Raw genomic sequence first — 72,089 nt, forward strand, 5'->3', positions numbered from 1 at the left:
GGAAAGGGTAGCGTGGACGTGCTTATAAAAAACATTACCTAGGGAATAATTTCCCCTTCAAAATATGAGAGCTGTGTACTACGAGAAGTAATCATCCATTTCCTAACCCGAAGGATATTAAAGCTGACAAAAAGAACTTGTTTATATTCAGTGATTACTATTAGTAATTCTAACCATAGTCATGCTTAATATTTTTACGCTAGAGAGAGAGAGAGAGAGAGAGAGAGAAAGAGAGAGAGTTCTCTTTACGTCAGTCACAACTTATTACAGGCTTCCCCGTTAAACCGTACGACCTAACGGTAAATTTTTTATACTGTTTTTCCCAGAAAAAAAAAAAAATAGTCTATCACGAATTTTTTGCAAACGATATGGAATGGGAGGATTTCCAGAAGTATTGTAAAACTATCTGGAATACGTCTTATGGGTTTATAGCTGTTATTAAAACCTTGCATCCTTTTCAGGGGAAATATCAACCAAACTTCAGAGAAATATTCAGTCCCTAGAAGATGTTTTTTTCCCTCTATAAAAAATGTTCATGTATCAATAAAACACAGAAAAAGGGTCAGACACACACTCCCTGAACAACATGTGAACAATCTCTCCAAACCCCAGAGAATGAAGAATATCTACGGTATTTGAATGGCGGGAAAGGGAACAGGGGAGTCGTCAGTTCCGTACATGTAAAAAACAGTACGGAAAGGGGTCAGACAAACTCCCTGAACAACATGTGAACAATCTTACCAAACCGCCAGAGAATGAAGAAAATCCACGGTATCTGAATGGCGGGAAAGGGGACAAGGGAAGTTGTCTGTTCCATACTGAAGGGATTCCCTGATATGCCCATGAGGCTGCTCCCCCTGGATGTCCCTTCTGAAAACGTTGCCATTGGCTCCATCAGTACAACACAAGAAAATATTTATTCTCTGGTCAGGATATGAAGCTACAACAACGATAAATGGAAGATTATCAAGAAATGAACAGTATAGACAAAGTTTGTAAGCAGCATCATGCTTATTCCCAAAACCCGAGAACTACAGACAGAAATGAAGATATTCTAGCAAGCCAGGTTAGTGAAACCACTCTCATTCGCAGTGAGCCTGACTGTGTTAGAAATAACGCTCCACTCGTCACAAGTATTATAGACATGACATCAAGATTCAGATTATGGGTGTTATAAAAATGCATACAAACAAGCAGTTGAAGAAAGTGTATGCCATAACCACTCCAAGGAACGAAATACTTTGGAATCAACGAGTTAACTCGAAGAAGTAGGTTACTTCCCAAGGCACTGTGAAGGAGTGGTCGAGTCGACAAAATGTATACAAACCTAATAAACCCATCAGACCTAAATTCAAGACGGGGAAGATCTCGGTATCAGGCATTATAACTCCGAAAGCAGTAAGTTACCTCTAGGCACTGTGAAGGAGTGGTTTGAGTTACAAAAAGGCATACAAACCCCATAAACCGATCAGACATACATTCAAAACAAAAAAGGAAGAGTCTTAGTATCAGGCATTGTAACTCGAAAGCGTAGAGTTACCTCTATGCACTATGAAGGAGTGGTTGAGTCGACAAATGGTATATACACTCCATAAAGCCTATCAGACATACATCCAAAACGAAGAAAGGTCTTAGCATCAGGCACTGATGATCAGTGGCAGAGCAGATTCGGTAGATATCAGTAAATATAAAGAAGGCAATAACAATACATTCTAACGCTCATCGATATCTTTAACAAATATGCTTGGACTATACCCATTGAGAAGTGCACGGTAGAAGAGATTACACATGTTTTTAAGTGATTATTTAACAAACAAGTTTACCAAGAATAACTCTAGACGGATAAAGCGTTTGGAGTTCCATTAATAAGACGACTCAAGATCTAAAAAAAAAAAAAGTTCACTGGTTTGTAACCGATAATGAAACGAGCAAGCTGTCCAGTCATAGAACGTTTCAAGAGAGAAATCTTAAATTCTAAAGTGTGGAAATACTTTATCCACAATAAAACGAGGAGTTGGACCGATGTCTTGCGTGCCTTAATTAAAACTGTATATCCAGGTATCACAGGAGTATTGGGATGAAGCATCACTTTAGGTTAAAATTCTGACAGTGGCAAACGCGTCTACAAGACTTTATTTGCTCCATCGGAGAATGCAGTCCAAGTCAAAGTTGCAGTTGCAGGTTACAGACAAAATTAGAATCAGTAGAAAGTACAAAGCTTTTACGAAAGCCTATTTTCTCAGATATCACCATTGAAGCTTTTGCCATGGCGAAGAAGGGACCTGAAAGACGAAATCATAAACACACACAGACGGAAACTAAGGACGGTAAGAGGTTATTAGGTGTTTCAGTGAAGAGGAAATAATAAAATATAACATCCCGAAACATGGCCAGAGGGCAGTAGGCAGCACAAGAGCTGGTGGTTGCAGCAATCAGGACTGAAGGTTACACAATCAGAGCTGGTGGTTGTAGCCATCAGTACTGAAGGTTACACAATCAGAGCTTGTGGTTGCAGCAATCAGGACTGAAGGTTACACAATCAGAGCTGGTGGTTGCAGCAATCAGGACTGAAGGTTACACAATCAGAGCTGGTGGTTGCAGCAATCAGGACTGAAGGTTACACAATCAGAGCTGGTGGTTGCAGCAATCAGGACTGAAGGTTACACAATCAGAGCTGGTGGTTGCAGCAATCAGGACTGAAGGTTATACAATCAGAGCTTGTGGTTGCAGCAATCAGGACTGAAGGTTACACAATCAGAGCTGGTGGTTGCAGCAATCAGGACTGAAGGTTACACAATCAGAGGTGGTGCTTGTAGCAATAAGGACTGAAGGTTACACAATCAGAGCTGGTGGTTGTAGCAATCAGGACTGAAGGTTACACAATCAGAGCTTGTGGTTGCAGCAATCACGACTGCAATTTGCACAGTCAGGACTGAAGGTTGCACAATCAGGACTGAAAGTTGCACAATCAGGACTAAAGGTTACACAATCAGGACTAAAGGTTACACAATCAGACTGAAGGTTGTGCAATCAGACTGAAGGTTGCACAATCAGGACTGAAGGTTGCACAATCAGACTGAAGGTTACACAATCAGACTGAAGGTTGCACAATCAGGACTAAAGGTTGCACAATCAGGACTGAAGGTTGTGCAATCAGACTGAAGGTTGCACAATCAGGACTGAAGTTTGCACAATCAGGACTGAAGGTTACACAATCAGGACTGAATGTTACACAATCAGACTGAAGGTTGCACAATCAGACTGAAGGTTGCACAATCAGGACTGAAGGTTACACAATCAGGACTGAAGGTTGTGCAATCAGACTGAAGGTTGCACAATCAGGACTGAAGTTTGCACAATCAGGACTGAAGGTTACACAATCAAACTGAAGGTTGCACAATCAGGACTGAAGGTTACACAATCAGGACTGAATGTTACACAATCAGACTGAAGGTAGCAGAGTCAGGACTAGAGGTTACACAATCAGACTGAAGGTTGCACAATCAGAAATGCAAGTTGTAGTAATCAAGATTGGTGGTCTTTATATATATATATATATATATATATATATATATATATATATATATATATATATATATATATATATATATAAATGGCATGTTAATAATAAAAACAAATCTGATCATGTTAATCTGAGAGAAAATGAAAAGGCAGTTTCGAATTATGAAATTTGGTGAACAAGACGTGTACAAAGAAAATGCTAAACTTCTAAATCCGCTGACTAAGTCAGCTGAAAAAATAGTTCCAACCATTCAAACGTCACAACCTCAGTCTCCTGCCAATCAAACACCACAGCCCCAATTTTCTTGCCATTCAACCTCAGCTCCCAACAGTACATCAGCTGCTGTGTTCACCTCAGCTAAATACCGTTTTTAAAGTTGGGAATAATGGGAGCACGTCCAAAGGATTAGGGTCGTGCATATGGTATAAAACCTGGCGAGGATGGTTTAGGTTTTATACTTAGTTCAAGTGACATATATATTGAAGAAAACGATGTTACTATTGATAATACAACGTATCAGGGCATGAAAGGATTGTGTAAACTCCTAACTCTAAAGAGCCTGAACAGGTATCAGATACAGGAAGTACTATAATATTTAAACGAAGATTGTGCTGAAAACAAAACCATTCTTAGGACAAAATGAGAACATCAGAGCAACCATAGGAAGTTAATACTCAAACATTAAAAAACCGATATATGATAAAATTATAATTATCAATCTCGCCGATGTAGCTTGCTTGACATCACGCAATACTGTGAGACAGGTGAAAGGTGTAGAACCTCCATTATTTTCCCAACATCTATTATTTCTAAAGATTAGGGGAGGCAACAAGAATGTTTTCAATGAATTACAGGCATTTAACCATTAGCTTCTGGGGTTGGGAATATTCGCTGAAAATACAATAAGAAATTTTTTTTTTTAAATAACTGGAGCACAAAACACACCTGTCACATGGCCAAGTAAAAAAAACTGAATCACGGGGTTAATCAACATCTACCTGTATCCCTCAGGATCGATCCGAGAACGACTGGAAACATATCTGTGCCACTGACACAAACAGACACAGATAGGCAGGAAATAAGTTTACATTACCTTAAAACTGAGTAAGCCTCAGATTACACAGTGATCCTAACACGGTGGCTTCCCCTAATTTTTGCCAACTTTATCAGCAGCAGCTGGTCCCCTCGGTTCAGTCACTGGCGATGGTAGCTCCATAGTTAAAGCCGAAAACGATTTTTAAAAACGATAAATAGCTAAAAGAATTGCAGAAACATAATCGAGCAATGGAGGAGAACGGGAAGGGTGTCTTTTGAAAATATTATCACCAAAATAAGAGCCAGAGTTCTTCGAAAACCTTTGCCCTAAAGTAAAATTGACAAAGGCCTTAATTTAAAACCATAACAACGGTTCAACATTTCCTGTAATGGACAAATAGCCAATATGAATTGATAACATTCCCAATAATACTTAACTTTTATCCTTTTCGCTGGATATAAACAAGACACCCTACCAGTGTCTCCAACGGAACGGGAATGAGGTATATTGAACCTCGATTCAATACAATGTCCAGACACTCACTAGACCTGCTGCCATAAGCCATTGAAGACACTGTGCAATTACTTCGACTCTTTTGGAGTTACTTCTCTCTTGGAATTCGAAAATTTTATCAAGTGTAACCTTCTCTACCCAGCCTGCCGCATCCAGCAATTAAACGATGTCAGCTGTGCTTAGTCGTCCTCTATGGTCTGACTGCAAAGAAATTAGACTATCCCACCTTTCTTCGGTAAGCGTTTTTCCTCTTAAACAAGTGTAAGTTAACATCTTCGCTATCGGACCTGACGTTCGAGTGCATCAGCAGCAACAACGATGGGGAGAGGTCTTTCTGGAGTTGGATTTACGATTCTCGATGATGAAGGTAACTTTAATGTTACCCATATAACGTTGGGTAACGTTGCTCGCCTTCTAGAACCAAATGATGGTGATACTAAATCTTACGTCGATGGTGACGTCTCTGCAACTACTGAACGTTACGAGACAAAGACCCATAGTCTGCAGACTGAGCTTACGAACGAATGCTGTAGAACAACTGCGTGAAGACCTGACGCAAATGAATGAGCTTACTATTAATCTGAGCGTCAGGGAAGATGTTTTGATCGATGAAATGTTTAAAGGAGAAACTGAAGGAGGGACGAAGCTCGTTACCAGCGGCAAGCAAAAGTTGCACATGGTTCGTGAGTACTGCCTGACCAAATCCAAGGGCTCAATCAGTTTATCAACACCAAATACAAGGCTATGGATGCTAAGCTGACCAACGAGATCGAAAGAGTACAAGTCATTGCTGAATACCCTATATCCAAGCTGGAACCCCTTAATACATATTATATACATCCACAATGAGAACCTCCAAACGGCTCTAGACTCCATCAACAAGCTAATATACGATCTTCACAATAGTATAAAAAGAGTAACAACAACTACGATTTATGACATCCTCTGCAACTCCTGGTGATTATCATTCTTTCCCAAAAGAAAATGCTATTACTGATAATTATTACTGAGTAACGACATTGTTCATCTTGCTTTATAGTTTTTTTTTTCCCCTTTTGATAAATAACGAAGAGTCAAGAGATATTCAAGTGCCTGCCAAGCCCGAGTATCTGGAGACGATGAAGTGGAGTCAAGGGGCTCAAGTAAAGCTGTATAATGTCTTGTGAGTTAATCGCCTCATAACCTAATTCGGTCCTTCCTTACTCTGTACTCTGGCAGTCGATGTCGAGCGATTTCAAATATACTTACCCAAGTGGGTGCCCAGTCGTTTGACTCAATCTCACCTCAAAGTTACGATAACCGCGATTTTAACCTAATCTACCACAGACTCAAAGACTCAGGATCGCATGCCCATCACCGTATCACTTGCAATAACCTCACCTGATCCTCCACCGTCCACCAACACTTAGCACCACCTGAGTCTACAACGGTCTAAACCCTCGTAAGCTCAGTAGCTGGACTTAGACTCGGACCCTCTGCTGAATATCATTCAAAAAATAACCATAACGCTGTCCATCGATGATGGCAGGTGGGCTTGCATCGCTCAAAATAAATTTTAATAACTGCATCACACTCATCAAATTTACACAAAAGCTCATAACGTTCACAACCATCGCTGTCCACACCATCAAAATCCCGGGTGGGCTCGGACCCTTGTCTTGTATAATGCTGCTACGAATCCACCTTTTAGATATTGTTTACACTGCCATCAGGCGATTTTATTCAGATGAAGATTTCAGCAGTCCCCAGTAATCGTTTTCCTGCGTTAATGGTTCTTGAATTCCCTTTTTGGGGCCAGCAAATATGATTAAACTTGAGAAAGACTTCGCATCCAAGAGGTTAGGTTCTGGCACTTCCTGCTCCTGATATTCACTTCCTCACCATCTGCTCCTTCTACTTTCACCTCATTTCCTACCGGCTTGATGGCCAAACCCTAAACATTTTGGTGTTATCTTTGCCAGTAAGGAATTAGATAAATACCACAATGTTTGGTGTTTTCCTTCTCAGTTATGCTTCATATAATATCAGATTTTTCCTTCTCTCAACAGGACGGCGAGGAAACGACGGAGCCTCCAGTGGTCATTGAGTACGACGTGAGTCACACACAACTGTTGATGTGTCTTAATATGATCTTGTGTGTGTGTGTGTGTGTGTGTGTGTGTGTGTGTGTGTGTGTGTTTAGTAATAATTTTCCTATGATATACGTTGAGTCATACTCCCTTTTTAACCTAAGGAGTATTTTCTGTTTTATTTATGTTATCTCTGAATAATTTTGCTGAATTTAGAATGGATTGTTTTTCGAGATACGGGAGTTAATTAAGCTGTCATTATTCCCTTCATCACTATTTGTTCTTCCAAAGTGAAATGAAGGCGTCCTACTGATGGAAGCAATGGTCTAAATAATACGTCATCGGATTTAAAGGCTTAAAGAACCAACTTGTAAACCTACGTAAAGTACTTTTTATTGCCCAAATCTAGCTGTGTCTAAGCAAAGTCCAAGTAGATCACAATATGAGTTCATTTAGCTATGCACTGGTGTTGGGGTGTTTGGAATATCAAAATCTTGCTGGATGTAGACAGATGCCGCCCACAATGTTTCTGTAATGGATGGAATAAGAAACTTCGCAGCACTTCCTCCCCAGTCAGTTAGTTTTCCTATTTTGTTTTTAATACTCGGGTAACGTTACCGAGGAAAACATGTCGAGACCATGAAGATACACGTATATAATACATAGAGAAAATCAGTGCATAATAGGACATTAAGTTGCTAAGAAAAAAAGTGCTACGAATTCTACGGTGCCACGTAGAATACTAACCCAGGTCAGAGCAACTCGCTTCCAGTGTTTGTCCAAGGTCCTTATTATTTGCTCTCTGAATATTTATAGTATGGAACTTAATTCTTCTCTGTCGACGACGAACACTAAATGAATTTCAGTGATATAAATCATAACAGTACCACAACTAAATGAACTTTAATGAATTAAGTCAATATCCTAATACTTGGAGGCACCAGTTCTAATACCGATAAGGCAGAGAATGGGTGTTCTAAGAGACTGTGTAACTAGAAAGACAAGTGAAGGTAACGTTGGAAATCAACAACTACAGAGATTAAGAGAGCTGAGTTGTGTACTATTGTTGATCTGGCAAGGATCTGACGTCAGAGAATACAAATGAAAATGAAAACAACTCAATACAAAGGTTTGGAAATTCATTGAGCTTTAGCAGGTATTACTACAACTCCCGCATACTTTTCTCTGACACACACACACACACACACACACACACACACACACACACACACACACACACACACACAGCCAAACGTCATATCTCCTATAAACACCCAGTCGCATATCAAAAAGAAACCCAGCAGATCAAAAACTGCTTTTTACAAGTACAGCTAACCTGCCTTGAGCAAAATAACTGATGTGACTTACTGTTTCCAGGACAGGGAGGAACAGAAAGATGCTGAGAAGATCATTTTCGTAAGTAACTTTTGGTTTTGTGTCCCCTTTTAAAGTCTGCATTGATTTTAATTGATTTGTAATGGATGCTTGTTCAGATCAGTGATTGTTCATGTGCTATGAAATTATCCTTAAAGTTGACAAAAACATAAGTTTACTCAATTACAAGTACAGGGTATTATTTTTCTCCCTCTATACTTCTTCCTCTTTCTGTGTATACAAGGCCTCTGAAACGCCACTGTGCAGTAAAGTAACACCTCACACTTACACAGTAACTCATATTTCACGCTTGCACACCACATTGTCACACCATACTAGCAAACCTCACACTCACCATACTACACTCCGTCGCAACACATTAGCACACCTCTCACTGCGGCACCACACACGGCCACACCTCACAATCATATCTCACTCCACAAAACTGCACACCAACACACCACACCAGCACCATTTACAGTACCACACCACACCAGCACCATTTACAGTGCCACACCACACCAGCACCATTTACAGTGCCACACCACACCAACACCATTTACAGTGCCACACCACACCAGCACCATTTACAGTGCAACACCACACCAGCACCATATAGTGTCACACCACACCAGCACCATTTACAGTGTCACATCACACCAGCACCATTTACAGTGTCACATCACACCAGCACCATTTACAGTGTCACACCACACCAGCATCATTTACAGTGTCACACCACACCAGCACCATTTACAGTGCAACACGACACTAGCACCATTTACAGTGCCACACCACACCAGCACAATTTACAGTGACACACCACACGAGCACTCATTTAGTGTCACACCACACCAGCACAATTTACAGTGCCACACCACACTAGCACCATTTATAGTGCCAGACCGCACTAGCACCATTTACAGTGCCACACCACACCAGCACCATTTACAGTGTCACACCACACTAGCACCATTTACAGTGTCACATCACACCAGCACCATTTACAGTGTCACACCACACTAGCACCATTTACAGTGCCACACCACACCAGCACCATTTACAGTGCCAGACCGCACTAGCACCATTTACAGTGCCACACCACACCAGCACACCTTATACTCACATACCACACTGTCACACCATAAAATGCCACATCACACACTGCCACACCATACTTGCACACCTTACACCGGCACACCACACTAATACATCTCACACTACTACACAACGCACTGCCACACCCGACTACCACACCTCGTAGTGCCACATAACACACTGCCACACCATACTAAAACACCTCACACTGCCAAACTACACACTGCAATACCACACTAGCACATCTCACATTGCCACATTGCACACTGCAACACCACACTGCCACACCACACTGCAACACCACGTTCCAACACCACGCTGCCACATCACACTCCCTCACCACACTGCAACACCACACTAACACATCTCACACTGCCACATTGCACACTGCCACACCACACTGCCACACCTGACACACCACACTGCTTCACCACACTGCTACACCGCACAGCCACGCAACATACTGCCTCACCACGCTGCAACACCTCACACTGCCACGCAAGACACTATTGCACCACACTAGGACACCCTACAATGACACACGGCACACTGTCAGAAAACTTTAGCACACCTCACTGTGCCACATCACATACTGCCACATCACACACTACCACACCACACAATGCCACATCACACAGCACACCACACACTGCCGCACCATACACTGCCACACCACACACTGTCACACCACACACTGCCACATCACACACTTCCAAACAACACTGGCACATCTTCCGTCTCTTACTACATAAAGACTTTTCTTCCAACCTGCATTATTTGTTACTAATTATTCATAACACGTTGTGCTGAAGCTACTGCATTTAGTGAGAACATAACCCTTTTGAACACTGTACCCTTCATACCACATCCTAATGTCTATTCAGCCAAGAGATTTCCTTGAGACCAACCCGGAGGAAGTGGATGGAGAGCGTCTGTTAGAGGGAGACATCCTTCTCTCGGCGGAACAGAGACGCGCCCTGGCTGAGAGGAAAGGCATTGCCAGTAAAGTGTACCGATGGCCAGAAGGCTCCGACGGGTATCCTCTGGTGCCATACACTTTTGGCGATAGTAAGTGCCTGTCATATTACTAATGCTTATAGTATTTACTTAGGAGATTTGAGAGCGATATGGGCAACAAAAATTTTGTGGCTATGAAGTGATTTTGCCATTTTTTATTAGATATGAGAAAATTTCATGCAACATATCAGTTGTAAAATATAATCTGATACTCGGTTTCCCTTATAATTAACATTCACACTTTGCATTGTTTATCTAGGGTCAGTCTTACTTCCATATTCTAACTTATTTCCGGTCATCAGCTAACTTTCATCAGTGACATTAGATTTGTCTGGTAACAAATCTTCAAGTCGTCACCAATCGACTTCGTGATGACGTTCCGTATTATGAACTACATACATTACTCGTGAGCTTAGAAGGATTTCTAACACAACTTCCAAAGTTATTTATTCTTCATATCAAACCTTAAAAATTACCTATCTATATATATATATATATATATATATATATATATATATATATATATATATATATGATACATAGACTGCATTAATAACACAGTTGGGAAATAACGCCACACACAGAAAAATTAAATAACAAGGAAGAGGTGGATGGGAACCCTATAAGCTAACGAAGATCGGGCTTATGATAAAATACTAATGGTGTGTGTGTGTGTGTGTGTGTGTGTGTGTGTGCACAGAGAATGTGATCCAAGCGGCAGTGAGGAGTGGGATGAACCACTGGATGCAGCACACTTGCATCAAGTTCGCCCTGACCACAAACACGGCCCAGCCTCACCTGCGCTACATCTACGGCGGCGGCTGCTACTCCTACATTGGTCGTCAGAATGTCACCGGCCAACCAGTATCCATCGGCAGGGGCTGTGATCAGGTGAATAGCTTAACATACACAAATATCTCACCAAAAGAACAGAATGTTAATCTTGCTCGTTTTACTTTTTAATTTTAGACACGTAGCAATGAATACATTTACTAAGCTCAACAACCGAAGACATACTCTTCATTCCGCGGCTTTTACAGACTGCACTCCCGTCCAGTAATTATCACAGTCAAATCATGCTCAACATTTTTCTTCTCATGTGCCATTCACTGAAAATGAAGATATTGATTCTATCTTGAGTTGTGAAAGCACCATCCCCACCCATCCTGCCCACCCGTCATCACCCACCTCACCCAATCCCTTTCCCACCAACACCCAGAGCATCGCACTTCCTAGGGTGGGCCCGTTCCACGCTGCCCCACAACCCACCACCATTCCCGCCCATCCCACTCACCCTTTTCCACCCACCTAACCCCGCCCACTATGCAGGCTGAGAGAAATCTTGTCTTCTCCCATTCATAGTGTGCATTATAACACGGTGTCTTTATCCCGCCCTACCCCATTACCGAGCACCATCTCAGGCGGTGACTGAATCGGTAGAGAGGTGGCCTGCAGTCCTAATGAATCCAGGTTTCGAATCCCGGCTGGGGCAAGGAACAGTTTAAGGATTTGAATTTCATAAAGCAGACTTTACTGATCTAACAGAAGACCCACCGTCATATCGTAAAAATGGCCTAGCTCCGCTAATACCAACACAGCAGTCTTGTATGAGACAGTCTTAGAATGAAGTCAATGTGGACGGTGGGTGTTAGAGCCGATGTGGTGATATGTGGATGTATCATTTATGTGGAAGGATTACTGGGCCAAGGAAACAGGCTGTGAAGCCTAAACCCAGAGGACACACTAAAAGGAAAGAAAAATCTTTCTGCCCCCTCTACCCATTTTTTGCTACTGTAACGTTGACACGCACCGTGTCAGCCTGCCTACACCGTACATCTCCACAACGTGTCCTTTACTCAGTATGCACTACTACCCACCATCATCTCAGCCCACACCGTGAACTCATCTCTGCCTACATCACCCAGTCCAGAAAGATCCGGATAATTGACACAAATATCCTCAAACAACTGCATTAATAGGGATAATTTTTGGCAGATCCCTCCAAGCATTTGACCTGAAACAATCTGTTTGGATCTGAACCCGTATGATGGACCTAACAGAACCTAAAGCATAGATAAGTCAAGGAATATTTTTGGAGTGTTGTCCATGTTGCACTTTCCAAAGTAACCAGCCATCGGCACCTCATTTCAGCAAACTAAGTAACGTTTTATTGAACTACTGAACCAAGAACGAGAAGCTGTGAACAGTGACATGAAACCAACATTTGTCAATGAAAGTTGTGTTGTGTCATGTATGTATGGGTGAAAGAAACACCACTGGGTCCAAACATGGCTGAAATGACCAAGAATAACTAGAACTGAGCTAAGTTGTCCTGATTGGATGTCACAAGACCAGAATTTATTATATTAGACATAACTGGATGTGAAAGCCATGAAGAGAAGAGGATTTACTTGAAGCCTAATGAGGCTGCTGCCTCGGGCTTCAAATCTGTGGGAAGGTCGCAATAAATAAAAGAGTAATTATAAAAATAATTAATATCAGCAAAGTTTGAGAATATGCCAAGCATGATGGCGCAATGGTAATCTACTCCAATTGGGTAACTATAAAGCAAAACTCACGGGACTCTGATTTAGTTTTATATTACTATAATATCTGCTGTATAGAGCTATACAAAATAGCCTGAATGCCGCCTCTGCCCCCTCCAGGTGTTCACACTGGCATCTGCATCCTGTGAACACCAAGCAACATTTTATCATCTGTGACATTGTGACCTATGACAATAGCTCATTAACATATGCATGTATATGTGTACGTATGTATGTATGTATGTACGTCCATATGAATGTATGTACAGTACGTATATGTACGTAAAGGGGCCTCTAAGCAGACTTAGTCTCAGACCCCAAGTACTCCTAGTTCGCACCTGGTCATCAAAGAACTAGACATAAATGGTCCTGATTGGCCTTGGACTGACCTGAAGGCACCAGACTTAGGCACAATGATGTACTATACAACACCAGAATGGATCCTACTGATCTGAATGGCCCGAAGTGAACCTGGCTGGACCTTAATGGACTTGACTGGACCTGGAGTGATAACATGCCGGGCCAGTCTGAATCTGAATGGCCCTGAACCTATGTTACCCCAATGGACCAATACTGACATGAATGGATCTAACAAAACCTGAATGGGTTGAACTGTGTGTGAAGCTGAAAATCATAGGCCATTTCAGCATGTTTTTGTGACTGTTATATGATGCAGTGGTTATGCCAGCTGACAGTTATGCCAGCTGGGAGTTATGCCACCTGACTGTTATGCCGGCGACACGAAGGTTTGCAGTCAACATCCTTTCTCTTCTTGATAAAATAGTATATGAACATCAAAAGGTCTTTATATCTTATTTATTTTTAAGATTATTTTCATTGTAATGGAGTGTTAGATTTTTCGTACGGTACCGTAAATATTTTCTATCCCTTTTTACTTCCTCCCTCAAAACGTAGTCTTTCAGTCAAAATAGTGTCACCTATGTAGAGTACGATGAAAATATCTAGCGATATACAGAATTAAAAACAAAGACGTTATCATGCTTAGGAGAATAATGGAGATTGCCTGAACACTCTGTCCAGGAGGAAATTACTTGATCATAAAGGGAAACAATGAATGAAAAGAAATGTCCATCTCGTAAAATGTAAAAGGAATTAGTGAAAAAATGAAAAAACAACATGAATGAGCTCGAAAGGCATACCCTAACCTAACATCATCATCATCATTACCCTAACCCGTTCTCCCACTTAATGATCTGGTGAGGTAGATTCCAGAAATACGTAAAGGGAAACTAGAAAGTGAGAGTACTGTTATCAATATGCCCAGTTAAATGAGTCTCACTATAATTCACCCATCATTTTAATTCCGTGAGTCCAGGCTCCATGTAACAGACGTAACCATCTGCACTTTTTAATAGATATGTTTTACATACACGTGTCTGACAGAATCGGTCAGTTGGCGTTTAAGTTAAAAAGTGGTTGCCAAACCTAATGCAACCAACTCGACACCCTTTCAGTTCCCATCAACTTCTCACACACATTCAATTATCATATCTTTCCAATTTCTTCTTGGCTTACCGCACATCCTTTTACCTTCATACTCCCTCACATTTACAGTTTTACCACCATTGTTTCAATGATTTCCTCATATGATCATCATCATCATCTAAGCACACTCTTTTCAACTTTACCATCAACAAGCTTCTTTATTCCACATCTTTCACGAATCACACTAATTCTTATCCTATCAACTCTACCCATAGGACCAGGCGGTCTCATTTCCATTGCTCTTACTGTTGACATACCATTTTCTTGCTGTATGTAGCAACCTAATTAAAGTAGCGTATGCTAACAACCTTGCCCAGCCTATAGCAATATTAACTAGGTTAGTCTTGTCATCTTCGTAAATGCACTGAGGAAATTTGTTTATATATTTATTTATATAAGTATCCATTTAGCCAGAACATATTTATAACAATATCCATCTAAGTATCGAGCCCGAAGCTAATACTTCAGGTTGGATCCTAGAGTATAATTGGAGATTATTATCAGTATTTAACTGATGTTGTTAATAGTTTTCGTACTTTCCTAGAAGCTCACCAACATGCCATAAAAAGGTCTAGGTGCTGTCAGTACACAGTCCAGAATTTACCTTCCATTGTTTTCTGTCCGTCCTTTCTACCTGCTGTATGTTGATCACTTTCAGTTGGGCATTGTCGCTCACGAGATAGGCCACGCCATGGGCTTCTTCCACGAGCAGAGTCGTCCTGACCGCGACTCCTACGTCGTCATTAACGACCAGAACATTATCTCCAATTACCTTTACAACTTCAGGAAGGCATCTGACTCTTCTGTGAATGACTTTGACGTGGCATACGATTTCTCCTCTGATATGCACTACGGACCTAAGGTACTAACAAGGATTTAAAAATTGTCGCTTCTCCATATTTATTAATCCAGTGACTTTACTGTCAGTTTATGACAGAGCTCCACATACAAAACCCGAGACATATTTATGATTCATGAGAGAGTTTCTAAGCAACTAAACTGTTACGTCCTGATTCATTAGGGTTTCACTAGTAACGGCAAGACTACCATCTCGACCAAGGACCCACTGGCCCAGGGACTAATCGGTCAGCGTTCAGGACTGTCTCACAGGGACAAACTGCTCGCCAACAAGATGTACAACTGCATTGGTAAGTACCTGTGTGCGTTATTGGTCAATAATGGTCAAATGTAAATGACGTTGTTAGATATACTAATCTCTCGGTTTAGTACTTACGTTTTCTACTACTGTAAATGCTCCTTATTCCATTAGTGTTGTTCACAGGGAAAGATGGCCTCGATTGTCCAATATTTTTTCTTAGAAAAATCTTTCAAGTGTCTGTCAACCCATTATTATCCCATTCACTTCCTTACTACCCACTTCCCTCCTCACATCCCTTACTGCCCACCCCATCACTCATTGCTCTTACCACTCCCTTACTCCTCAGTTCTCTTCCTGCCAAACTACCTCCCCCGCACCTCCTCTCCCGGCAGTATTGGTCTTGCTGTCCCAGTCGGTGCTCACTTTTCTTACTGTCCGCCTTACTCTTCACCTGCCATCCACTCTAGATCCTCCTACGCTACAGTCCCGTGAACTATGACCCTCGACCCCAATAATGCCCACCAATGTCCCGACTCTGTTTCCGCAACCCTGCCCCACCTTCAGCCTTTGTGTCCAACCCCTCCATCCTCCAAACCCTCACCTGTCCCAGCCACCCACATTCTCACCTGTTCCCAACACCCACACTCTTACCTGTCTCTACCACCCACACCCTTGCCTGTCTTCACCACCCACACTCTTACTTGTCTCCACCACCCACACCCTTACTTGTTCCCACCACCCACACCCTCACCAGTCTCCTCTACCCACACCCTCACCAGTCTCCTCTACCCACACCCTCACCAGTCTCCTCTACCCACACCCTTACCTGTCTCCACCACCCACACTCTTACCTGTCTTCACTACCAACACTTTCACCTGTACCCACCAACAGGCAAGTGGATGAAGAAGTGTGGTCTGTCCTCCGACCCCTGTAGGAACGACGGGTACCTGGGTAGCAACTGCAGTTGTGTGTGCCCACCTGGAACCTCGGGAACTTACTGTCAGACTGTCACAGGCGGTTACTACGGTAGGTACTGTCTGGGTGATGCTCTGGTTAGTGTAGGAGGAGCCATGCTCTCTCTTCCAGTTAATAGCAGTGTATTGCACAGAAGTGTGTTCTGTCTACTATGTCGAAGATTTAAAAAAAAAAAAAAGATGTAAATAATGTATAAGTTTGCGTTAAAGTACGCAAAACAAATCAGTAATAAAAGAGGTGCCAGAAGGCCTCTTAAGCCCACGAGATATCTCCCAGTAATATGCACTTGAGCCCAATTTCGAATATTGTCCCGTTCAGCACGATTGCATTCGTCTTTTTCATATGATTGCTGCGTCAAGAGAAGAACATTCAGTCTATAGTAGAGTCGTCTCATACTAAAGAACTTAAACAATACTCTTGTACTTTTCTAGCATGAACACAGTGTTTATTGTTACCTACCTCTGCCTGCAGATTATAAGTATTCAGCTGAGACAGATGTCGTGAATTGAAATGCTTCACTTTCATTTCGAAAACGTATTTTGAACTAAGTTCAAAATGTCTAGATCTCTTGATGGATCATTTCAGTAGATTTATGGCTACCGACTGCACAAGAGTCATTGCGGCAGACAATCAGTACTGGCTTTAGATATGAGGGACAGACGCTTTGAGACCTCCACCTCCCTTCCATTAGATGCATCACGAAAGAAACTGGTTACCATAAAGTAGTTAAGTTCATCTGACCATCTTTTAATGTCAGCAGACATCGTTGTTGGTCTATCTCAATCACGTGATGTACACCCGAGGAAAGTTCCGCATTATACACTTGCTCACCACTTCGAAATAGTAAATGTGAGACAAGTGGCAGCGAAGCAATAGCCAACATTCATCTATCTGGTAACTGTGAGAAGGATGGGGACGGAAGACGGAGGGGTAGGAACTAACAGCTCCCCCAGAGTTCCTCCTCCCTTAACCTCTCCCCTCCCACACAGTGGTACCAGACATTTGAGTGTCTGGCTACTGCTTCACTAGTGGTTGTCTCACACATAAAGGTCCGAACTGGCAGGCAGGTGTATAAGGCGGAACTTTCCTTTGGTGTACGATGAGGGATGGTGTATTCTCTAATGTTTTCTAGGGCTGGCGAAAGGTACATCAAAGGTTTCGAATTTAGATGTCCCATTTCACAGAGCAGTCCATAAATTGAGTGTGTATGCATAAGATATGCTTTTCTTCTTTAAAAAGCATAATTAACCATAAATTTCCATACAGCTTTGGCACGTTACTGTCACAATGCTAGAAGCAGAGACCCGATGATAGAGAGAGAGAGAGAGAGAGAAACTTCCCCCGTCGTAGCATCTCTGTCACTTGCCAAGCCAAACATGCCCTGTTAACTTCAGAAATATGTATGTGTGGTGATGGTATTCATTATTCGGATATTCCTACATTTTGACTCTTTTACAGCTAAGATTTCTTTCGATCTCAATTATAATCGTCTGGTGTTACCCAAATTAAAAATTCGTAGGAGTACCACTGGTACAACCAGGGTTGTAAAAGGTAATTTTGAACCTTTTTCAATCAGGCTTTCTCTCAACTGACCAAAATTCTCCGGCGTTAGTCTGAATAAAATAACCAACCACATCAACTGCAGCGAAAAAGTTAAACCAACCTTACAAATAAGAAAAAATAAGAATAACCCGATGGATCCCGTGACGTATTCTTCTGGTTTATTTTTGCTACGTCCATATGATTATGTTCATCCATGGGAGGCGTTGTGTAGTAACAGAATCAGTGAAAGCTACAACCAACTGACCTAGTTCCAAACGTCTCTCCGAAACTGAATAATAGCGTGTGAAGACACCAATTCCTTTGTAGAAAGCAAGAATAAAATATGATAAACGTCATGGGAGTGAAGGGGTTCAACATTTCAGTGGTGCAGCAGCTATAGTATTGTGCCAATCTTGATCCTAAACAACGTCTTTAGGGCAACGCCTTTTTTCCTAAAACAGCGCGTTTGATTTAATCTGTCGAAGATCCCTGACTCTTTCTGCTCTCTTGACGACCACGTGTAGTCAGAATGGAGGGTTGATGTGACTAATAACCAAGGAGACTTATTCTTACCTCACAACTAAATGGCATCAAGTTTCAAGGAAGCATAACTTAGTGTTCCAGTAGTGAGAGCACCGCAGTTCCGTCAGGCCAAAGCAAAGCGACTGAATACTTGTCAGGACACTAAAATATCATACACAGTTCATATTAACAGTATATACGTCACTAGCTGTTATGTAGTGTGTTATGATATTTTAGTGTCCTGACATAAGCTGGAAATATCGTATCCAGGAATTTGGAAAATCTTTTATCAGTTTAAGAGTTATCTGTCTTTAAAATATGTAGTTAAAATAAATGAAGTTTTGTATAACCCCGGCAATGTTTAAACAGCGAACAGCTTAACGTAGACCAACGTCCGTACCAATTATCTCACCAATAACCACCTCCCAATAACCTCTGATCAAACCCCTCCCCATTAACCCCTGATTAAACACCTCCCCATTAACCCCTGATCAAACACCTCCCCGCCAACCCCTCCCCATTAACCTCTGATCAACCCCTCCCCGCCAACCTCTACCCATTAACCTCTGATCAAACCCCTCCCCGCCAACCCCTCCCATTAACCTTTGATCAAACCCCTCCCCGCCAACCCCTCCCCATTAACCTCTGATCAAACCCCTCCCCGCCAACCCCTCCCCATTAACCTCATCGCTAGCCACTCACCACTTATCTCCAGCCACTAACCTCCTACCACTGCCTACAGATAAAGTCCTTGGTACTTGTTCAGCGAAGATCACTCAGGAGGGACAAGTCAAATCACCAAACTACCCCAACCGGTATCCTGCAGGTGAGAGAGAGAGAGAGAGAGAGAGAGAGAGAGAGAGAGAGAGAGAGAGAGTTTACATTAATAATAAATGTCCGACCCAGAAAGGTAACAACTTTTACGTCCAGGTAGCCATTTTTTTCTCTAAGCCTCGGAAAGAGTACCAAGGCGTGACTGACGCTGTACTGGGAGAAAGGTTGGAATGAAATTTAACCAGAGAGGCAACATTTGCAAACAAAAGCGTGGCATTTCCCAGGTTTTGCTTTGTATATATAAATACATGTAACTGCTTGTATTTGAATGGAAGTGACGATGTGAGAGTTTAATTTGCTGGATGTAGTGACAGAAAAGAGAGGAAAATGAGCAAAAGCAGTGGACAGTAGTGTGACAGGGAAGGAAAGCGGATGATGCTATGAAAGCCTTGAAAACAAGCAGAGATCTGAGATTGGCAGCTGCGAGAGGCTTGCATGAACGAGGGTTAGTGCCAACTATAACACATAGATGTGAGACTGTGGTGTGGCATGAAATTGAAAAATCAGGAATAAGAGCTGTGGAGATGAAACTGTTGAATGTGTGTGGGGTGCAAAGATTGGATAGAATCCGGAATAATGTGATTCGTGAAAGATGCAGAGTGAAGAATCCTATGGACAACAGAGGTTAGGGAACTGACAAGCAACGAGTTTGCTGGATGAATTATGTGCGTAGGACTGTGTGACCAGGATTTGGCACAACGTTTTAACTTGACTGTCGTCGGATTGACTGTCTGATAGGTGAATGTAAAGCTACGTGCAAAGTATTTTTTAACCAATCAGGTTAAGCCACGATTCCGGGGGCTTGTAGTGAGTGGATGAGACTGTGACTCATTCAGATCAGAAAACTTTGGTTAATGTCTCATTTTATAATTTTTTCCTGGTTTTCTATACCCAGCCTCACCCCACCTTGGGGTGGGAAAACAGGTCTAAGTGATGATGATGATTAATTAATAATGTTATTATTCTTACTTATTATTATTTTTATTATTATTATTATCATTATTATTATTAGTAGTAGTAGTATCATTATTATTATTATTATTATTATTATTGTTGTTGTTGTTGTTGTTGTTGTGGCCCCTTCGATTCAGTGCCATCCCTCTCAAATCCTCCCTGACTGGAGGACTTAAAGATGCTGTAACACATTAACACTGATGTACTGTACTCCCACCCGTTAAAACAAGGTACACAGTGTGCAAAGTGGATCGTGGCTCCTGAGTGCCATGTGCCTCGACTTACCTTCAACGACTTCAGGTTGTATAAAAAAAATCCTTACTGTGGTGGCAAGAGCTGCTGCTACTTCGACAGCCTGGAAATCCGGACGACCAACAGATACACCGGCGATGTGTGAGTTGAATGGATCTGATACAATGGCTTATCAGCGTTATTTATGACGTGGAAAATAACAACCATCTTTCTTGCTACCACCTTATGATCATTTTAGGAATGGTTTCCTGTCCCTTGCTGAAAATACTGCCTTTACAGTATCATTCTTCAGGTGCCGTAAATGCAAATAGGAACTCTTTAAGTTTTTCGGATTAGTGTTTGGTTGTTGTCTTCTATGATGGTGTGGATTGGACAGTTTTAGGTTTTATGAAATAACGTTGCGTTTTTTTTTTTTTTTTTTTTTTTTTTTTTTTAGATTCAAAATATTAAGCTCATTCAGATTTTCATATGACTTCCGCTCTTGACTCTGGGTGGTCTTGGTGAAACGGTAAAATCATTGTGTATTGTACTGTGGCTTGAAAGTCGTGGTCTCCTGAGGAAAAATGTACAAGAGCCGTACGTAAGACATCTGGAAGTTAGTTTACAAACTTAACAAGATCAGAGTCACACTGAAATCCATCGGAAGTTTAGACTATCTTGATCTTTGCTCAAGATTTCTTCAGTTCATCTTGACTACGCTCGTTCGGTCAGGTTCTTCACCTGAAGGTCGTGATAAAGTCAGGGAAAACGATAAATATATAACAATAATCATAATAAGATTAATCCATTAATATGCAAATGGGCCTCATGTCTAAAAATATCACGTGTCCTTGTTCGATGCAGCACAAGCCGGAAGAGACCAAGATTGGCGAGAGATCAGCAATCATGGCAGCTCATAAACACCCTTCTAATTATATCGGTACAAAACCTAAAATACCGTTCGGTCATATTTGCCAGACCCCCTAAAGGCACAACCAAACATGAAAATATTTATTATATTCGTGTAACTACAGACGGGGGAGAGGAGAAGAGAGAAAGGGAAAGCACTGAGCAGAAATATCCTACTACTCAGAGCGCTACAGCTCCACTGAGGAAGTCGAGGCAGGATACACACCCTGATTGTTCTAGCAAAGCCTAGTTTGCTACAGGCCGCTAAACAATAAGTTTAGTAGTATTTGTTTTAATTCATTTGCATGTCTTTCTTTTCCTCGTCTATTTAACGATGTGTGTGACATGTATGTTTTATATATAATATGTATTTGAAAGTTATAAACACGTAAGTTCACACGAGGGATCCAGTCCTGTAGTACTACAGAACAGGCTGGAATGATGGTGCCAGGACCTTCCCTGAATGACAGGCACTAAGCTGGCTGGTGTACGTTAGATAAAAAGGGCCAAAAAGGAGCCTAAAATGTCCCTAAAACACTTAAAACGGGGGAACTTGTGGGAATTATTTAGGGGATTCCGTGGAAGGCACCTTTAACTGTACTGGACGCTCTAGGAGGGTTGAAAAGGGCTCATTATAAATAAGTCCCCCATTAGCTCAGTGGCATTGTCTCATCTAGGCCAACCCGAATGAGGGTCCGGTGGTAATGTGTCTGCAAGACAGCTATTCTTTAATATTCTGTTACCCACGATATATGGCTTTAAAACGAGTGTGAAATAAGTCTAAAATTAAAAGTTAACCGGGGGACCGACAACGCTTCCCAAGAACTGCCCAAATATATAGACTCAATAAACTTATCCCCAGCTTCATTGCCCCCCCACCTACGTAATCTGTATACTAGCTCATTTCATGAAATAAGTAATGTTTTCCCTTATTTGAGAAATTATCGTTTTATTCACTGACTTCCTGCAAAAGGCAAAGGTAATGCATTTTTCATTAATTACACAAATTCTTTGTGCAAGTTTCATGCAAAAAGCAGAGGAAGAATTGAAACTAAAACTGTCAATCATAAACTATATTACAAGATTCCAAGAACCATCCCATAGCGTGTCCAGCCGCCATACAGGTTGTCCAGCCACCAAGCAGGTTATTTACCTGGCAATTGTCGTATCACCACCAACATGGACTTAACCAGACATTGGTATTGTCGGAACAATTTAGTGTGTGTGCCGTTGGTAAATGGCGTCCTGCATTTGGGAGGATGACAACGAGGGAAAAAATATTCTGGAGCTCCTAACTTTCTTCCAATACATAACGTCAGAAAAATTACTGCTGAGATCATTTAGGAGCTGGAATTACTCTGGCCTGAACTTGTTTCCGTCACCGGTCGTCCAAGGTATCGACATTTTCAAGGATCATTTGAAAATCAGTGCTGTATGAAAGAGTAAACTGACAACTTGGGTGCAAGATAATCGTTGCCCAAAATTAGCAAACAGTAGTACTCAGATTTATACAATGGTATTCGAACACATGTGAACAATGTAATTATAATGAAGCCATATATATATATATATATATATATATATATATATATATATATATATATATATATATATATATATATATATATATATATATTATTGAACACGACAGCATAATGGCAATTATTAATTATTTTTCCCAAATGCTCGTTTTCTTTTTTTTTTCTTTTTTTCTTTTTTTTTTTTAGTTTTACGCCGTGTCCCCTTTTTGTTGATAAGGGCTTGGGCTGGATGTCCATACACCAAGTTACCGAGGTTATTCATATTTATTAGTCGAGGTTTCACCTTCAAAAAGGCATCATCAAGACAACACTGAAAGCGAGAGTACATATATATAAGAAACCTAACCATACTGAAATTACATACGGTATACACTAAATACAGCATTACAAGAGTAATAATAATTTTTGCTAGTAATATAAACTTTGTTATGAGCACATATCACACGGGCAAATGCATATACAAGCTACTGTACATATAGTAACGAGAAAGAAACATGAATAAGAGTGAACACAGTAGATATAATAATGCATATAAGTGTTGAAATATAAGGGTAAAAACTGGCAAAAAATATATGCGTTTATAGCAAACGGGCAAATGAGCTAACATGTGACTGTACACAAAATAACGAGGGAAGGACATGAATAAGTATGAATACAATAAATATAATAAAAAATAATAATCGTAAATACTAAAACACGAGAATAAAACTTAGTACCGTAAAAACGGGGAAACCTCACTAGCTACAAAGCTAACTTAAAATGTAATTATGTACAACAGCATATTCTCAACATTACTAATCATGACCAACCGAGGGTGGGACGCTGCCCGCTGGTCACGCTGTTACAAGCTGTGGTGAAGTCAGGTGAGGTCTCAGATCAGACCTAACCCTGACTGGCCTCTCTAATCCTCCACGAGTCACGACCCACGTGATGGTGGAATCCTCCACGACTCACGTGATGGTGGAATCCTCCACGACCCACGTGATGGTGGAATCCTCCAAGACCCATATGATGGTGGAATCCTCCACGACCCACGTGATGGTGGAATGGCGCTTTTGGCTACATTTCCTTTGTCCGGGGATGCTACAGCGCTGGTGTCATTTACGTGGTTTATTCTGACATTGATCGGGGGTCTGTCATAAAGTGGGATGGTGGGAGTCCCCTGGAGGTCCCGGTCCAAGGCGCTATAGATGGCCATAATGTTTTATCTGATAGCACGAAATTTTGGGCAGTGGCAGACCATCATTCGGGCCAGGTTTAAGGTCTGGTGGGACCCCTTGGGCCGTCCCCTACCGGGGGGTTGCTTCCAGGGGAAACCAGTCTAAGCCACTATACGCAACCATAATTTTGTTTTCAACGGGGAACACGAAATTTTGAAAATGCTGGACTTCCACCCACACATGTTTTAGGTTTGGTGCGACTTCCGTGTTCAGTGAGGAGGGAGCTTCCAACGCGAACAGCCTCATAGCTTTTTATTACCCCAAAACAGAAAATTTTGTATAATGGTCGACCTCCATTAGGCCAGGTTTTGGCCAGGATGGAATCTCCGTGGGTCACCCCTTGCCCGTAAATAACTGTTTACCATACAATACTGCAAAGGTGGGTGTGGCTGTCAAAGTGTCGTTTGCCTTTTTTTATTCAAATGTTCCTCTGTCGGCCAGTGATAGTTAAAAACTAGGAAACGATATTGCAGAGGAGAACGTTTATCTGTCTTACCAAACAAAAACTGGCCATTTCATAGAATATCAGTTCATAGAATATCAGTTCACAGAATATCAGTGCTAACACTGGTACCGGTACGGCTCACTCCCAGATGAATAAAATAGTTGGCTTTACGTAATACAGACTATCAGAATTGCCCGGACCATGAGAGTTAATGATACCAATATTAATTTAACCCACCCAGATTCTATGATTCACTCTCAGGTACATAAAATAGTCTGACGGTATGTGGAACAAAATACGATTAGGCCGCGACAATAAGAGAATTAAATTACGGGATGCACTTTTACTCTCTTCCATTGATTTCACTTGTAAGCTTTCCTTTGAGAAGAATGATGAAGTTAGCTTTGCATGGAGTGAAAGAGTAAGAGAAAAACTGTCTCACCCCTTAACCACCTCCCTGCGGTACGTTATTCATCTTATCTCATTACTTTTGTAGGTTGTTGGACTGTATGTGAGAATTTAATGGAAACATAATTAGCGTACTACCCACCTACCAGCTTGCAGTCGTGAACTTCATACGTCCAAACTTTGTGGCTCCTTCCTTCGATGAATATTTGACAATGTCCATTTCTGTTCTTTTTCTACAATCCTGGGCACTAGCGGGTGTCACGCTACACCAGATGATTAATACTCGACTGATGAAAAGTAAAGGGCTTATCAAGGCTATATCCAACCCTCAGGTTCTCTTGAAAAAAAAAAAAGGAAAAAAAAAAAAGTCGTCTGCAAAGAGCAAGAATAAGACCACAAATATATCAGCGGGATGGGACTGTTGCTCTGCCAGAAACTTAGAAACACTCGCATGGGCTGTTGGGTCTTGAACCGGTAATGGCAGATGTCGTGAAATCTTTGTTGCGGGCTCTGTTATTATCCCATTCAGTATGATGGCGACTTTTAGAATTTTATTTGTCATTCAGGCAAAGGATTTTATTCGGAAATGGGACATTTAACGAAGTGAAAGGGTTAGCTACTCTCATTTCACACACGATTCCCTGTATTTTGATAAGCAACTTTTAGTTGGAAAAATATGTCAATACTGTATATACTTGTCATACTGATGGTCGATTAAAATACGAATTTATATGAGTAACTCATATAAATTCGTATTTTAATCTTCAAATGGATAGAATCCTGGCTGAAAGGACGAAAGAAGAGAGTATTAACAAATGGAACTAAGTCAGGTTGAGGATTAGTAACTAGCGGTGTACCCCAGGGCTCAGTACTCGCTCCCTTATTATATATATATATATATATATATATATATATATATATATATATATATATATATATATATATATATATATATGATCTTGACTTAGGAGTCACTAGCAGCACCAGCAAATTTGCCGACGATACGAAAATAGGGCGTATCATTAACTTGACTGACGATTGCCATAACTTAAGAAAGGACTTCGATATATTGTCCAAATGGTCTAAAACCTGGCAAATGGAATTTAACGTTGAAAAATGTAAAGTACTTAACGTAGGCAAGACCACTGGAGATACTACATACAGCTTAGATAACAAAGAAATTAGCAAATCGGAATGTGAGAGAGATGTACGAGTTTTGGTTAGTAACGACCTCAAACCAAGGCAACAGTGTATTAAAGCGAGAAATAAAGCAAATTGGGTCCTAGGATTTATTTCGAGAAGCGTGAGCAATGGATCATCAAAAGTAATACTGCAACTTTATCTAGCATTAGTAAGGCCACATTTACACTACGCAGTAAAATTTTGGTGTCCTTACTATAGAGTGGATATTAACTCGTTAGAAAATGTACAGAGAAGAATGACAAAAATGATACATGATGTTCGGAGCTCGTCGCATGAAGACAGATTGAAAAGATTAAGTCGGCACTCGCTAGAGAGGCGTAGAGTAAGGGGAGACTTAATTGAGGTGTTTAAGTGGATGAATGGTATAAATAAGGGAGATATTAGCAAGGTACTTAAAGTGAGCATACAGCATAGAACTAGATGTAGTGGTTTTAAAGTAGAAAAATTCCGTTTCAGTAAGGAAATAGGTAGAAATTGGTACATTGGTAATAGAGTAGTAGACGAATGGAATAAGCTACCTAGTAAAGTAGTTGCTGCCTCTTCCATTGAGAGTTTCAAGCATAGGATAGATAAGCATATGACAAATAAGGGATGGATATAGAAAAAAAAAATCTTATAACCAATACTAATTCATACTTTTTCCTTTTCAGGTTACACTACGATAGTCTCTATTCTCCTTTCACACTTTCCTATAAAATGTCCACGCCAGAGTTTCTGTACTGCATGATCTTCTTTCTGACTATTTCTTGACAGCTTCGGCTGGAGGGTTTGGAAGGCAGGGAACAGCCTTCTTCTTTGCTGTCTTTATCTCATTCTAGTAGTTCATTTACTCTTCTAGGAGCTGCCTAGCATGGGCCAACCGGCCTACTGCAGTTATCCTCCCTTCTTAAGTTCTTATGTTCTTATGTCAAATTTTTTTTTGTTTGCTCTTTTATAATAACAGATGTTTCATGAAATCTTCCATACTTACCACTGTTAAGGAATCTATGCGTTTTCTATGCCAAAATCTCCCTAATATTGTGAAAAGAGAAGCCTTGCCTGTTGGGATATCTGTTCTAAAACTGCAAATTTTGAGTTTAGATATATTTGTAAATAATAAATGAGGGAGGCAAATTTATGGGGTAAAATTATACTTTATATATATATATATATATATATATATATATATATATATATATATATACTTTATTTATTTATATTTTTTAATTTACTTAGGGGTGCCCGCCACCCGCTTACTTGTTGTAGTATGCCTTCATGTTACTAGTTAGTCACAAGCCAAGTGGTTTTCTGTAACCTAGAAAATAATAAACCACACTGGTGGTAACCATATAGCTTAGCCCTTGCGTAGAGGAGCAAGAGTATTGTCCCGTATTCCCTTCGGGCCTGATGGGACACAAAGGGGATTAGCAGTTCCACGCCCTCTATCCTTGCTCCCTGGCAGAGTAACAGGATCTTGGACAATGCACTACTAATAAGGAGCTTCGGGTGGCCTGTTGGAATGTAAGGGGTATGACTGATGAATGTAAGAGTGGAAGCAATGAATATGATCAAGAATACTAGGATGGCTGTGTGAAATGAAAATGAAAGGGTGTAAAATGGAGGAGTGGGAGGGTGTGAAGTACTTTAAGTCAGGTATGAGTGCGTATGGAGACGTAAGAACGAAACTGCTCTGTTGATGAATGTTGAATTGCTGAGAAGAATGAAAGAATATGAATATATCAGCTCGAGGTGTCTGTCTGTATGTATGTGTGTGTGTGTGTCTATGTATGTATGTGAAGTTCCAGGTTAAGAGGATGAGTAGCACTGATTATTGCACATGACCCCACGCAGTATGAGAGATAAAACAGGATTTAAGACCAGTTGGATGGAATGGTAGGACAGATGCCTAGGATTTATAGCGTTTGTGATGGGAAACATGAATGAAAGAGTTGACACCGGTCCCGAAAATGGAGTAATGAGTCGCCATGGAGTAACAGGGGAGAATGATAACGGACGAAGACTGAAAGACATGTGTCAGGAATGGAGCTTATACATTTATCATTCATATTTTAAACCCAAAGACACTGACAGATACACACAGTACAAAGAGGGTGAAACGAATGTTGAAAGGAGCCTGACTGATTATGTGCTGGTGGACAGAAACACAACTGGGAGAGTTATTGATTGATAGGAGGGCGGTGAGAGGACGATTTGGAGGTTTATCTGATCATCTGACTATGGTGTGCAATGTAAAACTGAAAAGTGCATGGGGGGTAAGAACAAAAAGGAATATCGCTAATCAGAGTGAAAGACTGAGTGAAAAAGCTGAAAAACACAGCAGAGGCTGATGAATAGGCTACCAGGTAAATGTAGGAGAGGAGTTAGAGAAAATGAACTGGAACGAAATGGATCTGGAAACTTTGGGAAGTGCGTATAGGGAATGTTTTACTGGGAATGCTAAGGCGGTATGTGGTGTTGTGAAGTTAGCAACTAGTACGAAAGGTAAGGTTTGATGGGATGCAGAGGCAGAAAGGGCAGCGGAGGAAAAGATAAATAAGTGGCTAGAGTCGATATAAGACGGGATCTAATGACAGAACTCGTATATATACTGAGACAAATTGGCATTTGAACAGAAGTATGAAAGAAAAAAGCGAAAGAATTAAATAATGATCTTGAAAGAAAAATTAATATAACGTATTCTGGAAAGATATGGTAAAATGTATAAATGAGCATGATAAGCGTGTGGAAGTGTGAAGGATAAGAGTGGAAGAATACTAACAAATGAAATTGAATTAAGGAGCAAATGGAAAGAAATATTTTGAAAGACTGGTGAATGGGAGTGGTGAAAGCAGGGCAGAAATAAGGACTTGTGTACAGAGAAGGAATGTGGTGCCGAAAAATGTATATGTAGGGATGATGAACAGTAGCAGAGAGACTGGAATGAAGTGTTTGTTGGAAATATGGAAGAAGGTTTGGATGAGTAGAACTGTACTAGCAGAGTGGAAGAAGGCCTTGACTGTACCCTTGAACAAAAATAAAGGTAATCAGAGTCATTGTAAAAATTACCGTCTGATGAGTGTCGTTGGAAAGGTATATGGAAGAATTATCATAAAGAAAGGAAGGAATCAAAAGCTTAGCGAGTGACGAACTGAGGTTTTGCACATGATATGGGATATGTGGATCGAATAATCGTAATGAGACAAATAATGCAGTAAGCTTGTGAAAATGACTGTGTGGTATTAATGGCATTTATGGATCTAGGAAAAAAAAACACACAAGGAAAATGGAGAGCAAATATGAAAGACGTTGTCTATGTACAGTGTTAAGGAAACCTGCTGAATGCCACTAAGTTTTATGAGGGTAGCTAACCTTGCATATGAGTACGCGGTTGACTAGGTGAGTGGTTCACCATTAGTACTGGAGTAAGACAAGGATGTGTGGTGTCCCTATGACTGTTCAATATTCATATGAATGTTGTTATGACTAAAGTATAAACTCAAGTACTGGAAGTAGAGTTGACAACAATAATGAATAGTGCAGGATGGAGCATTTCAAATCTGATGTGTACAGGTAATGCTGTGCTGTTGACTGGTAGCAGGCAGGAACTATGCTGACTAGTGCGGAGTTCTGATGACGTCTGCTAGCATCGTGCCTTGAAAAAAAACAAAAAAAATGTAGAGAAGCGCAGAGTGATGATTGCCGAGAGAGAAGGTGAACTCCCAGTGTGATGTTCTGGTAAAGGGATATTTGAACTGGTGAGAAAGTGTAAAAACCTGAAACCAGTGACAGAAAAAGGGAAGTAAATATGCAATGAAAGCAGAAGATAAAGTAGTACAGGAAAGGAAAGTGGACGGTGCTATGAAAGGCTCGATAGGAAACAGAGGTCAAAGCGAGGCAGTTGCAAGAGAAGAGGTTATAGTACCCCCACTAACCTACTGACGTGAGACTTTAATGTGACATGGAAACGGAAAAAAAAAAAGGAGTTAGAGCTGCGGAGATGGCATGCTAGATAAACGTGCGTGCAGTGCAGAGAGAAGACAGGATAAATGACGTGATTCGTGGCAGATGGGGAGTAAGGAAATCAGTGGAAAACACAACTGGAGAAATCGTGCTTAGATGGTATGGCTATGTGGAGACAATGGATATAAATAGGGTCAGGAAAAGCGTATAGAATGTGGTTGAATTCGACGGCAGGAGGAGCCATGATAGGTCAAAAAGAAAGTGGATATATATGGTAAATGAATGTGTGAGAAACAGAGGTATGGGCGCTCACCAGGCGAGGAAACTGACATGGATCGAGCTGGTTGGATGTACGGAGGAATGTATGTCGAAGGTCTGGCATTTTTTTATTTTTTTATTTTATCAGTCCTCAGACTGACTCTGACTGATAATTAATTACGAAACTAATGTGGAAAGGTGTACCTATCAGGTAGAGCCAGGCTTCCAGGGGCTTGAATGGTGTATGAATGGGTATAGTTCATTTCATTTAGACATGCTGTCGATCAGTTCTCCCACTGCAATGTTATTTCCTTTCCATGACTTTCTGTATTCTACCTTTCCCCACCCGCAGGTAGGGAAGAAGTGTGTGTGTGTGTGTGTGTGTGTGAGTGTGTGTGTGTGTGTGTGTGTGTGTGTGTGTGTGTGTGTGTGTGTGTGTGTGTGTGTGTGTGTGTGTGTGTGTGTACTGATACTGCTATTGTAAATGTAGTGGCTGTATGGCAAAACTGGGGTGCTTCCAAGCATTTGTGGCGTTGTGGCTAAACATCAAGAGGGATGAAGACTGTAGAATTCTTCCTCAAGTCTTATACCCATAAAGGTTGTTTGCTTAATTAACCCATATACGATGGACCTGATAATCCATCATTACTAGTTAATATATGAAGTATCCATTAATTGATTTCTTACGTTTCTGTGATTCATCGGAACTTCACTGTGTCCAGCTTCTGTGACACCGACATCGCCAAGGGTCGCACCTTCACCGCCTCTGGACGTGAAATGGTGCTCTTCTTCCTCGCCAGGACAAACTCCTACCAAGGCTGGTCGGCCACTCTGTCCTTCATTGCCGTGCCTGGCTGCTCGTGAGTTCCTGTGCTTTGTTGTAACACAGCATGACTGTGACAGTACCCTGTATTACCCTTATACTCGTATTTAACACATATACTGCATACACTGACACTGAGTAGTTCTTCATCTTTCTCCATTCTCAGCATTTTGATATGACAGAACACCACCAGTGCTAGCATTACACCTACATTCTCCAGTCTGCCTTCATAACTGACCTCGTTACAGACTTCTACAAAATATGTAGGGCATTCTGTCCTAATCCCTTAGTTGTTTCCTTGGAAATAGGACCAACAGTCTTGTGCAGCTTATCATTAGCTACTTATCTTCATACATTCTTTCCACTCCAGCACTGTTACCATTTAGATTTTGTTCCCTGCCTTCTTAGGTAGTTCATAAACTGAGTAATATGCACTTAGGCTGGATTCCTCTGAATACACTGGACACTCCAGGCATTCATATTTATCCACCGAGTCTCTCTCTCTCTCTCTCTCTCTCTCTCTCTCTCTCTCTCTCTCTCTCTCTCTCTCTCTCTCTCTTTGCATTGCTCTATAATGGTAAAGATCCGAGACTGCGAAAACATTTTCATATTTCTTGGACAAGCTTCCGGCATTTACTTCTGCCATGATCAAGACTAAAAAGAACAGAAATAAAACCAAGGTATTAAAAGCTTATTAATAAAAATACTATCTATCTATCTATCTACTGCCAGACGCCATAATCCCGTAAGGGGTGGCCATTTGACTTTGAGTTAGTTGTTTTACGAGGGGGGACACTAACCCTCCACCAACCCACTTGGTGACACGTAGGGAGCACGTATGGTTTGGTTATATGGTTACCACCCAGCGTTGTAAATGGTTTCTTGGCTTACAGGAAACCATTAGGCTTGTCACTCAATGTAAAGCCACCTGTAAAGGAAAGAAAAGCAATAAGAAATGACAGGAAAGATGGGAGAAAGAGGAAGAGAGGAGGACAGGCACAGAAAAAGAATGATACAGGCTACGGAAGAAGTAGGCAGCACTACATCAAGTGAGTGGATGATGGTCGCCACCACCTACCACTGATAAAAATACTAAAACTGGAATTAATCCGAAGAAAAGTGGTAAATTCTCGGAGAGAAAGCGGTTTTTAACTTGTCTTCCCGAGAATTATCTGCCATTGAGAATCAGAACCATCAAAAGAACTTCAATTTGCTTTTCGCATCAAAGAACTGAACTTCACTGATCACTCGTTTATCTTTTGAGAGACTTTTCAAAAGACCCCAAAATGAGGACATTTATAATCACACCTCAAAAGGCTTAGAGTATTTAGAGGCAATTTAAAACTTATTACTTTATCTTCCTATTAAAAGTATAATTCTTCTTTGTCAGAGAGTCTATCAACTGAGGAATTTAAGAGCTAGAGAGAGTTATTGCAGGACGATACCACTGATAACCAAGCCAGATAAAGGACACGGTGTACTGATCCTTGACTGAGACAATTGTGCCAGCAACATGAAAAGAATCTTTAAAGATGATGCATACGAGTATTGCTTGATTATTCAATCTGAAGACAAACTCAACAGTATGTTATGCCAAGCAAAGGTCAGTAACATAACAGACAATCACTTGCTGCAGACTATTCACAACGAGTTCAAAGCCAGGTATTCTTTACCGTCTACCGAAAGTCATAAACAGGGCAATCTTCTACGACCCATACTGTCAGCCATCGGCACCGCGAATTACAAAACTGTACAAAATCTCGTCCCCCTATTGTCCCCTTTCACAACTTCAAAGTACACGATCAAGGATTCATTTCCTTTCGTGAAACGTATACCTAAAATGACTTTTCTGATGCAATAGTGGCCTCATTTCGTAAGTCTAATTTGTATAACAACATTCATTTTGAAGAAACAATAAGCACATATGTAGACTAGGTAACTGAGAACATTGACATCGCTCATGGTTTTAATAAGAAATAATTTTGCCTACTTGTAGAGCCGGCGGAGAAAGATGTCACTTTTTATTTGCTGACACGCTTAATAAACAAGTAGACGGAGTAGGCATGGAATCCCGTTAGGCTGTTCCTTTACCGACATATTATGTCACCACGAGAAAATCTGGTTAGAAAATTGCCCAGCTCATTTTAAGCCTTTGTAGTAGAGGATATGTCGATTACTGCTTTTTAAGCATTAATTCACCTTCACATATACACCCAATCCTTATTTATCTCAGTTCTCAACATGACAATATTATTTTTATCTCAGAAGATGAACAAAATAGTAAAATTCTCTTACTTCACATGGAAACTGAACAACAGAACCATTCATTTGGTACAGCTATTTCTTGCAAGAAAACGTTCACAGGTCTTTTTACCAAATTCTACTCGGCTTTACCTCTCCAATGTAAAAGAAATTTTATTAGTATTTTACTCACACCTACATACAATAAATTATCATCGACATATGAAGAGTTTCACAAAGAATTCACTTTCATTGCTGATTTTTTTATTTGCTAATGGTTTCCCACGTCAATTCACAGAAACATACATTGGTTTACAGCTGTGTAAACTGCTTGCTGCTTCGATACCCGATCAAGTTCCCACAGGCAAGAGAGACTATATGTATATCTCAATCACTTATACAGGCAAACAGAGCAACAAAACGAAAGAAAAATTAGCTAAACTTCTAAGACAATCCTACTCTCAGTTTAACTACAGAAGAAAATTTAAACCACAAAAATTGATAGGGCAACACTTCAGGTTCAAAGACAGAATCCCTGACAACCTTCAGTTCTGTGTCATTTATAAATATACGTGTCTAGCATGCCAGATCGAGTATACGGATAGGACTTAACGGCAGTTAGGGATTCGTGTCAGCGACCATCTAGGCAAATCTTACTAAACAGATTGCTGTCAAAGCCGCCATACTCAGCCATTCTCCAACACTTGACCACCCTATAAACAGGACCCAGTTCAGTATTTTAGCCCCTTCACCTACAGGAACCAACCTGGACATCATGGACGCTTTATATACATACCAAATACATCTCCATATTAACGAAGCACGATACCCTCATACAGTTGCTCTGTTTCCCTGGGTAACTCTTCGCACAGATTAGTTTATTATTCTCTCTTTTGTTTCGCGTCCACATTTACTCAGGTTACTGTGCAGATATAACATGTACTGAGCGTGATCGACTGTAGACTGTTTTTCTTTATTTTATATTCATTTACCTTTGAATATTCTCAGGTTTTATTAACCACTAAATACATGGGTGTTCTAGTAACCAGACTGACTCGTCTTATCCTGATAATACTAAGTGCTTCACCATTTTGTCATTCCATTTTTTTTTTCTGTTTAGCTTCGGTGTAAACATACGTAGAATGTATTGTTATATTTTCGAATAAGCAGTAATTTCAGTTTTGTTTTGTTTTCACTAAATTTTAAGATCTTGGTTTTACTTCTCTTGTTTTTAGACGTGATCATGGCAGTAGTAGATGCCGAAAGTTTGACCAAGAAAAATAAAGATGTTTATCCTGTCTCTGATCTCCACCTTCGTTACACGACAAATTTTGCCTGTACAAAAGTATGTCAATTATAGATAGATAGATGGATAGATAGATAGATAGATATACTGGAGAGAGAGAGAGAGAGAGAGAGAGAGATTAACTAGCCATTACCTACCAATCATAAACCCATTCACCCATATGCAGACAACTCAGCGCTTCACAGTACCTTCACACTTACCACCCTTCCACAAAGTTTGGTATCTTTAACTCCCAACCCAACACAACAGTCTCCATATACCAAGACTTATCTGAGATACTGAATGGGGACAAATTAGTATTAGTTAGTGCTAGGAAGACCAAACTTATCCAGGTTACTAATAGACAGATACTGCCTGATTCCTACATTACCTTCAGCGCTACCAATATTCCTACCTCTAACAGTACTAAAATTCTTGGTGTATCGCATAACAGTACTTGGATCTCTCACTTTAATCGCTGCTGGCTAAAACCGCCTCAGAAAAGTTGGCCACCATACCACATGTCGTTAAGAAATACCTATTGCTTATTTTCTCTCATCATTCAGCGATCAAAGTTATCCTGATAATACTGGGGCACGATTTTCTCTTTAGTTTTCCCACCATTTTCGTCGCTTTATTATTCTTTCTTATAGGTCTACTGAGGATGGTTAATGCCTTCATGGTTTAATGTTTCACTAATTACATAATTATTTATTTACAAAATACAGCACCTCAGGCACAACTGATACCACCACGACAACTACTTTGCCTTCCACGACCACTAGACAAACTTCTACCACTACCAGACCATCAACCGCAAGATGCCTGGTGCAGAGATATAACGGGATCTACTACTGGACTTCTCCCAACTATGGCATCCAGAACTACCCAAACAACGCGAAATGTTACGTTAGTGCTCTGTGGGTAAGTGCAACTGTTGTTTCAAAGGAAAATAGTTGATCTGGCACTGTTAGCGTTAGGAATTTATTTCATGTAATGATACGATGTTCTCCTTTGTCCATTAAAATTATCCATTATGTACAGACGTTGGCAGATGCCATCTGTAATCAAAAGCAGTTTGCTCACATCAGTTATGTGCATTCTCTATCAAAGTAACATTTTTTATACCATTTGTCACAGCCATAAAAGCAAAGGTGATTATCAAACATTGTAGCTGACATCAGTTGCCAATTGGCATTGCCTCCTATGACAATCAATGTGTTAACATGTTTTCCTTTGTCCTCACCTCCCCTCCCCAGTCCAGCAGGAAGGTGATCGTCAAGTTGCTGAAATTTCAACTGCAGCCTAAAGTCAGTGGCCAATGTGTCGACTATCTTAAAGCCTACCAACTCTACGGCAGAACAAAGACGTGAGTTTGATTTCAGTACTAGACTTGCTTGAAATATTCTTATATTGTTCAGCAAAGAAAAAATACCCATATATATATATTGCTCAAACTCTCATTCGCGTTTCTCCTCAAATGTCACCTCTTTATTTCCATTCCTATGTCTGTGCAGCAACTAAACTCTTCGTCCGTCACCTCCAACAATACTGTAGTCTCAGTAACCCTATACCATATTACAAATACCCCTCCTCTCTCCCTTGCAGCTGACGAATTCTCACTGTTCCTAGGAACGATGCATGTTACTGCTTTGCATTTTTTTTTTTTTTCACAAACTATTCTCTCGGATCCACTTTTGTTTTTCCTGTAATCTCTACAGTCTTTATTAACTCACTTTTCACCAGTGTTTTCTCTGTTAATTTCTTCATATCCTTTTTAGTCCACTTTGTTTAATAATAAGTCTCCCCCATCATCTTTACATCTAATGAATATTTCGAAGTTCGTTTTTGCTGCTTGCATTTTATTATTTTATGTCTCCTTAATTTGCCGCTTGAAAACTCTTTCTAACTGCTTTTCCTTAACTTTTGAATTGCCACGATTTCTCTCAGCCAAAGAACATCTTCTGAAGAAAAAAATATATATTTTATGACAGACAAACGGTTAACCAAGATAATTCTACCTTCACAGACTGCTTGAATTTCATTCAGCTAACCAGATGCCCAAGAAAGCCTAATCAAATTACATGAGTGTGCCCATAGCAACAACAAGCTTAGCTTCTTATGCAGAGTGTTCCCTTCTCGCATTCCTGCTCCACTTCCACGCCTCCACTCTCTCGCTCACCCCTATCACTTACTTTACAGTATTTGCGGTCAGCCGAAGAAGGTCAGTCAGAAAGTTATAAGGAGCCCCTCGTTCATCAGCTTGGCCTTCTTATCAAACCCAAGCATCACTAGGCGTGGGTTCAACATTTCCATACAGTTTGAACCATCACCCTGCCATAAGGTTTGTCTAACCTCGTCTGTAATATTGTCTCTGATCCTCCACCAACATACACGTATTGTAACACCACCCTCCCTCTCCACTAATATCATCACATCACTTCAGAATAAGATGGCTAATTCGTGCCTCATAATAGGATGTATGGTATTAACAACCAAGGAGTGACATGTAAAGGTATGCATCGCCTTCTTTTGTGCTTAAAAAGGCTGTTAGGTCTCAAGGAACGGACAGCTAAGTTGTCTACAGTATGCCCAGAATCGGATTAATAAAAAATTGACCCACCTTCATATTAGCGGTGCAGGCTGTTGACAGTTGTTGTAGTTTTTTTTTTTTCTGTTTGCATTAAAAACACAGCGTTTATTGTTATGGAAAAAAGGCTGAAGTGTTCATAGTCAGTAATAGGAAACCCATTTTGTGTGAAAGTGGGTTGAGATGTTGGTACAGAACAAGACACTGAGATGTTAGTTTCACCCCTTCCTCTCTCCCAGACCATATACACGAGGAGTGTTGGCGATTCCGGTATCATATCTACCCCTGCCTTCAACAGGCCTCATGCAACAAGCTTCATGTGCTACTATCGCATTTTCGTAAGTGAGCGACTGTATCTCTGTACTGTAAATCTGTTTCCGTATTTCTTGTAATTTTTCTTACTATCGTTACTTTTCACTGTTTTCTGAACAAATATGAAGAACAACTTCCAACTTTATATGTTTGTGTGGACTTCAGTTATTTCCGTCAAGCAATCCCATGTCCAAGTTCATTTTTAATGAAACACTTCCTCGATTATGCAAAGTTTCCTTCCATAATCAGAGTTCACCAGACAAGGTAACGCATCAATTAATCTTTCTTTCCATGACACACTAGTTTAGTGTTAAGGGAGTAGCGTATAGTCACGATCAGAATCCTTTAATGCGTCTGGCAATATGAGTTCATGTTGCGAGGTTCCAAGCCTAAAGTAACTTTAGAAGTAGACACAAATTGTAAACAGCAAAGGGACAGTTTGATTCAATACTCCACTATCACTCCCTCTGAATGTTATTTGAGGCGCCTCCTGAAAAACTTTCATCTTTCCCCTAGGCTCCTAGTGGACGTCAGGTGAAACTGGACTACCTTTACGTGAGAACTCGTTGGTCCCGAGGCTGCACGGTGGACTGGGCTCTCGTGAACAACTATGGTCAGTACAACTTCCCACCGTCTACAAGCAAAATCTTTTGTGGGAGACGGAAGGTGACCAACCTCCCCAACTCCACCCAGGGTCGTATGTATTTGGCCTACCAAGGGTCCAAGCGCAGGAGTCGAGGCATGAAGTTCAAGTACACCATCGTCTAATTCCAAGACCTTAACCTGAACTGAGATTTATAAAATAACTTACAATAATTTCATTCTCATATTGTTTTGTTTTCGTGGGAAGAAGCAGTGACTTGGAAAAACTGTTCACTTTTCGATCCTGGACCTTCATGGAAAAAAAGAAAGTCATACTTATGACATGCATTTGATCGTGCGTTTATAAATCAACTTATTTTTTGCTTGCCTTCCCTCCAGCACGTTCGCAGAACAGGGTATATACTGTACAAGTAAGCAATATAACGATATTTCAACTGCATGAATATTTTCGCTTATTCTGTCACTGACTGTGAGAAATCAAGACTAACTCATGAAAACTGGTGTGAGAGGATAAAAAGATAACTTTTTAAATTAATCTTCCACATACACGATGGTTACAGCGTAAAACATTGGTGCACATTATTTGTATTATTTCACTTACAACAATAAAGCATGACTTGGCAACTTTTCTTTGCTTATTTATTTCCTTTCAAATATTTCGTTTTTATCACAAGACAAATTACAAAGATAATATGCTGTACTTGCAGCCCAGCATCAAATAAATTCTTTTCACTGTATGTAAATGACAAAAATCTGCGTTCTCTATCAGATGCGACGTTCCTCATATAATTTTTATTTAATCCCTTCATGAACCGCGGTAGTTGAATGGTTCACATTGCTAGATGTGAGGATGCTGGTTCGTTGGCGTCAGTGTTCGAATTCTGATGCGGCAAATTGACACAACTCTATGAGAGTGTCCAACTTTCAATACTCGTTGCATAGGGAGATAAAATGAGTTGCAAGGGTAACATCTACAAAGGGGTTCTCAACCTTTTCCCCACCAAGTACCCCCTGACTTATCCGACCATCGGCCTGTATCCACCAATAATCTGATACGGAATATAATATGATAAGTGAACCTATAGTTACATAATGAAGAATACAAAACATCAGCAATAATTCAGTGTAGAATGGTACTATACCGCCTATGGTAAGATTAACGAAATTATAATTACTTCATTTGGTAAGTAATCATTTACATCATGTTTTAAATATGACAATCAGTATTAAAGTGCAATGTGAAGGCTGAACGTGTTTTGTGCAAACAAGTTTCTCAAGTCGAGGAGCAGTATTAGACAGACATACTAGAAGGCCATGTTCCACATAAAGCCGTGTTCAGTGTTTAGTTTCCATGCTCAACAGTGTTGAAAATCCTTGCTCACATAGGTAAGTACTAGGATATATAAGCAAAATCCCCACAGCAACATCAGCTACAGCAGGGTAAAGCATACTCATTTTAGACCAGAACTTGATCACGGGAAGTGTTTCAAATGCATCGTTTGCAACAAAGTCATTCACCAACTCTAGAATTCTTCTTGTATGTTATCTGGGAGAGGGTACACATTAACAATGAATGGGTTTCAAATCAATTTTGATTCAAACTCGCTCAGTTCAAGAAAATAATATTCCAACTCCATCCACAAGGAGGAAAGATGTGTTTCCACAAGGTGCACCAATTCTAGTTTTCCAGTGGGTTTGCTTTTATCAAATGCCTCACTAAGGTGTTCAAACATGCTTATATTTTCGTCTCTGACTTTTCCTTCCCACAGCTCCAGCTTCATGTCCATGAAAACAATCACTTTGGTAAAACGACCTTAACTAGATAAGTTTAATGCGTTTAGTTATAAGATTATGTCCTTTAAGTAGGTCAGCTTCTGGACCCACCGGTTGTTTGACATTTTCTTGGTGAACTCAAGTGATTTTGTCTTGATGTCAGGTTTGAAGAATTCGGAAAGCTCCTTCTTCAGTGACACCATATTCCCCCTGTCAGGACTCCATATTATAAATACAAATCATAACAGAAAGCATGATGGATAAATAGATAGATTGAAAGACAGAGCACCAGACAAGGTGTGGGAACGGGATATTAGCTTGCAACTTTTTAAGTGAAGGAATGTTGATCGTGCACCAGAAGCAGTACACACACACAGACATACAGTATTCTAGAAGCTTCCACGACAGTACAGCACACGTGACACGACCCCTGTTACACGAGAATGTAGGATTCTGAGTTCAGAAGGAGACTGGCCATAGATCTGGCAGGTAGTAGGGAGAAGGAGGCTAGCAACATGGGCGAGAGAGAGAGAGAGAGAGAGAGAGAGAGAGAGAGAGAGAAGGAGGTAGCTCACGGGACTATATACTTCACTCATGTGTGAGAGACTTTGTTAATATTTCCAAGACAAATAAAAATAGTCCCATACTAATCTTTACCTCTCCTGTCATTGCATGACAAAAGGTAACGAAGATTATCTACGTACAAAACTACTCACGTATAACAACCGCTCGTCCACGAGTCTAATATATGTATAACTGATCTACAAAATACACTACAAGAAGCTACAAAGTTACTGTAAGATATGGCGGCAGCGAACGTACGAACCTCATCTACGAATCTACAGTGAATTCCTACAAAATACTAGCTACAAGCCTACAAGTCTACGAGCCTACAAGCCTACGAGCCTACGAGTCTACAAGCCTACGAGTCTATGAGTGTACAGTTGATTCTACATTATCAAGATTTAAAACAAATAATACCTATTACAACCAACAACTCACAACCAGCTCCTGGCAGTATTCTCTCTAACCCCCCTCGGTCTCCCTGATCACCACGCTGATTTAGACATGAAGAGGTCACAGGACGCCTTGCCAGTAGTTTAACAAAATATTGATACAAACAATCTTCCAATTTCTACGACGAACTAACGAACTACAACCATTTATGATCAACTACAAGTAACAGCTCTACGAGTCGTCTGTATTATCTTCTACACGCACCTACAAGTAGCGACATTCTCCATCCCACAACGAGTAAATCACAAGAGGAAAGGATCGAAAAAACATTGAGAAAGAAAAACAAAACAAGCAAACGAAGAGAGAGACACGACTCACAACTCACAACCACCTGACCTCACCCTCCTCTCTCTCCTACCTCCACCCAACTTCCACTGCTGACGCAGGAGTGCGAGAAGGTCAAGACAACGAAGCAAATACCAAGCCCATATTCACAACTCATCTTACTCACTTATCTTCACTCAAGTTACTCATCGCTACTCATTTACTCACCACAGCTACCAGTTTGGGAAGTCAGCGTCACCATACGTGTTTGCTGAGACGATGCCACGCCTATCAACGTGTGTCTGACACCCCTCAACACGTCAATCAACCCTTGAAGGACAACGCTATCACCACTTGCAACACCACTCACACCATTCCCACCACGGTAAAAACTAGTGAGTTACATAGTTGCTTCATTTATACAATACACAGTGGTAGACAAAAAACTTCAGCACAAACGTATAAAACATGCTGGATAGTTACAACTTACATACACATACTTACTTCAGTTATCTGCATAATTCAATCACTAAATAATCACCAACAATAAATATTCTACACTGTATATATTCATTCATTTATTATAGCATTTATATACTACCAACGAGTGTTACCATTTATACCTACATAAAATACGTATTTCATACATACAGCTATACATTACTACATTTACAAATATACCATCACAGTTACTCAGTGAGCGATTAAAAGAACTGTATTAAACATTTATTAATTAAAGCTACCTAGTGGAAACAGACAAATTAAGTTACAAGGAAAACCAGGAAAAGAAAATGAATGGCCAACACAAATGACGTTAGCAAGAATGAACATCTTCCACACAATCGTGAAGACAAAGATTTCCGCATAGTGCTGACACATATATTGCCCACGACAGGTACAAGCGAACAACAAGTCAGTGTACATAGTTAATACTGTATATAGTGTATATATATTTTTTTATGTAAAATAACAAAATACGGGGCTATATAACATCATTTACAGTAATATCTGTGCAATATAAACTAATTTTTAAAAAAGGTTCCCAAGGGAATTAGCCAGCACCGAAAAAGCGTACACATACGAAGAAAAACAAACTATAGAAAATCAATACATACAAAAGAAAAGAAAAGAAAAGAAATACAGTAAGATCACATAACAAACAAATGAAAGTAGGTGTAAGTGTTACTACAAATGCCAAAATACCACATAAACTCCTTTTATAAGTGAAACAAAATGCAAATTAGTATCCTCCACGAGCCAGTGGCATGGCACATCATCACTATCATCGACCGCAGCATGACCGGATGAGTGATGTCAGGACTACAATTATTACAATTATGTAATAATTGAGGCGTCTAGCAATAGATAGATAGATAGATGTAAAGACAAACGATTGCATTATGTTACACTTGCTACAATTATGTAACTACAAACGATATGTAACAATTATTTAACGACAAACGATTGCATTATGCTATACTTGCTATAATTATGTAACTATAAGCGATATGTAATAATTCATACAATGTTACAGTTATGCATTACCACAATATTATGTAACAATTCATACAATGTTACAGTTATGCATTACCACAATGTTACCACAATATTATGTGACAATTCATACAATGTTACAGTTATGCATTACCACAATATTATGTAACAATTCATACGATGTTACAGTTATGCATTACCACAATATTATGTAACAATTTATACAATGTTACAGTTATGCATTACCACAATGTTACCACAATATTATGTAACAATTCATACAATGTTACAGTTATGCATTACCACAATCTTACTACAATATTATGTAACAATTCATACAGTGTTACTACAATTCTGTATTACCAGAATCATCACACAAGTTAGGTGAAATATTAGACATTACTTAAGGGATAACTCAATATGTAATATAATGACCTAGCAGTATTACCATTGCACAATTATATGCGTATGTCTGTTATACATACACATTTTACAATATGTCATACCATAACCAATTTAAATATGTTGCATTTGTTCAATTATGTATACAACTTGTTTAAAATTTAATATTACTGGATCAGTACAATATTATATTTCATGAATATTATGTCTATACAATATTATAATCAGTATTATGTATTAAGAGTGAAGAAGAAGAATATTATGTATTAATAAATTAGCATATGTCAATGATGATTGCTGTCGGAGGACAGCCAGCTGCGTGACCGAGCAATGTCAGGACTCCATATTATAAATACAAATCATAACAGAAAGCATGATGGAGAGATAGATACATAGATAGACAGAACACCAGACAAGGTGTGGGAACGGGATATTAGCTTGCAACTCTTTAAGTGAAGGAATGTTGATCGTGCACCGGAAGCAGTACATACACACAGACATACAGTATTCTAGAAGCTTCCACGGCAGTACAGCACACGTGACACAACCCCTGTTACACGAGAATGTAGGATTCTGTGTTCAGAAGGAGACTGGCCGTAGAACCAGCAGGTAGTGGAGAGAGTGAATAAGAAGAGGGGTCCAACTAGACTTACTTTGTATATTAAGTCTCTGTATAATACATACGCTGCTCAACTTAGACTTTCTCTGAAGATAATAAATCAAGATCAACTCCCTGTATTCATCTTTAACTCCTCCTGCTCTTCAATTGCCAAAATAACTTTAAACAAAACTCAAGACTCACCTATTACAAGAATTAAGAGTTACATATGTGTAAATGTTGGCTACAAAGCTTTAACACCCCGTGACAACCAGTAAATTTCAGTGTGAAAGATTAACACTTTTTCATCTGCTCCAAACTCCTGGCACAGTAGTTGGAACTTGATTTAATGGTATTTAGGTCTTCTTTCAAGATTCGCCTCACTCACTCTTCCTCGAAACGGTATCGACTGCCAAGCACTGCTGGTGTTCCGTCAGTTGTGCACTCAAATATATTATTCCAGGAAAGTCCTTCAGCCTATATAAATTTTGAAATTTCATAGAAAATGGCTTTACCTCTTGTAATTGACTCAAAAACATGACAGAACAAGATACCCTACTTGAAATTTCCACCACTGATGTACAAACACCAGAAGATGTGCACAAGCAACCACGTCAGTTGACTCATCAAGCTGAATTACAACTTTATCTTAAGACGACACCTTCATTTCAGCAGTTACTTGTTGTCTGATATCTTTAGACGTATTGTACCTAATATTCGTCGATGAACAGTATAATTTAAAAGGGGTAGTGATGTGACCTGCTCGGCATCACATCGCACAACACGTTGGATTAAATCTTTACAGCAGGGGTCGATTAACTTCTCTGCTATGTTGTGAGTTTTTTTTTTTTTTTTATCTTTTTCCTGTGCAGTTCTCAGTGATACCATGCATGATGCACGTAACCCAGAGTCATTTTGTTGACCGAACTGTCCCGTAAGATCAAAGCTTGCTCGCTTCAGTCCCTCCTTTTGCTAGAATATGGCAAGTTTCTTACTTTCCAGATTCGAATGACAGCTATTGAATGCCGCCTGAAAAAACTTGGTTTTCTGCACTCCGATGATAAAACTTTGAAATTCACATCCGTTATTGACAATAGTGGTGAATTCATACTGAATGTAGCTTCCGTCATCCTGACATTTCATCGCTGATGAGGCCATAACGGTATCAAGAATTTTTGTTAATAATTACTTATATAACCAAAGCCATAGATAAAGTCACTGGCATTGACAGGCAGTTATAATATCGCTACCGTCATAAGATTACACAATAAAAACACCATCAGACTCTCCTATTAGCATCACTGTCCCTTGATCACACTGTAGAAACACCTTAAGGCAGTGATAATGTCAAAAGATCAAATATACCACCAGGAAGTCAAATTATTAATACCGTCATAAGATCATACAGTACAAACAACTTCAGGCATTATCACACAGCAGAAACAATTTCAAGCACTTATAACACAATAAACAATAATAATGCCATCAGACAGTCATATTATCTCCACGGTCGTAAGATCATACATTAGAAACTACTTCAGGCACTCATATTACCACCATTGACAAAAGAACAAACTAACTGGAAAGCACTCAGAGAGTGCTTACCTTCGCTAACACCAATAAATTATGAGATTTGCTGCTCACCAGCCACACATACGATCACTGTCATAAACAGGAGTTTCCAAAATGCTATATTACCACTAAGTAATTGTAATTACCACAGTGCTGAAAAGAAAAATAACACTAGCGACAATATCATCTTATAAAAACTAACACAACACGATCTCTCTGTCTATATAGGCTACCTAGGCTGCTTCCCCCAAAGAAAGAGAGATAGCAGAGATAGGACGACACACTCCCAATTTACTCATCCACACACACACACACATTCATTCACATCTTATCCCCAAAGGGAGAAGGGACAGATCCTCACCGCACCACACCGCACGACGGTCAACTGCGCTATGCAGTTAGCGACACCCGCAGCAGGGGATGACTGCAGAGCTGGTTTACCTCTGCCTCACCATAATGGACCCATCCGCTTACTCCAAAACTGACCTGATCAGCTGATCGGACCAAATGCGGGAGAATATCCCCTCAGCGCTGCATCACCATTTATTCATTCAGCTTCTCTCCAATCATTCCTATCACGCACAGCCACTCATCCTTGCTCAACAGACATCCCTTTCGCATCCAACACTCTCCACACACTGTCCACCCATCCTATTCGTGGCCTTCCTCTCAGCCTTACATCTCTCACATCTGATCCAGTTATCATTTTCACCAATCTCTCATCATCCTTTCTTTCCAAATACCCACCCCATCGCAACACCCTCTGCTCAGCTCGATCAGCCATCTCCCACACAACTCCAGTTCTCCTTCTCACTTCATCATTTCTCACTCAATCCATATGCGTCACTCCACATATACTCCTCAGAGACCTCATCTCCATTAGGCTACATTCAAACTTTTCATCTCTGCTACACCCATATTCCATGTTTCAGCCCCATATAACGCAGTCGGTACCACAACACCCTCATACAGTATTCTCTTTAAATCTATTCTAAGCGAATGACATCTAAACATTGTTTTCATTCTTCCCAGCATCGTTCCTACTTCATTCATTCTAAACTCCACTTTTGTATCTATTTTTCCATCCACAGCAACACTCTACCTCCTCAAGCAATTCACCATTCAGAACTATATTCATATTTCATAACTTTACTCTTATTCTCATTTACTCTCAATTTCCTCCTTTCACACACCCTTCCAAACTCCTCCACCAACTGTTTCAATCTCCCCTCTGAATCAGCCACCAGTGCAGTACCATCTGCAAACTGCAGCTGATTCAGATTCCACTCTCTACCATAAGCATTCATCAGACTCAAACCTCCACCTAACACTCTTGCATTCACTCCCCAACAACACCATCCAAATAAATATTAATCATCCAAGGTGACGTCACACATCCCTGCTGCAGCCCCACTCTCACGGAAAACCAATCACTCACAGTATTTCCCACTCCTACACACGTCTACTATTTACATAAAAAAGTTTCACTCCTTTTAGCAACCTACCATCAAGTCCATACAATCTTAAAACAGTCCACAAAGCCTCCCTATTAGTTCAATCATACGCGTTCTCTATATCCATGAATGCCCAAAACACATCCTTAAATTTCGCTAAATACTTTTCACACACCTGTCCCACAGCAAACACCTGATCCATGCATCCTCTCCCTCTCCTAAAGCCACTCTGCTCATCACCAATCACTCCCTCTGTACCCCCTATAACTCACTTAATTAAGACTCTACCATACACCTTACCTACAACACTCAACATACTTATACCCCCGAAGCTCATACATTCATAATTATCACCCTTACCTTTAAACAACGGAATCACAAATGCACTTGTCCAGTCAACTGGCACCATACCTCTCACAAAACACACATTCAACAATCTTACTAACCATTCAACAATAGTTGCTCCACCACCTTTCAAGTATTCCACAGCACACCCATCCATACCTGCAGCTTTCCCAGCTTTCATCTCCTTTACTGTCTGCTGCACTTCCTCCATCGAGGAACACACTGTTGATGTATGAACATACGTTACTTAGGTAAACAAATATGTCTGGAGACAGTTGTAATATCAAATCTCAATATGCAGTTGACACAGTTTTAAACTTCACTTCATCCAGTTTTGATTACTCATTGTACAAACTAAATTGTCAAAATAATACCAAATATATCTGTGTAGTCTATCACTCCCCCAACGCTTCTTCGGAACCCAGTGTATTTGATTCCATATCCACACAGTTGAGTAACCTTAACCTTGCCCCTAGCACCTAAATTACAATTTTGGGTGATTTTAACATACATAATGTTGAATGGTTATTGCATTCTGCCAGGACTGATGACGCTGGTCTAGAGTGCGAGCAGTTTGCAGAATCGTTTAATCTCACCCAGCTGGTAAAGCAACCAACCAGAATACCTGATAATCCTGACCATAATGCCCATCTCTTGGATTTGTTCTTGACAAATAATCCAGATCAATACAGGATAGAGGTACTGTCACCACTTGGATCCTCTGACCACAATCTCACATAAGCCTCATTAGTTAACCCCCCCACACCTCCCCATTCTGAACCTGTCAGGGTGACCCGATGGCACTTTGATAGGGCAAACTGGGATGGATTTAGAAATTATCTTGCTGACATTCCATGGCAGTCTTTCTTCTCTAGTGATCCCAATTCTACTTAGTCCCACATTTGCGACTTAATACTAGCTGGTATGGATTTATTCATACCAAGTCAACAGTTCACTAAAAGATCGAACTCTCCAAAATGATTTGATGGCAACTCTGCCAGAGCAACGGCCCAAAAGTCATTAGCATATAACTCTTGCTTGAAATCAAAAACATCTGAATCACTCTCTCAGTTTAAAATTGCTAGAAATCATGCAAAAGCTGTAATAAATCTAACTAAATCAAACTTTCCTCAAAAGCAAGCATCAAAACTACTTAACAACCCTAATGACAATAGAATATTCTGGTCAACTCTTCTTTCAATAATAACTTTAACAAGCCATCATCCATTCCCCCACTAAAATCTTCAGATGGCAACATTACAAATGACCCGCGTGGGAAAGCAGATATTTTTGCTAGTACATTTGCCAGAAATTCTACCATAGACGTCCCAATATCCCAGTCCTAGAACTTGACTCTCCCGAAATTGTTCCACTTAAAATACAGACAAGATACGTAAAAAAAAAAAAACATCCTAGACAATTTACCTACCAACAAAACTCCAGGCCCAGATGGAATTCCGCCAATTGTTTTGAAAAAATGTTCCCCTGAACTTGCCTCTCTTCTAGCTAAATTATTCAGACTATGCATACGTACTTCGTCATTCCCAAATTCATGGAAAGAAGCCAATATCCACCCAGTTCCGAAGAAAGGAAGTTCCTCTGACCCCTCTGATTACAGACCAATAGCTGTCACATCTTCTCTTGGTACGGTATTTGAAACTTTGATTAATAAGCACATTGTTAAACATCTTGAATCCAACAACTTAATTAGTGATAGACAATATGGTTTTCTCCACAAAAGATCCACCATTGACATACTCAGTCTCTTAACTCATACCATCCATCAAATCAACTGACCTACATGGAGAGACTCATGCAGTGGCCCTTGATATTTCTAAAGCTTTCGACAGAGTATGGCACCGTTCCCTGCTGTCCAAACTCCCTTACTATGGACTAACGTCTTTTGTTCCTTTGATTTCTTCATATCTCTGTGACAGGAAAATAAAAGTAAAAGTAGATTATGTATATTCCAATTTCCACTCAGTTAATGCATGCGCTGTAGGGGGCGGACAGCTCGGGACAGGGGGACAGATTATAACGCTACACCGGCGTGCCGTTGGGGTCAGTTCTTGCGCCAACCCTGTTCCTGGTTCATATTACTGATCTCTTATCTGTCACCCACAATCCCATCCACTCATATGCAGATGACTCAACACTACATAGTTCATTCACACTCAGACATCCATTTACAAACTCTAATATCTCTACCTACCAACTCAGTACAGCCATCTCCATAAATCAAGACCTATCTACGATCAGTGAATGGGGACAAAACAACCTTGTCTCATTTAATGCTAGTAAAACTAAATATATACAGTTTACTAATAGACAGATATTGCCAGATTCGTATATTACCGTCAGTGCTACTAATATTCCCATCTCCAAAAATATTGAAATTATTGGCGTCTCACTTAACTATGCCCTCAGCTGGACCTCTCATGTTAGATCACTTGCTAAAACCACCTCAAAGAAACTTGGATTATTGTGCAGAGTCTGTAACTTCTTCACTGACGAGCAGTTAGCTATAAATTATAAGAGTCATGTGTGCTCTCAGCTTGAGTATTGCTCACCCTTGTGGAATGGATGTGGAGAGGTTCCATTAAAACAACTAGACAAAATTCAGAACAAAGCTGTTAGAATTATTAACAACCCTGCCATTACAAATGAACTACCTTCCCTACAAGTAAGAAGGAATGCTGCCTCCCTTGCATTATTTTACAGATATTTTTATGGCAAATGCTTAGACGAAATTACGTCCATGGTGCCACCTCTCCATGCCATCCCTCGTGCTACACGGGCATCTGGTAGCGCTCATGACTGGAATGTCACTCAGCCATATTGCAGAACATTTGCCTATCAGAATTCTTTCATTCCCCGAACTGCATCTCTTTGGAACTCACTTCCCCAGAGTTGTTTCCCTCCAAACTTCAACCTACAGCTGTTCAAATCTAACTGTTACAGATATTTTATGAACAGAGGACACCAGTAATATGGTGCATGGATTTTTTTTTTCTTTTGTTTTTCCTTTCTCTGTTCTGTTAGCCTATTTAAAAAAACACACACACAAGACGTAGATTAGTTGCAGTTAGCTAACTGTAACGAGACAGTATCCCCATCCTCACTCAGGGCTGCTGTTTGAATGTGAACCAACCTGATACGCATATCAATCTCCGTCGTTGTCTCTCTCTCTCTCTCTCTCTCTCTCACACACACACACACACACAATACATTTCCTTATCCATGTAAGTACCCCCTGGAGACCTAATTGCAAATCCCTGGGGGTTTGCAAACCCCAGACTGAAAACTCCTGATCTAAGAGAATTAACTGCGTAATATGTGGTACTGCTACTTAACCCCAGTTTTTCTGGCCGAGCAGACCCGTCTGCCACAGGTAAGCAACTGCTGCAGGTATTCGTAAAACACACTATAAACATCATGTCTGAATCCGCCAGCCCCTTTTGGCAGACAGCACCTCACCAGTGTCAGACCAGGGGCATTCCCAAGGTGAGGTGCAAGGAGAGATGTGGAGGTTTGGCTCCTGGGTGGACGCTGTAGTTGCTCCACTCACCGTGAGCATCACCACCACGAGTAGGCTCCGCGTCAGCGTCTGTGGTAAACTGTATCCCGGGACAGTTGCTGAATGACCCACCACAGGCTCAAAGACCTAAGTTACAGAGCCGAGCATCATGGCTAAGCACCTCACTGTGTCTGCCCTACCTTTACCTTTAACTTTCAGAACATGATGTACTCCGTGATCTTAAAATCGTTTTGTGATTACATGAATAAAGCGTACTAGAGGTGTTATATATTGAGGTTATATATGAGAAGAAAGGTGTTATATGAAGGTTGCCAGTGCATAAGTAAATAAATAAATCAACAGACAAGAAGGAGCACTTAGACAGTGCAACACCTGCGCCCACCAATTGGTCTAAGAGCCGAACACATAACTTTGCCTTGTGACGTTCACAATCAACAGAATACTCTTAGAATCGAATTACTTCTTTCTAGACTGACCCTTCAATCTTCCACATAGTTTGTCCACATCAGATCAAAACTGAGTTGCCTTTGCCGTATGTCCTTGACATTTCACCGTTCCCTGTGACCTTGACCTTCAACTGCCTACTCTCAAGATCGAATCCCATTATCCCTTCTTATCCTGAGGCCTTTGTTATATTCTAACATGTCCAACGGGTATGAAATAATTATGCAGAGGGAGCAACAAAGCATATGTTAAATAAAACATTAAATAAAGACACTTAATTTACATACAGTTAACTTTACAACAAACAACTAAATACAATAGAAAATATGCATGAACGTTCTTCAGCCATTATAGTACAGCCACAGATTTACACAGTAACATCAGCTCTGCCAATAACTCAGTAACTGAACTTTACTTTTTGCTACAAAAAATAAAATAATATGACCTTTAAATTCAGAAAGCACTTAATGCAAGTACAATACAATGCTTATCTGATAAAACAACAGTGATGTGAGGCACAGAAATGATGCTCAAATTCATTTAACCCAAATGCACGGCTGATGGCATTGGATATCGGAAATGATGTGTTTGGAAATGCACCGCTGACGGACGTAGCCATTTTCCTTTTCCCAACTTGATTTTAAAAGACCGCCATTTCCTTTTGTCACCACGGTATCATGCAAGTGTAGGGGACGCAGGAGGATGGGACTGGCAATTTACTGCACACTATGGAATGGTTAGGAATAATGATTTCTGATTCCACACCATCCAATTCACTCGCCACCGACGATGCCTACTCAACCCGTGCCATCTCCACCCCTGCAAAGCTGCCCACTCATGCAAAGAATGGATAAAATGAAAGTTCAATCATGAAGAAACTGGAGAAGACTGTTTTCATTGCTGAGTGGGTATGAGGGTCAGGCAGTCAGAAGTCACGTAAGGCACAAGCACCACATTACAGCCACCCAACCTCCTTTACAGCGCCCATCACACCACCGTCTCACCGCCACTCACGTCTGCCCATCCTGGTAAATTTGTACATAAAAATAGAAAAAACAGTGATATAAAGACATAAGGAAATTTTCATTCCAGAGCATATTATTAGGAAAGTAAGTATTCACACTGCTTTAGTGAAGTAAGATTTTAGAACCATAAGTGCAATATATTCAAGTTATTAAAAGATAAGGAAAACTACAGCACCAAAAATAAAGGTTCCGGCTAAAATAACCATTTAGAAATAAGTGCCATTTCTACAGTGAAGTAGGAATTTAGAAAAAGAAGTGCATTACACGTAAGTGGTCTTGTTGTTTTTAATGCATCAACGACTCAGTTCTTACACCAATCACCCAGACAAAAGTTTCCACAGGAGTACCCACTAACGTTTGATAATATCCGACTCAATCCTGCATCATCCTTTAACATACTTGGGGTTTCATTCTCTCGGGACTTATCTTGAAAAGATCATAATATTATTACGTCCCTTGTAATATCCAGTTCAAAGAGATTAGGTGTGCTAAGCAGAATCCGTACCTTCTTTACCGCTGCACAGTTGTTGACTTTACACACGGGTTTTGTTCGCCCCTGTATAGAGTACAGCTCTCATGTGTGAGGAGGCTCCTGACATGCAGCTATTCTCAATAGGGTGCAGTCTGAGGCTTTTCGTCTCATAAACTCTCCTTCTCTTACTGGTTCCCTTCAACCTCAGTCTCTTTGCCGCACTGTTGCATCTTTATCTCTTTTCTGTCCTACTTCAATGGTCACTTCCTCTGAACTGTCTGCTTGCATCCCTCCACCACTACGGCGGGTGCATAGCACCCATCAAGGAACAAACTCTCATCCCTTTTCTGCCCAACTCTCTAATGCAAGAGTTGACTGTTTCTCCCAGTCCTTCATTTATGCAACAGGTCAGCTCTGGAACTGTCTCCCTCTGTCTGTATTTTCTACTTCCTATGATCTCCAGTCTTTCAAACGCAGTGTGTCCAGGCACCTCAAAATGAACGGATCCTGAATTTGGCTCTCTTTTGCATTGTTTTTGTTTTTTTCTTGGAAGGAACGATTTGCTGACTCCTGGCCTTTGGTTCTTTCTTCCTTGCATAAAAAAAGTAGGACAAGTGAGCAAGTCTAGCTAGGCATTGAGAAGCGAACACCAGGAAGTTCCATTCTTCCCGAACTTCCCTGGCTTGCGCAGACAACCTGCCCTAGTCGCAGACTTTGACGCTCCGCTGCACACGTGCTTACCGACTCCAAAGGTGATCTCTTATCCAACCTCGCGTTCCACATCACATCCAAAAAGACCCCTGGAGGCACTTGCAGTGGAGAGACGAAAGATTGGCATTTTGCTTTTCTACTGAATGTTTTTAGGTGGTGCAATTGTTGAGATATGATAGTTTAAAAGCAACCAATTTTCACAAATATTCCTGTGTACGGCAAGTGGTACAGTAGATTCAATTCCGGGCTTTGGTTAATGCAGTTTTATCAAAGCATGGAGAAAATTATCAGAACATGGAGACCACCTCTAACATTTCTGCAGCAAGTCATGTTCCAGTGTAAGGACTGAGGGGAAGAGCACTCTCGTAAAAAAAAAAAAAAAAAAAAAAAATCATTATTTCTGAATGTATCTGAAATAGTGTAAACAATGAGAAATAAAGAACACCATGTGCATTGCAAACACACTGTTTATTAAATCATTTTATAAATTATAAGAAAGTACTACAGTATAAAAAACTTAGTAAAGCCCTAACACCCCCTCGCCCTTTTATGCAGTCGTTTTTTGAAAGCATTAAGAAGTGGTGATTATCTCTATCTAAACTTAACAAATCATGATTATTTTGTCTATCTTCTTATCCTCTGTCTATCTTTTTCTCATTTTTCCTGCTCCTGTTGTTTTCATCATTTTTATCCTTTTCCCTTTCCTATTTTCCTCACTTTGATGTTTGTATCTCTCTCGCTTATTCCTTTTCTTATCACATCCAAAGGCCATAAAAGAAAGCAATAAATGAGGGAAATCAGAGGAAATGTAATTAATTGGAATTTTTGAAAACTGAGTCACTCCGGTTCACTTATCAGCTGGTACCTACATGTTTACATAGCGCACACCCTCCAAACTGGCTCTTAACTGACAACCCCTGAAGCCTGGTACTGAATCTGGCACACCGCTCACTGAACCCAGGGATATTTACAAAACTTGTTTGTTTTCAAATCATCATACCTCAGCAACTACAACACCTGTGACATTAAATAAAAGGCCAAAATACTCACCGGTCTTTCCCCCGGCTGTCTAGCTGGACGCATTGTGGAGCCTGGAGGCAAAGAATAGAGGTCACTCTTAGAGTAACGGCAATGCTGCATCCTGATAAGCATGCATATCTGTGGCTACAGCAGGCAATCTGTGCAGGCCAGCATGGGGTAGGCAGGATGAGGCTCCCCCACTCGGTTTTCCCACTCGTCCCACTTACGTATAATGAATGCACTTATTGTTCTAAATTCTTCATTCATTACAGGCATGGCACTCATTTCTAAATGGTTACTATAGTCATAAGACTTATTTTCTGTACTGTAGTTCTCTTTATACATTACTAACTCTTGTATAACGCACTTTTTCTAAAACCTTACTTCACTAAAGTTATATCAGTTCTTACTTTCATAATAACACTTATTTTCTGTGCTGATATTTTCATTATTTCTCTACTTCACTAAGGCAGCTGAGGCAAGTCACTCTCCATGTTGTAACTTCCTCCTCAGACATCCTCTCGCCACTCAACAATGACGACACTGCCACCTCTAGTTCCCTCCCGATCGCAGTCACTCAATACCTTCCTTGCATTGATGAGAGGCTTAGCAGTGATGGAGTGAGAAGGGGTAGGTGGGTGGATGGAAGCAATGGCAAACGAATTGCTCGAAATGGAATAGGAACCCATAATTCCTTGCCCTTCCCTGCCACACACTAGAGTGCCAGTGCCATCCACCTGTCTCCATTGTGCTTGCATGATGCACTGGTGATAAAAGGAGACTGCAGTAACTTCAAACTGCCGGGGGGGGGAGGGGAAGTAGAACGGCTACGTCTGTCAGCCAAGGTTTCTTGAACACCTGATTTCTCATGGTCATTGCTGGTAACAATGCCATAGGGGTTAAGGGATGGGTTGGGTTTGCCACCCTCTCTCTCTTTGTCTGTACATATATATATATATATATATATATATATATATATATATATATATATATATATATATATATATATATATATAATTAATTCTTAACTTTCCACAGTTCAAACAGCTAAGTAAATCCACTGCTTCAGTTGGGGCAAGGTTTGTTAAATCCATAATCCATTTGAACCAGGTCCGTTAGGGCGAAGATTTACTGTACAGTCTTAGTCACCTTTCATGATGGTCAGCCTTCGTTCTCATGGCTGTGGAGGTCACAGGGTATGATGCCCCACCCTCGACACCACTCTGTCCAGGCCACGCTCCTTTCTTATGCTGGTTCACTTAGCATTTCACCATGCTAAAGGAAATTGTCGGTGGAGAAGTTTCGGTTCTTAATCAGCAGAAGACAAGCTGTCCATTATGATATTTCTAACTCCCTTAACATGATGTACCACAAGACCAAACACCTGTAGAAAACAAACTTCATTCATTTAATGCTAGATCTTATCTTTAAATTTAACCCTTTCACACACCATATGTTTTCAGTAAGTTTTGGTTCCACGCATAGAACCAAAACCCTTGCTCAGGCTGGCTCCGCTCGTGTTTCAAGGAAAAAAATTCTATGGCCTAATTTACCCTCTTCGGAAAGTGTTATATTGTTATAAATCGCTTCCCACCATCTTTGCTGATGTTAATACTATCAGATAAGAAAAAACATAAAACAGATGAATAAATGTACAGAAATGAAGCTAGAATAAACCGTACAATATTTGTGTGAAAACTAGCTTCTCATAACTTCCCAACATCACCATGAAAAATTTCTCCCGTGATGCGGAATTACAAAGGACATGTCTATATGCAGAATTTCACGATCTTTCATATGAGAAAGTTTCAAGTTGATATGTCCAATAGTCTTCAAGTAAATTGAAAAAACTACGAAAATTGCCTAAAAAGGTCTGATTTGTTTATTATTTTGTATGTTATTAATGACACTGTAACAAACATATATGTAAATTCTATCCAGTTTTGTAGCCTAAGGTTAATGAAGCCCATGATATACTTCACACTGTTATAACCCTTATTGTTATTGAGAAAATGCATTTTGAAAAGTTACGATGGGTTGCGTGCAGTGACAGCACCAACGCTCCGGCTCACAGGCTGAGTATGTTCGTCTTTCGCAGGTTTTCCCCAATTATTTGCATACATAGGTTACTTTCCTTTACAAAAGTATGCATAAGAAATCATCTGTTTGATCATGCTTTCTTCAGATGATGCGACCTATACTTTACGAGTAACATGACTGAGAGAATAGCAATGAAATGCACCACATTTTCCCTATGAGAATTATATAGTAAACACAATTTATACCTTACAATACAATAGTATAAAAACCAGACAAATAAGCTGGTAACTCACGTCCTATAGCAGTGTTGTAGTGTTTCTTGAGAGGAGATGGATTTGCAGAGAGGAGGACAGGTACGATCACAGCCTGTGTATGTGTGTGAGTATTTGTAATGTGTGTGTGCGTGTGTGTGTGTGTGTGTGTGTGTGTGTGTGTGTGTGTGTGTTTGCAATGTGATTTATTGCTGTGTGCTTTCATCAGTATGATACTGATGAAACCATAAAGATGGTTGTGGTGGTGATGGTTGTGGTGTCGGTTGTGATGAAGATGGTTGTGGTGCTAATGGTTGTGGTGAAGATGGCTGTGGAGGAGATGGTTGTAGTGGTGGTGGTGGTGCTGCTGCTGATGGTTTATATTCAGGGGAAATGAAGTCTGAAGGGGACAGTGACTTTGCTGATTTAGCAGGGGAAGATGTTATGGAAATATCTTGGATGGGTGATGAGATGTGGGCAGGATGGATTGTGGTGAGAGTGTAGGGTGACTGTGAGGGGAATGAGGTCAGTCTTTGCAGTGGGGGGATGGGAGAGAGGTCGAGATAATGCAGCTCATTCTCGAGGGTCAGGATGGTTCCAGTGGTGGCAGGCGTGACGTCAGCGGTGGTAGGACTGGTGGAAGTGATGGCAGTGGTGTCAATGTTCATAGGACTGAGGGCAGGGATTTTGATCGTCACAGGAGTGATGGCAGTGGTGACAATTGTCCTAGGAGTGATGGCAGTAATGAAAAGAGTAGTTACACCAGTGGTGGCAGTGGTGAAAGGAGTGGTGGTAGTGACGGTGCTACTACTGCCTGTTGTGCTAATTGCCATGACCTTGACCACTGCTTTGCACTTATCTCCCTTGGGGTCAGATTTAGCCCTCGCTCTCCTGCTCCTCACTCTCTCCTCCTCAACATATTCACTCTCCGATTCAATTTCGCTGTGTTCTCACTGTCACTTCCACTGTACAAGTATTTCATGTACTCTTTCTCAGATAAGCCCTTGCGAGACATTTTTAGTTATGGTGTAAAACAGCAGGGGAACGGTAAAAATCAGTTAGGAATTTTCAAATCTGGCTTTCTCTGAAAATATATAAGAAGCACTTATAAACCTTCTTCACAAGCACACTGCACTATATATAGCACAATCATACCCGTAAGGTATGGATAGAGCGGTAGTAGGAAACTCGGGTTTAAATGGTCGGCCACGCGCTCACACACCCTTGAGGCTGACTGCTGGGAGAATGCTGAAATAAAAATAGGCCGCTTGCCCCTCCAATATGCTCCTGGGAGTTGCCATATATTTCCCCTAGACATGGCCACCCTCAGCTTTGACTCAACCAAATTCGACACAAATCCATCCAGAGGAAAAGTTTCTAAGACCATCTATAGGGAATTTGCATCATGTTGCATCATCGGTTACTCTTCAGATTGCAAGGATTATAACTCACATTGAGTCATCGTGCACAAAAGGGTCAATGATGAGTCTTTAGGGTGGTGATCTGTAAACACCACAACTGATCCATATCCGGCATTCCCATACACTGGGAAATGTTGAAGGGCATGTATGAGTGGATGCAATTCCTTGCCTATGATGGAGGATTTCCTTTGAGCAGAGTTAATCTTGCCTTTAAAGTAACATAAAATCAATCCCAAGTTCATTCTCCAGCAACAGCACCACAGCAACCCCATCTTTGCCAATATCCACCAAAATCTTAAATGGCTTATTGGAATCAGGTGCCCACAGAACTGGATAACCAGACAATTGAGATTGGCTAAAAAAAAAAAAAAAAAAAAATCTTCATTTCATTCACATTTCACTGTTCCCTTCTAGCAGCTCAGCTAAGCATGCTGTACCAGGATAACTGAAACTAAATATGCATGGTGCCCATCCATTCCCATGTAGTGGTGTACATCTTTCCTAATTCTAAGCTCAGGGAATTTACAAATGGATTCAACCTTTGCTGTGGGATGTGCTGCTTCACTCCCTCCTGCAATAAATTGGAGCTATTGTACATCATCGGTAACAACTTCACCATAAGCGTAAGGGCAGCCATTTCACTGAGGGGGTGGAAAGAGTTTGCCCTGAAACTATTCGAAATTGCACTGATCTCCAAATAATTAATAAGAAATATGCATGGTACATGGATTTATGAGTATATATACAAATAATTTATGTGTTATAATTTATATGCTTTAAATCCCATGTTCAGATTTGTATTCACGAAAAAAGCTGATGAGCAGTATTTTGTATCACAAAAAAAAACAAAAAAAAAACAAAAACAATTGAACCAGTTTGCCGTCACATATTGAGGCAAAACCTGCTTAACCCAATAGCTCCCAGAGTTCCTGTGCGAGGGATTTTGCTGGCTGGGTGCTAAGCATACCACCCTCCACTTGTTTGCTCATAGTCGTGAAGCTCATAGATCCCTACCCCAGGGTTCCCTACTTTAGTGGCTTTTGAAAATGCCCAGTTCCATCCTCAGTTGAGGACAATGAGTGGAACTGGGTTAAAGTAACTGGCAGATCTGTCAGTGTTTAAAAGTGTTAGGAATCAAACAGACTTAACTGCTATTCCTTTTCAAGCTGCCAGTACATCATCCAGAGGATCTGCCTCGAAAAATCAGCTTTTCTCCAAGAAAACACACATTTTCTTAGTCCTGGAGGCGGTCACCCCCCAAGACCCCCTTGAGTGCTTATGAACTTTATGTCAAGACAGGCTACCTTAGATGAGCATGTGAATTTTTCTAGCAAGGCATTTAGATGGACCAAGTGTTCCTTCCAAGTATCAGTGAACACCACTAAATCATCAGTATTCACTAAACGTCCATGAAGACCATTAGTGACACAAATCATTCATCGAAAAAAATGGCAAGAAACTTTTCAGTCCATGTGACATAACTCTGCACCTGAATGTGTATGTAACTCTGCACCTGTATGTGTGACGTAACTCTGCACCTGCATGTGACATAACTCTGCACCTGTATGCCTTGACCTTGCTCAGACAGGGGAATCTGCCAGTAACCTTTAAGTATATCTAACTTTGTCATATACCTGGCAGCACACAATCCAGTTCCTATAGGGGAAGGGCTCCCTTCTGTGGACTCGTACAGTAGAGTGGCTGCTTCACCAGAGTAGAAATTTCGATATCCACGTCACGCATACATACTCCTCACAACCCACATGTATCCTTGAATACACCCGGATACTCCTCAAGTACAGGAGTTGCATTCCCCTTCTGCTGGGCTGTTAAATGGGAGATCTTGTCAGCCATTTCCTTCCAGTTGTCCTGATTCTCTCCTATTCTTCGACCATGATGCAAGTGACAGCCTGCCTCCTTATTAAGCTACACAAGGGTTAACACTCCTACTCCAGCACTTTGATTATCTGTTTCAGTTCGCCATGGTTCTCCCTCACCATATTCACGCGACATGTTAGGACTTTTCTGTGGCCAGGTGTAGACACAGCATAATTAAACTCTCTCTTCTTTTTCTCTTCTGCGTAGGATCCAGTAAACATGGCTTCAAGAGGGTGACCATCCACTTACAGCATCACTAACACCAAAGGACCTGGTTGAAAACCACTCTCTCTATCATTTTTACTTCATCATCCAAGTTATAATGTTCTTTTGAGAGGACTCTAAGTTTTAGGGAGAAGATTGCAACATCAGGGCAATACTCCCAAGCTGGATGGAAAGCTGGTGACAGAGGGCTGGAGTGCTTTTTCAACAGCCCTTGGGACTAGCTCCTGATCATCCCTTTTGCTGAACTTTCTGTGTTTCAGTAATACCGGGAGTAGACTAGCATATTCTCAGGTACATTATCCTTTAACTGTTTACCCCAAACAACATGCACATTACACCCCACGCTTCCTGTTTCAAACATTTTCAGTCATGACGTCTCAACACTCAGCCTCGGAGTCCCAGGAGGGTGGAGGGAACTATAATTGACCCCCTACCATCTGCTCTCTCTCTCAGTGATGACCGAACGAAATGCATGGAACCATTATCTGACTGTCTCCATTCACCTCTGCAACATTCATGGCCTTCCTCCAATTATCTCCCTGACGAACATCAATTTCCGTTTATATTAACCTCACTTTCTCTTCCTCACTGAGACTCGGCTGTCTCAGGCGACTGATAGCAAACCCTTTCTCTGTATCATCCTACTTTCTCCATACTCATATGCAACAACATATCATGCTCCCGTGTTTCTGAACTTGAAATATCTGAATTCTATACAATTCGGCATCGGCTGTCGTGTTATTCTCTGACTATATCTGTGCTGTGTACTCATCCACTGATTCTACTGACTATGAAAAATTCTTTGATTATCTTATGTCTAAGGTGGAACAAATTTTGTCTGTTTCTCTTTTCTCTGAAATATCTATTGTAGGTGATTTAAGTGTTCACCACCACCTTTGGCTCTCATCTCCATCCACTGATCCACCTCGTGAACGAGCTTGCATCTTTTCTGTCTTTAATGACCTAGGGCATTTGCACAGCACCCTACCCGTATCCCTGACCATCTTGGAGAAGGTTCCAACATACTTGAGCTGTTCTTTACAATAATTCTTCTGCTTCCTCTCCTGATCTCCACTGGGCTCCTTCGATAACAACCTTATCAGCTTAACCTGTCGCTCCTGTAAAGCCTGTAGACTCTGCCAATCAGCAGCTTCCATTGCAGAGAACCATCTGTGTGTGCCTCACGCATTACGGAGGTTATTTTCTCATGCGTGGAAACACACATTCCTTTCTCATATCCTCTAATGTGAAAGAAAAAAAGTTTAGTCACACTTTTTCTAATGCATTCCACAACTCGGAGAATGCCTGCTCCTTCTGGCACTCTGCCAAAAAATTTATCCAACAACTTTACATTATCCTCCTTGTTTCCTCCTTTCCACGCTGATGGCTCTGTTCTTTCATCATTTCAAAGGTCCGTCCATTTCATGCCCAAAGGATAGCTCAAAAGGATAGGAGCTATGAGCTCCCTTTGTGTCTCCCATATGGTGATCAACAAAGAATAAGTAAAACTTTATCCTAATTTTATCATTCTTACTACAATGCTTTCTCAACATACGTTTAAGTCTGATTATATCTCTCTCAAGGGTTCTCTAGCTCTGATGATAGCACGCCGAAGAGGTGATCTGTACAATCCCCAATTCTGTTAATGACTATGAAACTTTAAGTATAAAACTGATACTTTTATTTGACTTTACCTCCTTTGGCAACCTAGGTCTAGTTCTAATTTTTGCAACTCCTATACAACAGCCTTAGTTCAACTGAAACGTGTTTGTTAAGCTTACCTACCAGCTGACGTACATGACAAGTCTTACATTACACTGACAGATCCCTAGCCAGTAGAATTTCTGTTAGATATCAGTCAAGGATCACTGTACACCCAAGTGACCTGCTAAAGATATACTGGGAGCCAACTTTATAATTTCTTCTCTATGTGTTTGGGAAACTTACTGTCTGATGAACATGCTCCCAAACATTGTCTGCAGTAGCAAACCCTTTTCTGTTTCCTGCTTTCTCTATACTCATTTCAAAGCCAAAGGTGGCTGTTGCATATAAGTATGCAACGACTTATCTTGCTCTCGTGTTCCTGAACTTGATTCTTCTAAATTCTCTGTTATCTGGCTTCGGTTCTCCTGTCATTCTCTGACCAAATATATCTGCGCTATTTATTAATCTCCTAATTCTACTGACTGTGAAAAATTCTTCGACTATCTTACTTCTACAACGGAACACATTCTTTCCATTTCTCCTTTTTTCCGAAATCTCCATTCTTGGAAATTTCAATGTTCACCACTACCTTTGGCTCTCTTCTCCTTTCATTGATGCACCTGGTGAATAAGCCTACATCTTTTCTATCCTTAATAACCTAGAGCAGCTTGTACAGCACACTGCTCATATCCATGACAGTCTCGGAGCTCCAACATACTTGACCTCTTCCTTACAACTAATCCTTCTGCTTATGCTGTTAATCTTTCCTCTCTGTTGGGCTCCTCTGATCACAATCTTATTACCTTGACCTGCCCTATCACTCCAGTACGACCTGTGGACCCTCCAAAGCAACGTCGTCTATGGAACTTTGGAGCTGCGGATTGGGAGGCCCTCAGGCAGTAACTTCATTGATTTTCCCCTGGAATGATTATTGTTTCCATGGCCGGGAGCCATCTGAGTGTGCTTTGAGCATTATGGAGGTATTGTCTCGGGCATGGAAGCATACATTCCCTTCTCATATCCTTGGAATAATGCAAGAAAGCCTTGGTTTCATCACGCTTGTTCTAATGCTGTCAGCAACAAGGAGAGGGCCTATAAAAGCTACTAGAGCCAACCCACGCCTGAATCACATCTTGTTTATGTTTCTGCCCGGAATCGTGCTAAGTCTGTTCTTTGCTCTGCTAAAAATAATTTCAGCGGTACTAAATGCTCTCAACTTTCCAACTCGAATTCTTCCGGCTACTTGTAGCAATTTGCCAAAAAACTTTCTAACAACTTTAACTCATCATCCTTCCCTTCTCTGTTCTACTCTGATGGCTCTGTAGCTATTTCTTCTACCGATAAAACAGATCTCTTTGCTCAGACTTTCTCCTCCAGTTCTACCTTAGACGATTCCAGTTCTGTTCCTCCTTCACTTCCCCCCTCTGACTTCCTCATGGTTGGCATTAAAATTTCTTCAGCTAATGTGTTTTCTGCCATCACTGGCCTCAATACTAACAAGGCATATGGGCCTGATAGAGTCCCTCCTGTTGTCCTCAAGAACTGTACTCCTGTGCTAACACCGTGCCTAGGTAAACTCTTTCGGCTGTGTCTATCAACTTGTACCTTTCCTTCTTGCTGGAAGTTTGCTCTCATTCAGTCAGTCTCAAAGAAGGGTGACCATTCCCAACCCTCTAACTATCGTCCAATTGCTTTAATATCCTGTGTCTCAAAAGATTTCGAGTCAATTCTTAACAACAACAAAAAATTAAAGCAACTTCGTATCACAACCTTCTTTCTGATCGCCAGTGTTGGTTCCATCAGGGACGCTCCACTGGCGATCTTCTCACCTGCCTTTCAGACTCTTGGTCATCCTCCTTTCGGGACTTTGGCGAAAGTTTTGCCATTGCACTTGACATCTCAAATGCTTTCGATCGAGTCTGGCATAAATCTTTAATTTCCAAACTGCCCTCTTATGGTTTCTCTCATTCTACCTGTGCCTTTTTCTATAGCTTCCTTCCTTGTCGTTCTATAGCCGCTGTTGTAGACGGCCATCGTTCTTCTACTAGATCTATCAACAGTGGTGTTCCAGGGTTCTGTCCTATCACCAACTGTCTTTTTTATATTCATCAATGACCTTCTAAACTGTACATCTAACCCTATCCACTCGTACGCTGATATTTCCACCCTTCACCTTTCCACTTCATTCTCACAACGTCCATCTCAGCCGTTACTTCAACAAACAAGGGATGAGGCTATGGCACACCTAATGTCTGACTTGGCTCGTATCTCTGACTGGGGTAAAAATAATCTTGTTTTTAATGCATCAAAAACTCAGTTTTTACACCTATCAATCCAACACAATCCTCCACAGGAGTACCCACTAATGTTTAATAAACGTTCCTTTGAACGTTATTATGCAAGCTTAATATATATATATATATATATATATATATATATATATATATATATATATATATATATATATATGTAAACATATGTATTCATATATATATATATATATATATATATATATATATATATATATATATATATATATATATATATATATATCATCCTTGGCCTTCCCCTCCCTCTCTCCCCCTTCACCTCACTCACATAGACTCTCCTTGTTAGTCTCTCACTCTCCATCCACTCCACATGGCGAAACCACCTCAGTGTGTTTCTCCTACTGCTTCCTATCACATCCACATCCACACCACAACGCTCCTTCACATCCTCATTTGTCAGTCTGTCTCTCCATGTGACTCCACAGGCTCCTCTTAAATAACTCATTTTCTCTGCTCTCACTCTTGACTTATGTCCTTCCAACAACGTCCAAGCATCACTTCCATGCGTCAGAGTTGGTATCACAGTACTGTCATGTAATAACATTTTTACTTCCATGCTCACCTCCCTGTTTCTTACCACTGCCTTCAAGGAACCAGCAACCTTTCTTCCTCGTTGTACCCTTTCAAGCACTTCATCCTCCAAACTTCCATCCTTAGTCATCACACTACCCAAATACTTAAACATACTCACATTTTACATTTCATGATATTCACTGACTTCACTTCTCTCGATGACCATAACTTTACTCTTTCCTACATTCACCTTTGAATTCCGCTTCTTACACACTCTCCCAGACTCATCCACCAAACATTGCAGGTCCCCTTCGTCTTCACTTAACAACACAGTATCATCTGCTAACAACAGTACAGGGAGTTTCCAAACACTGCCCTCTCTCATTAGGGCCACTCCATCATCCACTGCCCTACCTTGTATCTCTTTTATAACCCCATCGTGACATGACACATTCCTGTTTCAACTCAACCTTCAAATAGAAAAACTCACTCAGCTCACTATCCAAACACACTGCAGCCTTACCACCCTCATACGTACTGTTCACAGCATTCGACAACTTCCCATCTACTCCATATATTCTTAATACTTTCCACAATCCTTGTCTATCCACCCTGTCATATGCTTTCTCCAAATCCATGAAGGCCGTATACAACTTCTTTCCCTTCTCTAGACACTTTTCCACTAAAGATCTAAGAATGAATATCTGATCAACACAACCGCTTTCCTTCCTAAAGCCTCTCTGTTCTTGTCCAACTAATTTCTCTGTTATTTCCCTAACTCTCTCAATAAGTATATATCCTACCGTATACTTTGCCTATTACACTAAGGAGACAAATGCCCCTATGATTACCACACACTTCTCTTTCCCCTTTCCCTTTGTACAAGGGAATAATTATACCTGACTTCCAATCATCCGGGACTTTACCTTCCTCCCAGGACAATCTGCGCAACTTCCACATCCATTCTACTACTATCCCTTGCTTCAGCATTTCACCACACATTCCATCAATTCCTGGGGCTTTCCCCATTTTGACTTTCTTCATTGCTTCCACAACTTACATCCTACTGATTTCTTCCTGTCTTCTCACCTCCCTCCTTCTCCCAGCCATTCCCCAGCCACTTATACTCGCATTATTTTCATTCTTTATGTTCAACAATTCATTAAAATGTTCTCTCCATCTGCTCACTTTTTCTCCCTTCTCAACTAGTAATCTACCATTTTTATCTTTCACTCCCCTATTAACTTCATTGCCCCCTGTCTGAGTCTCTTCACCTCTTTCCAGAACATTTTTTTACATTCCCTCCACTTGACACTCAAATTCCTTCCAAATTCCTCATCCACTCTCTTCTTACTCTCTCTTACTAATCTTTTCACCTCTCTCTTCCTTTCTACATATAACTCTCTCTTCCGTCTCTCAACTTCTTCCACGCCCCTATTTCTCATCCATTCATTATATGCTTTCTTCATTTGTGCCACAGCCCGTCTCACCTCTTCATTCCACCATGCTGTTCCTTGCACTCCCTTTCGTCTTCACTTCACCCCACACACCACCTCACATGCTGCACATATTTACTCTGTGAATATCTTGTACACATCTTCTACATCCCCCATCTGCTCTAATTCATATTTACCCAATCGTTCCTCCACTTCTATCTTATATTCTGCCTTTTTCTCATCCTCTTGTAACATTTCGACTCTCCTTACATCTACTTATTCCTCCCGTCCTTCCTCTCATCCATTTCTCCATTTTACTTGGACCTTGATTCTGATCACCACCAAGTAGTGGTCAGAAAGTCCACACCCTCAGCCTCTATATGCTCTTGCATCCATCACACATCTTCGCATCCTTTCATCCATGCACACATAATCAATCATTGCCTTCCATTCATTCAGTTCACCATCCACCCTTCTCATCACTCGCCATGTATACCTGTGGATCATTTATATATATATATATATATGTGTGTATATATATATATATATATATATATATATATATATATATATATATATATATATATATATATATACTGAATATTCATTAATATATATATAGGTATTACTCTATATGTATATATAAGTATATATATAAATACATATATGTGTATATATATAAATATATATAAATAAATAAATGAATAAATAAATAATTAAATATATAAATATCTATCTATCTATCTATCTATCTATATATATATATATATATATATATATATATATATATATATATATATATAAATTAATATACAGTATGTATATATACATATATATATATATATATATATATATATATAAATTAATATACAGTATGTATATATATATATATATATATATATATATATATATATATATATATATATATCACATTGGATCCCAGGGGTGCAGGGCGAGGCATGGCGCTGGGTGGGTACTAAGCGTACCGCCCTCTGCCTATCGGCTCATAATCGAGAAGCTCATAGGTCCCTACCCGGGGGTTCCCTGCTTTATAAAGACTTGAAACATCCCAGTTCTGTCCAATATTCTGGACACCGGGCTCCAATGGGTTAAATATGGTACGTGATTGATAAGTTCGTGGCCTAAGGTACCAAGATTTATTTTTAGTCAACCTAACAGTCATTTTTCAACATAGTCACCTAGCAAATTTACACTCTTAGTCTAGCCGTGATGGAGCATATGATCCATTTTTTGTAGATGTCAGGATCTTGGGCCTCGAAGAAGTGATCTATAGCATCAATGACGTCATTATCAGTGGTAAAATGGCTACCGCTGAGCTCCTTTTTCCTCTTGCCGAGCAGGTAGTATTTTGAGGACGCAAAATCAGGTGAATAAGGTGGGTGTTCGATAAGTTGGAATCCACATTCATGGATATCAACGATGGCCACCGTGGACTTGTAAGCCGGAGCGTTGTCTTGGTGGAAGAGCACCCCTCTTGTCAGCTTGCTACGCCGATTCTTCTTAACTTTCTCTCGTAGCTGCCTCAGGAGATCAATGTATTAGACCCCGGTTACTTTGTGACCCTTTTCCTTGTAATCCACCAGTAGTACTCCTTCCAAATCCCCCAAATGAAGGTCATCACCTTCCCCGCAGACATCACGAACTTGGCCTTCTTGGGAGCCGGAGATCTTGCAAGTTTCCACTGTGTCGACTGTTCTTTCATCTTTGGTTGAAAGTGGTGCACACAAGTCTCGTCCATGGTCAGGAATCGCCCGAGAAATCTCTCGGGATCTGCATAAAAAATAGCAAGATTGTCCTTTGATGTGTTATGCTTTATCAGCTTCTAATCACGTCCCAGCGAGCTGAAATCTTGGTCATCTGGAGTTATATGTAGATAATTGCATGGACGTGTTCTTGGGAGATAACCAACTCTGTGGCAAGGTAATGCTTTATTACACGTCAATCTGCCAAGACCATGTAGCACCAGTCTAACAGGGTGGTACTCCCAAAGAGGATGGCAAGCTGGTGACAGGGAGAGCTGGAGCTCCAGTTTCACCAAACCTCAGGATCTGTTCCTGACCATCCCCGTTTGCTGAACATTTTCAGCACTTTTACGAACACAGAGAATCTGCCAGCATACTCTCATAATACCTCTACCTCCAACTGTCAACACCACACTACATGCACATTAGATATCACATCTTCTTTTTCCGTCCCCCCTTAGCAATGGCCACAGCATTATTATGAGTATATCCGGTGGTATCCTCGGATTGCCACCACCAGCAGGATAGGACTGGCTGGACAGGGTCCTCCTGGTCGCAGTCAATCGACTGTTGTTCCAAATAGTTCCAAATACTCTTCATGCTTGTCAGCGAAGAAGCACGGGTTCGACTATAAATTAAACTAATCTCTGTGGTTTTAGTATCAATCTGAATTCCGTTCAATTTTTCCTCCAGTCAGTATCCCTTCTAGCCCTGCTCCTCACAGAAACCTAAATCTCCCCGTTTAGTTTTCCTGGTTACCATCTCCTCATAAACTTACATAATAATTGGTGGCAGGCACAACAAACCTCGCCAGACAACAGTTATTTTATTGCACTTAAATACTGACTTGTTTCCGCCACTTAATGTCAGCGCACAATTAACCCATTTACTCCTAGGGACCTCAATATAGGACAGAAGTGGGCATTTTCAAAAGTTGATAAAGGAGGGAACCCCGGGGTAGGGACCTATGAGCTTCGCGACTATGAGCCGATGGGTGGAGGGCAATATGCTTAGTACCCTTCCTGCAAAATCCCTCACACACGAACCCTGGGAGTTAATTGGTTAAAGTCTAAGGTAATGACGCAAACGTTTTCAAGTTACGCCCTCTGAAACTCAGTGATCTTGCGTTTTACCTTGCAAGGTCACTCAAGGTCAAAGGTCATGATGCCAAATGGAAGCCCACATGAGACTTCCCACATCTTGATAATAGTAAATATCTCAACCTTCAAAGGGTTTCAAGTTACATCCCCCGGAATATCCGTGATCTTGAGTTTTTCCTTTCAAGGTCACTTACAGTCAAAGGTCAAGGTACCAATTAAAAACTCTTATGGGATTTTCTATATGTTGATAATGGTAAATATCTCTTTATCTTCCACCAGTTTCTAGTTATAGCCCCTGAATATGTGACCTTGAATTTGACTTTTCAAGGTCATTCTGGGTCAGAGGTCTTTGTGCCAAATGAAAGCCCATATTACGAGTTCTTGTATGTTTTAATAATAAATGTCTCTGTCTTCAACCGTTTTCAAATAATAGCCCTCTGAAAATTCGTGACCTTGATTTTGACCTTTCATGGTCACTCGATTACCTCCAAAATTTAATTACTTTTTTTTGGAGACCAGTGCTTACATATCCTGAAAGTTTCATGTAATTTCATTCAGCCGTTCTTCCGTAATGTTGCTAACAGTCAAAGAAACAAACAAAAAAGGAAAAAAAAAACTCGAACTCCGTCCTGGCGAGGTAAGAAGGGTGGCACCTGTTGTTTTAGCAAATCTGAATTTTCAGTTGACACTATTTTGAACTTGTGGTAATTTTGATTATTCATTGTATAAACTAAATTATCTAAATATTATCAAATTATCCGCAGTTTATCACTTCCCAGAGTGGTTTCCCCCCAGACTTAAACCCTCGGCTATTCAAGTCCAACTGCTACAGATTTTTTAATGAATGGAAGACACCTGTAATCAGGTGCATGGATTATTTTTATATTCTTTTGTTTTTCCTTCCTGTGTTCCGTTATTGTACAAAAAAAAAAAAAAATGTCAATGGTTTCGTGTGTGACGACAGTGATAGGCCTTGTTGGACAAGGGTCATCTTCCAGGCTTTCCCTACCACGCGTAAATCCAGCAGCCCACTTTTAGACCATACTGTAGGAAGGAGCATCCTCCTTTGTTGGCTCCATCATGTCCTTGTGGATCTCCTTGGGTGATAAGCCCTTGATATCGAGGTAGCAGATGACGGCTCGATGGGGGATATTGTTCGTTTTCTCAAAAATTGCTTACTCCTGAATTTCAGCTATGTTGAACAGAAAAAATACAACAATTATGAATTTCAAACTTCCTGTAATCATACAGAGCTGAACTGTATGTACTGTATAGCTCATCTTCTTGTGTCTTAGGCCATGAACTTGTCGATCATCCCCACCCTCTCTCTCTCTCTCTAGTATATAGAGCACATATACAAATTTATTGATTGTGTGTGTGTGTGTGTGTGTGTGTGTGTGTGTGTGTGTGTGTGTGTGTGTGTGTGTGTGTGTGTGTGTGTTTAGAAAAATTGAATTTTTCACAAAGGTAGACTTTCACTAGAACCAAGTTTTGGGCAAGTTGGAATGCTGCCCATTCCTGTCCTACTCTCGCTTCCTCCCACGGTGTTCTAATTATGTTGTTATTGTTACTTTTTTTTATGTGTCTGACTCTGGGCATAGGCTTCACAACCTGCTACCAAGGCCCAGTAGTTCTCCTACGTACCATACACCTCTACATGTCACCACTTCGGCGCTAACACCCACCGTCCATATTGAATACATGCTAGGCTGTCTCATACAGGACTGGTGTAGTGGTATTAGCGGGGGTATTTTTACGACATGTCGGCGGGTCTTTTGGTAGATCAGTAAAGTCTGATTTCATGAATTTCAAATCCTTAAACTGTTCCCTGCCCCAGCGGGGATTTGAACCTGGGTCCGTTAGAACTGCAGGCCACCTCTCTACCGATTGAGCCGCCGCCTCCCCAAATTAACCCAAGTCCGCCTCGCCAAGCAGACCCGTCGACCATAGGTAAGCAACTGACCCTTAGTGGGTTCCTTGTACCTCTGATGTTCAATGTTGTGTCTGAGTCTTACTGTGGCATGTACTGTGCGCTGCTCGATCATGCATTTTATGTTGTGTGGCCCTATTCTACATGCAAAACACGTGTCATCTGCAGTTCTACCGAACCCGAATCTAAGCTAGTAGCTGAGGAGGGCTAGGTGATGTGCTGATCTAAACGTTGTTGGGTGAACTTGATCAGCTCAGATTAAGAATACCACCGATGGGTGGATGTCGGGAGGTGTTGTATTGCCCTGTGCGTGGGATGTGTTTATGAGTGTTTCATCATCACAGGTGTTGGACTGTCTGGAGGTGGATTGTTGTCAGAGACTGGGTATGTTTGTGTGATGATCATTTTATGTGTCTAGTTATTTTGTGTGGCTCTGTCATATAATGACAGGGATATTGTGTAATACTACAGACTGCGGTGTAGAACTGTGTGCCTCTAATAATATCATTATTCTCTGACAGGGAAGACTTTGGTTTTAAAGTTAAGATGAGCTGCGAGAATGGTTTTGGCGCAGCCAATTATGATGCATAGGACGTTGTTCTGTATGATCTGAAAGGTTTTATAGTGTGTGTTCGGTGCGGACCCATGCCGGGAGGCACAGGACAACTGATATATACTGCTTGTAGCGTAAGGAGCGTGCTTCTTTCTGCTTCACAATAATTTGTCCTCGTAAATGCCTTAGATACCTTGAG

The 72,089-nt window shown here is 40.6% G+C and overlaps 1 protein-coding gene across 1 annotated transcript; it reads left to right on the plus strand.

Annotated features, from left to right (window-relative positions):
* Window positions 1-10,485: 10,485 nt before the first annotated feature.
* On the plus strand, window positions 10,486-38,782 carry LOC145403694 (protein SpAN-like). Its single transcript, XM_080275382.1, has 10 exons — window positions 10,486-10,681; window positions 11,331-11,521; window positions 15,341-15,544; window positions 15,704-15,830; window positions 16,674-16,808; window positions 19,564-19,647; window positions 20,840-21,002; window positions 31,486-31,623; window positions 35,300-35,435; window positions 38,531-38,782. The coding sequence occupies exons 1-10, from the start codon at window positions 10,486-10,488 to the stop codon at window positions 38,780-38,782; spliced, it is 1,626 nt and encodes a 541-aa protein (XP_080131508.1).
* Window positions 38,783-72,089: the final 33,307 nt, after the last annotated feature.

Source organism: Coenobita brevimanus, chromosome 61 (genome assembly GCF_032717465.1).
Source record: "Coenobita brevimanus isolate Jiangsu-jjx chromosome 61, ASM3271746v2, whole genome shotgun sequence".
Taxonomy (NCBI): Eukaryota; Metazoa; Arthropoda; class Malacostraca; order Decapoda; family Coenobitidae; genus Coenobita; species Coenobita brevimanus.

Coding starts and splice junctions, on each gene's coding strand:
- LOC145403694 (XM_080275382.1), top strand. CDS start 10,486: ATGTCTATTCAGCCAAGAGATTTCCTTGAGACCAACCCGGAGGAAGTG. Junction 15,831..16,673: donor CAAGATGTACAACTGCATTG/GTAAGTACCTGT, acceptor ACCCACCAACAG/GCAAGTGGATGAAGAAGTGT. Junction 35,436..38,530: donor ATGGGGACAAATTAGTATTA/GTTAGTGCTAGG, acceptor TCTTTCCCCTAG/GCTCCTAGTGGACGTCAGGT.